This window comes from Bufo gargarizans, chromosome 7 (assembly GCF_014858855.1).
Source record: "Bufo gargarizans isolate SCDJY-AF-19 chromosome 7, ASM1485885v1, whole genome shotgun sequence".
In the NCBI taxonomy this organism is placed as follows: Eukaryota; Metazoa; Chordata; class Amphibia; order Anura; family Bufonidae; genus Bufo; species Bufo gargarizans.
Genome location: NC_058086.1, coordinates 186,300,520 through 186,372,608, shown reverse-complemented (window position 1 = coordinate 186,372,608; position 72,089 = coordinate 186,300,520). Strand labels below are relative to the sequence as shown.

At 46.8% G+C, this 72,089-nt stretch overlaps 2 protein-coding genes across 3 annotated transcripts in view; one reads left to right on the top strand and one right to left on the bottom strand.

Moving 5' to 3' along the window:
- Positions 1–8,860, top strand: part of ASB14 (ankyrin repeat and SOCS box containing 14) — a 29,538-nt gene extending 20,678 nt beyond the window's left edge. For both annotated transcript variants that reach the window (XM_044302324.1, XM_044302325.1), the window contains 4 exons: positions 4,375–4,546; positions 5,742–6,285; positions 6,978–7,131; positions 8,545–8,860. In XM_044302324.1, the coding sequence (XP_044158259.1) occupies positions 4,375–4,546; positions 5,742–6,285; positions 6,978–7,131; positions 8,545–8,723 (1,049 nt within the window). In that variant the 3' untranslated portion in view covers positions 8,724–8,860. The remainder of the gene's footprint in view (positions 1–4,374; positions 4,547–5,741; positions 6,286–6,977; positions 7,132–8,544) is intronic.
- Positions 8,861–14,536: 5,676 nt separating this feature from the next.
- On the bottom strand, positions 14,537–66,661 carry APPL1 (adaptor protein, phosphotyrosine interacting with PH domain and leucine zipper 1). The gene is made up of 22 exons (XM_044302323.1): positions 66,528–66,661; positions 63,707–63,805; positions 59,073–59,132; positions 56,513–56,584; positions 53,468–53,555; positions 53,321–53,362; positions 46,465–46,523; positions 37,498–37,644; positions 37,332–37,414; positions 36,939–37,097; positions 36,626–36,814; positions 35,258–35,300; positions 33,615–33,671; positions 29,411–29,499; positions 20,856–21,038; positions 20,670–20,716; positions 19,909–20,083; positions 19,794–19,830; positions 17,866–18,012; positions 16,614–16,664; positions 16,444–16,533; positions 14,537–15,731 (listed from the first exon to the last, which is right to left on the bottom strand). Exons 1-22 carry the CDS (start codon positions 66,579–66,581, stop codon positions 15,582–15,584), a joined length of 2,121 nt encoding a protein of 706 aa, XP_044158258.1. The 5' UTR covers positions 66,582–66,661; the 3' UTR covers positions 14,537–15,581.
- Between the last annotated feature and the right edge of the window lie 5,428 nt (positions 66,662–72,089).

Sequence of the window (72,089 nt, the reverse complement as noted above, 5' to 3'; positions counted from 1 at the left end):
TGCCCCCCACTCTAAATGCACTGCTAATATTGCCTCTTCTCCAGTTGCCCCTGCTCCAGGATCCCCACTATTACCCAGCCTCAGGTCACCCTAATGCCTCTGTTTCAGTTATGACCCTCCGTTTTGTGCCTTTTGATCACGGCGCGCCTCTAGCACCTTTGCTTGGGCTTTGCTAAAGGTTATGACCTATGACTGAAAACTGCACAGTGCGCCACATTCTCCAGTATTGACACGTATGGTTTACATGGTGGCAGTGAGGATATTCCATATTTACAGACATCACTGCTGCCATGTAAAGAGATACTGGTGGAGGATTTAAAGGGGTTGTCTAGGTTTTCAAGTTATCCTCTCCACACCATAAGGCGTAACTATATGATTAGTGGGGTCCGATTCTGCAACCCCCACTAATCCCATGAACAGGTCCTGTTCCCCCCTTTTTGATGGTGTGGCAGGCCACACATACATCCTGCTGCTCCATTTATTCTCTTTGGGACCACTGGAAATAGCCAGCGCTGTACTCTGCCATCTCCAGCGACCCCATAGAGAATGGATGGAGAGGCAGGGTATAGGCTCGACCTGCCACTTAATCAAGAAGGGGGATCAGTGGGGGCTCCAGCGTTCAGACCCCCACGGATCACTTAGTTATCCCTGATCCTGTGGATAGAGGATAATTCGAAAAGTGGACACAGGCCCTTTAACAGGGAAGCATTTCTATTTTAGTTTGACACATATTTTGGGCCAGATTTTGAATTTATATATATATATATATATATATATATATATATATATATATATATATATATATATTTTTTTTTTTTTTCACCCAAAGAAAACCTTCAAGGATAGGAAATGTGAAAAGGTCCAACAGCTATGGCCGGATAGGTGATAAGTGTCTGATGGGGGTCTGACTGCTGGGACCTCCATGATCAAGGGAATGTTGTCTTAAGACCCTTGTGTACATAGATTGGCGGTAATGTAATTGAATGTATCAGGACCCCTTTTTTCATGATCAGTGGGTGTTTCAGCAGTCAGACCCCCAGCAATCTGATATTTATCACCAATCCTGTAGATGGGCAATAGGTCATTATGGTAGGACAACCCTTTTAATAATAATGTAGATTACATACAATAGGAGGAGGTTAAGATTTGGTAAATTTCATGCCAGACATTTATGCTTAAAGGGTTTTCTCACTTCAGTAAATGGCATTCATCATGCAGTTAATACGAGGCACTTAATAATGTATTGTGATTGTCCATATTGCCTCCTTTCCATCACATTATACACAGCACAGATCCGTGGTTATTACCACCGTGTAATCCAGCAGTGGTGGCCGTGCTTACACACTATAGGGAAAGGCTGGAAGTGGGCATAGGCCAACACCTTTACCTATAGTGTGCAAGCACGGCCACCGCTGCTGGATTGCAGAGTGGTCAAAACCATGGATATGTGCGGTGTATAATGTGATGGAAGAGAGGCAATATGGACAATGACAATACATTAGTAAGTGGCTTGTATTAACTTTCTCTACATGATAAATGCCAGTTGCTGAAATGAGAGAAGCCCTTTAAGTGTCCTACACTTAACAGGGTTAGGCATAAATGTCTTGATGTGTGCATTGCATGTTTCCTATGTGTGATTGGTGTGTGCTAAATATGTTCTATGTATCAGTGGTGTATGTGCAGTATGTGACATATGCATCAGTGGCATGTGAGCCATTTATAAGGGTCTTGTGTGCCACATGTGTCCAATGGATGATTGGTCTGCGCTGCATGTGGCCTGTTTCTGACGTAAGTGCAGGATATCCATATATGTTTAAATTCTGTGTGCATTTTGCTGTGACTGTCCGCCATCATACTTCATCTTTAATATTTCTGTTATCACTAAGTGCTCATGAACACGACCGTTGGATGTTTTGCAGTCCGCAAATTGCGGATCCGCAAAACATGGATACCAGGTGTGTGCATTCCACATTATGCGAAGCAGAACAGCCGGCCTCTAATAGAACAGTCTTATCCTTGTCTGTAATGCCGACAATAATAGGAAATGTTCTATCATTTTGCAGAACGGCCATGCGGACATACAGACACAGAATGCACACAGAGTCATTTTAAATTTTTTGGGTGGCCCCATTAAAGTGAAGTGAACAGTACAGACATGGAAAAAAATATATAAGTTAGTGTGCAGGAGCCCTAAGTACCCCAGTCCGACACTAACTGAATATGTGTAAATCGTCAGATACTTTTATTTCATGTCAACCCGTGCCATGAAAATAGGACAAAGTGTCTGTTGACGATTGTGACTACATCCCCTACTGCAAATACTATTGTTGTGCATGTAGAGCGAGACAATATATGGCATTTTCTATGGAGACACATTCCATGGAGTTTTTGGAGTTGTCTTACGAAACTTAGTTCACAATTATCCTTTAGTTGCTACATTTAGATAAAGTCACAGTTAATTTTTGGATGGAGTCGGAAGAAATGTACTGACTGATATTATTTGTTATATAATGTAATATTGTATAATTAGTTCTACTTTCATAGAAATTTAGAAACGTTTAGAAATGGTAATCATAAATATATTTTATGGTCTATCAATCTAAGGCCCCTTTTTAGGCAGGGTGTTCTAGTGATGATAGATAATCAGTTCTCACCTTTCCAGAGAATGCCGTCGTACTTTTCTCCACTACAGGTCCTTCTCAAAAAATTAGCATATTGTGATAAAGTTCATTTTTTTCTGTAATGTACTGATAAACATTAGACTTTCATATATTTTAGATTCATTACACACCAACTGAAGTAGTTAAAGCCTTTTATTGTTTTAATATTGATGATTTTGGCATACAGCTCATGAAAACCCAAATTTCCTATCTCAAAAAATTTGCATATTTCATCCGACCAATAAAAGAAAAGTGTTTTTAATACAAAAAAAGTCAACCTTCAAATAATTATGTTCAGTTATGCACTCAATACTTGGTCGGGAATCCTTTTGCAGAAATGACTGCTTCAATGCGGCGTGGCATGGAGGCAATCAGCCTGTGGCACTGCTGAGGTGTTATGGAGGCCCAGGATGCTTCGATAGCGGCCTTAAGCTAATCCAGAGTGTTGGGTCTTGCGTCTCTCAACTTTCTCTTCCCAATATCCCACAGATTCTCTATGGGGTTCAGGTCAGGAGAGTTGGCAGGCCAATTGAGCACAGTAATACCATGGTCAGTAAACCATTTACCAGTGGTTTTGGCACTGTGACCAGGTGCCAGGTCGTGCTGAAAAAAGAAATCTTGATCTCCATAAAGCTTTTCAGCAGACGGAAGCATGAAGTGCTCCAAAATCTCCTGATAGCTAGCTGCATTGACCCTGCCCTTGATAAAACACAGTGGACCAACACCAGCAGCTGACATGGCACCCCAGACCATCACTGACTGTGGGTACTTGACACTGGACTTCAGGCATTTTGGCATTTCCCTCTCCCCAGTCTTCCTCCAGACTCTGGCACCTTGATTTCCGAATGACATGCAACAGTCCAGTGCTGCTTCTCTGTAGCCCAGGTCAGGCGCTTCTGCCGCTGTTTCTGGTTCAAAAGTGGCTTGACCTGGGGAATGCGGCACCTGTAGCCCATTTCCTGCACACGCCTGTACACGGTGGCTCTGGATGTTTCTACTCCAGACTCAGTCCACTGCTTCCGCAGGTCCCCCAAGATCTGGAATCGGTCCTTCTCCACAATCTTCCTCAGGGTCCGGTCACCTCTTCTCGTTGTGCAGCGTTTTCTGCCACACTTTTTCCTTCCCACAGACTTCCCACTGAGGTGCCTTGATACAGCACTCTGGGAACAGCCTATTCGTTCAGAAATTTCTTTCTGTGTCTTACCCTCTTGCTTGAGGGTGTCAATGATGGCCTTCTGGACAGCAGTCAGGTCGGCAGTCTTACCCATGATTGCGGTTTTGAGTAATGAACCAGGCTGGGAGTTTTTAAAAGCCTCAGGAATCTTTTGCAGGTGTTTAGAGTTAATTAGTTGATTCAGATGATTAGGTTAATAGCTTGTTTAGAGAACCTTTTCATGATATGCTAATTTTTTGAGATAGGAAATTTGGGTTTTCATGAGCTGTATGCCAAAATCATCAATATTAAAACAATAAAAGGCTTGAACTACTTCAGTTGGTGTGTAATGAATCTAAAATATATGAAAGTCTAATGTTTATCAGTACATTACAGAAAATAATGAACTTTATCACAATATGCTAATTTTTTGAGAAGGACCTGTATATATAAGATCGCCATAGTGCAGCCACAGCAAAGCTACTGCTGGAAAGCGACGGCTGCACAGTCTATGTCTGCCCATCCATCGATACATCATCAATCTTCATTCCTCTCCTGTAGGAGCCTGTGTCATGGCACAAGCCTCTGACTCTGCATCTATCCTGTTTGAAGCAGCCGCTGCTGGTAACCCCGATGCCGTATCTCTGCTCTTGGAGTATGGGGCAGATGCCAACATACCAAAACACTCTGGTCATTTACCTATACACAGGGCCGCATACCGAGGGCATCTCCTGTGAGTACACATTACACCTTCTCTATATTATCCATATCTGCTTTTATTTTTGCTAGAACCAGCGCCACCCTTGTCTGATGGGCTGTAACCGGTGTTGCAGTTCAACCCCATTCAAGTGAATGGACAATAAAGGTGCTGTCTCTACAAAACAAAAAGCAGATTCATTTTTATCCTAGGCACCCCGGTTCCCTTTGTGTCTCTCCGGGGGAATCCTCTGGCTGTCATAAAGGGAACAAGACATTGCGTTCTCCCTTTAGAGGAGCCACGGTTTTGGAGGAGCCCCATTTATAATGTCCTAGATAGTAGATTAGTCAAGCTGCTGACAGTTTTATGAAGAACTTGCCACCGTTTACATGAAGACCTGCTGACGAGTGGTGCTAATTGTTCACCTTGTACAATAATCCAGAAGTATTAGCATCCCATTAACATAGCCAAGCGTCTGCATCACCCAAACATGTAGTTAGACATTAATGCTGAGTTATTGTAATGTGCTTGGCTTGCAACTTCAGGTAATGTGATCTCACTGACAAGCTTAAAGAGGTTGATTAGATGGGAACCACATTAGAAATTGGGCTGTTCTTGGCCATGTCGTTGTACTAGGGCCACCTATAAGTATTTATGTGGTGACATCAGGTTCCCTGTTATCAATGTATTTAGAATTTTCTTTATTAGTGGTTTTGTTCAGTAGATAGACTCCGTTGGCTGATGGTCCTTTACCTGGCCATACCAATCTCTTCCTTCTTCTACTGAAAGGTTAATGTCACCGGCCTATAAGAGGTTGCCCTTGCGCCAATCTTTGTTCAAGGATGAGTGACAGCATCCTCTGTTAGGCTGTGTGCACATACATCAGTTCAGTTGTGTTCAACCATTTGTTTTTGGCCAGAGCTGGACACAACTTACACATACACAGCCTATCTAGAGCTCCAGCTGGCATCCACAGCCTAGGGAAGGGGCATCTTTTTCCCCTTGGGGCACATCCTGATTCTGGGGCTCTTTTCTGATAGTAGCTGGGGTGCCCATGATGTTAGGTGTCTGGATGAGTGCAAGGCAGGGCATGTAGTGCAATGGCCAAGCCAGCGTATGATGTGCTGAGAGTCAGGAAACCAGGACAGAGTTAGAAGAATAAACGTCTCTTTTTACTGACTGCAAATTAGAACTATGCAGATTAGTAAGATCTTCTGTCTGTTATATGCAGGGCTTTACGGATGCTGATCCCCGTAACTGACATTTCTGCAATCAGAAGAAGTGGCATCAGTCCAGTTCACTCAGCAGCTGCAGGAGGACACCCCCAGTGCCTGGACCTTCTCCTCAGATCTGGTTTTGATGCAAATTTCATGCTGGCCCAAAGAGTTCGCAAGGGTTATGATGATGAGAGAAAGTCAGCCTTGTATTTTGCAGTTTCCAATAATGATATTTCTTCAACTACGCTCCTCCTAGACTCTGGGGCTCTTCCCAACCAAGACCCAATTAACTGCTTGCAGGTGGCTTTAAGAATGGGCAACTATGAACTGGTTAACCTGTTGCTCAGCCATGGGGCCAACGTCAACTACGTTTGCAAAGTCAATCCTTTGCACTTCCCCTCGGCCCTACAATATGCTCTCAAGGATGAGGTCATGCTAAGGATGTTACTGAACTATGGATATGATGTACATAAGTGTTTTGAGTGTCCTTATGGAAATAATGTACATTTTATACTTGGATATGAAGGGTGGACTTCTACCATAATCAAAGATACTATGGTATTTATCAAATTATTTTCACATTGGCATGTATTTATACATCTAGCATGGTTACGTTTGGATACCTGAAGGGTTCCTGGACAGCTCCAGCCCAAATTAACTTTGGACAGGAGAAAGCGATCATATTTTACTTGTAGAAGCTATCAGTTTGGTTTCTCCAAGAGTTTCCTCTCAGAGCGCAACTTTCTTCCCACATCCCAAAAACTAACCCTTGTAGTGGTCATTTGACTCTGGACACACTAGTAAATATGTCCTCAAGTTCTCCATCTAGATAAAAAAAAAATGTATTCTAAATTCTAGCATGTTCTTGGAAACCCTGGTGACAACCAATATGGAGCCATTCTTTCATTCAGGCTCTAGAAAAGCTGCCTGACAACCCTGTAAAAGCAAGTATGACTAATGCCATACACATAGAAGAAAAGTTGGACAATCCTGCCTGAGTAGGTGGTATTGGCCGACAATCTCATATATATGGGGGACTGATGACTGTCCCTTGATAGGACATGTTGGGGAGAAAGGGGTTGTTTTATTAAGCTCCCCAGATATACAGAAATATGACTTTATATTATAAATTCTGTAACCAATGGATCAAGGTCTCCAAGCTCTACTTACCATTGGGCACCAATAAGTGATAATATAACCATAAATGTGTTTATTTTACCAAATCTCACCCATACCCGTCTCTTTCTCAGTTTTGTGAGGTCATCACTTTGACATGGCTTCGGCACCTCTCTGGAAATGTTGTTCGGGTCATGCTGGACTATGTTGACCATGTGGAGTTTTGCTCTAAGCTTAGAAAGACACTTGTAACGCAGAAGCTCTGGTCTGAAATTCACGCCATCTCAAGTAAGTAATTGATGGTTTTGAGTGATATCTAGATTCATTTCCATGGTGCATATCCTGAGTATAATAAAATTAATCTCCAAAAATTCTTTACATTGCCCACCACCCCACACGCATTTAACAGACATTGTATAGACAGGGTAGTTTAGATGCAGAAAGCCTGGCATGGCCCCAGGGGCAGGACAAGTGAGATGGCACCGCCATCAGTCTTTGAAGTTGAGTAAGTTGTCTGCTTCTCCTAGAGCAGGGATGCTCAACCTGCGGCCCTCCAGCTGTTGTAAAACTACAACTCCCATGATGCCCTTCTGTAGGATAATAGCTGTAGGCTGTCAGGGAATGATGTGAGTTGTAGTTATGCAACAGGTGAAAGGCCGCAGGTTGAGCATGCCTATCCTAGAGGATCCTACCTAGTAAATAGCCTACCAGCCTCCATCAAATATAGCGATTCAATATACATATATCTTTATACACACACAAATTCTGTTGTAGACTTTCCATCTTTAGAACATCCTACGTGGCTGTAGGTTCTCCTACTTTGCCCAAACTTCTAGACACGGCACTGTAGTGGGTAGGATGCTTCCAGCACAGAAGACAGCCTTGAGCAGTCCAAATCAAGAAAGTAACTATACTGAATGGGGCCTGTGGGCTTCCCATTCATTATTGCAGTGACTAATACTGAAAGGGACCTATGGGTTGCCCATTATAGCAGCAACTATATTGAACAGGGCCTGTGGGCTTCCCATCACAGCAATAACTATTATGAATGGGGCCTGTGGGTTTCCCACCACAGCCATTAATATACTGAATGGGGTCTGTGGGCATCACATTATAGCAGTAACTGTACTGAACGTGGCCTGTGGGTTTCCCCTAGCAGTAACTATACCGAATGGTGCCTATAGGCTTCCTATCACAGCAGTAACTATAACAAATGGGTCCTGTGGGCTGCCCATTATAGCAGTAACTGTATTAAACGTGGCCTGTGGGTTTCCCATAGCAGTAATTATACCGAATGGGGTCTATAGGCTTCCCATTATAGCAGTAACTATACCAAATGTGGCCTGTGGGTTTCCCATTATAGCAGTAACTGTACTGAATAGGGCATGGGGTCTTCCCATTATAGTAGTAACTATACGAATGGGGCCTGTGGGTTTCCCATCACAGCAGTAACTACACCGAATGGGTCCTCTGGGCTTCCCATTATAGCAGTAACTTTATTGAGCGGGGGTGTATTGGCTTTCTAGGGATAGGTACACAATAGCATTTACAACTGGTCTGACCCCAATAGATACACCACTGTTCAGGAATGTTTTGGGTTTATTTCTTACTTTTTCATGTTTTAATGCAAGACAGAAACTTGGGGAGGTGGGCACACACACTTTCTGGACAGCACATTTCCAGTGTCCTTCTTCTTTTCAGCCAATCCACGCTCCTTGAAACATCTGTGCCGCCTAAAGATCCGTCAGTGTATGGGGAAGCTGCACCTGCGCTGTCCAGTCTTCATGACATATCTTCCTCTGCCGAACCGATTAAAAGATTACATCCTGTACAAGGAATATGATCTCTACGGACAAGGGAACTTTGTACGGGCCTGGTAAAAACCCACCATTATAATGGGAAGATACACATACTGCACTTTCTTCTGGCTGCTTGAGGATGAGCAGAGGACATTCAGTGGACGAACTCTTTCCTCCCTTATCATCCTTTAATAAAGATCTGGTCATTTTATTTTCGAGAAATAATTTGATTGGTTGTAATATAAAAGAGAAAAAAAAGATAATGTTTCCTTACCGATGGAAGCAGGGCACCAGTCAGGTCAATGTTCATTTTCAGTAAACAAGCAATTATTTTGGACAACCTATTTTTTACCTCCACAATCCAACGAGACAAATAAGCTGGTTAGAGGGGTCCGAACTCTGGGACCCCCATTGTTGGCGTGATCGAAGTGCCACAAATCTCTGTTCTTGCATTTTGTGAATGGGACATACAGCTGTTTGAGACGCTCTCATTCATCTCTATGAAAAGGATAGTGCATGCTCGTACTGCTCTTCCACCAAAGAACCTTGTTTTTTCGGCAATGGTGGGGTTCCCAGCAGTCAGACCTCTACTCTGCATCTCTTACATTTACAAATTGTCTGATTGACGGGTGATAAAAGTTAAAACGAGTAGTTGTAGACAGGCCCTTTAAGCAAGTGCATAGCTGAAATCCCCATTATAACTCATGAAAAACCATTCGAAAAAGAAGAGATTTTGTCCAATTGTGTACAGTTTACATTCATGTAACTTTGCTTCATGTTAATAAAAATCCTTATTTGATTTGGCAACACACATTGTATGTGGTCCTGCCAATAAAAGGGACAATCCTAGTCTGGCATGTGGACATTATTGAAGTAGTTCCACTTCTTTTTGGATGCCCCTCTATTAGTCAGAGTGATGAGCTGCTGCAAAGAGCCTCCTGCTCTGGAGGACCCATCTGAAGGGGCGCCGATGTAACACCACACTTCCCCTGCAGCCGCCACTGCTGAGGAACCGTAAGCCTGTGACTTCCAGACCCATATTCAGACGGGACGGTGCCTTTGCAATTCCTTAGAGGGTTCTCTGGGCCTAAATCCTCTACTAAATACACGATAATTGTGTATAGGAAAAAAGGTCCAACCCTCAAATATAGAACAAATCCTCGGGCAGTCACATGATCCCAGCCCGGATCGCCAAATCGGCAGAGGGACAGAAGGGTAAGTAGTTCAAAGTGTCTTCTCTCCACACGTTAACTGAAAGAAACCCTTTAGGTTCAGGCCCAGAGAACCCCTTTAAGGAATTGTGAGCAAGGCTACAGCAAGATGGCGACATTGCATGTGATATTACAACTTGGCCCCATTATATCCCATCGTAGCCCTAAATAAACTAGTCTGATTCAGTGTGGCTGAGACACAGTAGCCCCACCATAATCCAAGGAAAATGAAATCATCGAATTCTACCGTAAACCAAAGAAATCCACACAGTCTGCTTAGCAAAATGCTTTTTTTGTGCCATTCCCACATATAACAGATACATACACAGAACTTCTAAAAAGGTATGACAGATTAGGAAAAACTCCCAACTATTTAGTGTTCTATACAAATCACAAGGCATGGGTGTGCTCTCAGGGACCCTGGTATGTAGGGCCAGAGAAATGTCTAGAAGTGGCCATTCTGATGGCGCCTGTACTTACCACCTGTGAAGGATTGTCCGACTTATAGATGCGAGGAGAGCACTCTGAATATGCTGAAAAATATTGCTATTCTAAGTAGTACTGCATCCACTGAGGCACAAAGGGTCTTGCGCCTCAATGACATGGTGACAGGCCATGTATGACATGACCAATGTATAGGATCAGCCTACACAATTTTTCCACTCATAAGGCTTGCCTGTATATTAGAAATTACAAAAAAAAAAAATCCTAAATTAACAGCTTTCTAGGTTTTTCCTGATAAATTGTTTAATTCTTTATATTCATACAGTAAGTTTCCTATATTATAAATTATGTCAATCAACAAACAGAATTTGAGGCACAGCCCGTGAACATTTTATATAAAAAAACACAATGCAAAGCAACGATTGGAAATGTTGTTCATTTAATTTTTTTTTTTTTATGTTGAAAATGCTACAAAATAGTAAAAGCAATATTCACCTTACTGATCCCCTGCTGCTCCTATTCCAGCGCTTCCCGCCCCCTAGATGGTCTCTACTTCCTGCTCCTCTAGCCAATCAATGGCTGCAGAATTGCTGCTTGGTCACCACTACAGATAGCGATTGGCTGCAGTGGTCATATGTCAGTGTTTGGAGGGAGCAGAAAGCGGAACCCAGCAGGGGACTGGAAAGTGTTGGGAAGAGACAAGCAGGGGGAATTAATAAGGTATTACTTCTTTTATTATTTTATAGTATTCACACAGGGTTTTTTATTTTATTATTAAAATGGCTGAACAACTCCATCAAGTCTATGGGTGAGATTTATCAAACCTAGTGTAAAAGAAAAGTGGAGCAGCTGCCTAACCAATCAGGTTGCTGCTTTTATATTCCAAAAGACCGTGAAAAAAAAAACAAAAAAAAAAAAAAAAACACGAGAAGAGGAATCAGACTGGCTGCTATTAAAAAACGACTCCACTTTTCCTTTGAACCAGATTTGATACATCTCCCCCCCATGCTTCTCACCTGGTACCACAAAACTCTAGGCTTGACCAGTGGTCTCCAACCTGTGGCTCTTCAGTTATGGCCAAACTACAACTCCCAGCATGCACTGACCATTATTTGGATGGTGTCTCTATAAGGTCATATGTGCTCGTCTTCCAACCATAGAACCATGAAGATTTGTAGGACAGCAGACACATATTCACAGACAGGGACAGTATGAAGCAGTGTTTAACCAGCGTTAGCCAGCAAGCTGACAAGTGATCTCCAACCTGTGGACTTCCACTGTTGCGACTACAATTCCCAGCAGTTACAATAGCTGGAGAGCCACAGGTTAGGCTACTTTCACACTAGCGTTCGGGTTTCCGTTCGTGAGCTCCGTTTGAAGGAGCTCACGAGCGGACCCGAACGCAGCCGTCCAGCCCTGATGCAGTCTGAATGGAGCGGATCCGCTCAGACTGCATCAGTCTGGCGGCGTTCAGCCTCCGCTCCGCTCGCCTCCGCACGGACAGGCGGACAGCTGAACGCTGCTTGCAGCGTTCGGGTGTCCGCCTGGCCGTGCGGAGGCGTGCGGATCCGTCCAGACTTACAATGTAAGTCAATGGGGACGGATCCGTTTGAAGATGCCACAATGTGGCTCAATCTTCAAGCGGATCCGTCCCCCATTGACTTTACATTGAAAGTCTGGACGGATCCGTCCCAGGCTATTTTTACACTTAGCTTTTTTTAGCTAATATAATGCAGACGGATCCGTTCTGAACGGAGCCTCCGTCTGCATTATTATGGGCGGATCCGTTCAGAACGGATCCGCCCGAACGCTAGTGTGAAAGTAGCCTTACAGATCACTGGTGTAAAACAAACATTGCACATGCAAAAGGAGTATTTTTAGATGAAAGGGCCTTTGGGGTGATAGTTATGATCTTACAATGCAGTGATTCATACAGAGATGGCCGTCAATCACTCATTAACCCCGCCCACCGCGGACAGGGACGTAAATCAATAAAGTTATACTGAATCTTTTACCACAAAGCTATATATCATTCAGCTCAGCTCGTCCTGCTCTATAACATGCTGCCTGCAGACAGGACAATGTGACAGGTTCACTTTAAAGTTAAATTCAGACAGGAGACTGTTCAAAACTAGACCAACCCTTTAAATACATCTGACACCTCAGCAGCAGTATTCAGACATGTTAGAGCAGGGATCAGCAACCTTTGCCACTCCAGCTGTTGTGAAACTACAACTCCCAGCATGCTCCTTTCACTTCTGTGGGAGTTCAGAGAACAGCCAAGCAGGTGTGCATGATGGGAGATGTAGTTTCACAAACACCTGGAGTGCCGGATGTTGCCTACCCCTGTGTTAGAGGATTACAGTGACCTATGTACAAGAATTATGAGCATATACCCTTTACCAAAATAAGATACCACACATGACGCAAATAACCAACGAATCCATCTATATGTTACCAAATGTTCAGAAAATATTAACTTTCCACCATAACTAATCGTAAAATTACCTTCTCAGACATGACATAAAAAGATTAGCACAAAATGTTTTTTTTCCCCCATTCCAAAAACAGCACCACATCTGTTCACAGGCTGTGTCTGGTATTGCAGTTCAAGTGAACGGGACTTAAGTGCATTACTAGACACAGTCCATGGAGACAAATGGAAAAAAATATATTTAAAAAAATCAACCGACCTTTGTATCTAATCCTGGACAAAACCTTTAAATGACTTAATAAACAACTGTATACAAAGATTAGTGCAAAAGGTTACACTTACAAAGAAATGAATTTATATAGGTTTATCGTCCATGTGACACAACTCATAATAGGAAATTTGTCTCTCAATGAATCGAATTGAAGTCTATTTATGTAAAACACGCTCCAGGGACGGAGGAGATTCCTCATGTAACCCTGAGCGCCAAGCATCAGTCTATATGGCACCTCGGACTGGCCATTTCCAATTCTCCCATTGACCTCTATGTGTAGGCTTGTCCTGCACTCCAGTTGAGAATGGGGGATTTGTAGCTCCTTGTTCTTGGCAACCCTGGAGGTCCTAAGCGTTGGACATCCCAACTCCCTTACTTACTTTTAGATCAGATAGATGGGTCATATAGGTAATGAAAAGGGGTCTTAATGAACCAACCCATTTAAAGGAGTTTTCCAGGAGATAGAAATTGATGACCTATCCTAAGAAAAGGTGATCAATATCTGATCAGTGGGGGTCCGACTCCAGGTACCAAAACTGATCTGGCGATTGAAGAGCACGCGGCGCTGCAGTGAGTGCTGCAGCCTCTTCCTAGGCCAGCGATGTCATACGAATGGGGCCTGGGCGGCAATACCAAGAACAGACAACTATCCAATGTACGGTGCTGTGCTTGGTAAGCTGCGAGGAGGTTGCAGCACTCCCCAGATCACCGCAGCCTCTTCAAATAGCTAATCGCCAGGGGTTCTGGAAAACCCCTTTAATCTATACAGGTCCATGCAGATATTCACCCTCATGTATGTACATTTCTGCTGGTTCCAAGATCTAGAAACGAAAGAGTGTTCATTAAGCAGGCGCGTTTCTGAGCTCAGCTCTCCCCCAGCTTTAAGGCTCATTCAAGTGACGGTATTTATGTGTCCACATCTGTTCCAAAAATTTGTCCTATAGGCATTTCTATCATAGGGCTGGTGTTTTGCGGATCGGCAATTTGTGGACCACAAAAAAAGAAACATACAATCGTCTAAATAAGCCCTAAAATGGCTGCTTACAGAAAGTGATGGCTTGCATTCAACCGCACTGCACATACAGATGAACTTAGGTTTAATGTCCCTTTTAGGATTGCGGTCCACAACCTGCGACTTCAGCTATTGCAAAATACAGCCCCAAGCATGCCCCATCTCTTTAAGACAACAGTCCCTGTCCTAGGAATTTCAGGGTAATGCTAAATTACAACTCCTAGCATGACCTGCCACACGTTGGGTACTGTAGGACATCTACACCAACAAACTGATGCAATTTATGCAAAGTGCAATGGACATGTTGCTCTGACCCCTTCATGCTTTCTAGAAGGAAACTGTTGCCATTGCTGCTCTCGCATTCTCATTCAGGAGTCTGGGAAAGCTAGGGAACCACACCAATAGCGGGTGCACTGGCGCTGGTGATTACCCGGCTTTCCCAGAGCAGGAAATACAAAGACGTCTGGCGGTGTTTGGAGATTAGGTCAAATGCTTTTTTGGAGATTTTCTGCACAGCGACAATTCAGGTAGTTGCTTTTATTTTTCAGAGAACTTCTAAAAAATGTAAGATGGAATCTGATTAATTGCTATGAGCAAACGAATTTTGACAGATCTCCCCCATAGTCACATTTGCAGTTGATCCATGTTTGGCAGCTGACGCCTGACTCTAGTGTAAGTCATAAGTATATTACCAATAGTAGACAAACAATGCAGTTCCTTCCGCGATGCATTACCTTTAAGAGGACTTCCGGAAAGTAAACAATAATGACTTCTCTTTTGGAGAGGCCATCAATGCTTAAAGGGGTTGTCCACGATTGAACATTTATTTTTCTTTAGCTCCTTCCCCTCCCCACTAGAACGGTGAAGGGAAGCATACTTACCTGCCCCGTTGGTTCCATCCCATGCTATCTTCAAAGCATTTCAGTCCCACCATGTAAACTTACAGCCTGGGGTCACATGCACCGCTGCAGCCAATGATTGGCCTGAGCGGAGATGTGCCACTTGGAGACACACCACCAATCAGGCCACTCATTGCAGCAGCGATGCATGTGGCACCATCCATGCTAGAAGTTTACATGCGTGGACCGAATTGCAGTGGAGACAGAACAGGATGGAACCAACAGTGTGCAGGTAAGTATGCTTCCCTTCACAGGTCTGGAAGGAAGAAGGTGCAATTTCTTTGATCATAGACAACTTCTTGAAGTCCAGGAAGTCCTCTTTTAGACGCAATAACCTATGCTATGAACCAACAATACAAAAGGCTGACCAACAGCGATGGAGTAGAAAAGCAGAATGCTAAGTGCAAGAGACACCAAAACCACCGAGACCCCAAATCTTCGGTCCGTATCTTAGGATTTCTTACAAGAAAAAAAAAAAATCAATCAGATTCCACTGGAGTGAAATCACCGCTCCATGACTCATTGAGAGCGCCGCACTGCTGCGTATATTAACTAAAAGGCTTTCATAATCACATATAAAAGAGCTCTGGTTACTTCTGGCTCTGCTTCTCGTGCCGTACGTATGAGCAGGAGGGACTATGCCGACAAGTCTCTGCTTGTGTCCCGTCTCACGCCTCCGATTCCCCTTTCTTTTTCCCGTCCTCGCTGTGGTCACCATCCTCTGACTGGCTGGCACTGAGAACAACAAATTGTCCCTCTGTGCCCGTCTGGTTGGGTCTGTTGGAGGCTGCTATTAACCGACTCTGCTCTTCCAAGTCCTGAAACAACAGGAAGATTTATTTTTTTGCATTAAACTTTCCATGTCCCTGTATTGAAAAGCACAGTGAACCCTCTTAAACCATCATGCAGATACTCCTTAAAAATACTGAAATCTTGCAGACTCTTCCCCAGGTTAGGGTAGGTTCACATCTATATTTAACTGATCCGGCTGTGCCAGATCCTGCCATTCACTGTTGGACCCCATTGACTATAATCCTATCCATCCACTGGATCCCTGCCAGATCCCATTATAGTCAATGGGGATCCAGCTGTGAACTGCAGTATCCGGCTTGGCCATTTCCAGAACAGTCTGCTGGATCGGTAAAACGGAGGTGTGAACCTACCCTAAGCCATATGGCAACTACATCATATAAAAAAAACGTGATTTATCAGATCACCCCATCATGATGATGGTTACACTGCCTGGCCCTGTCAAAGTGGAGAGGGCGTGCCAATTGCAGAAAGAGCAAAGTCTCTAGGTGTAACGGCAACGCCCCCGTTGCTCCTAGAGGCTCACTTACATATATTAAGACCTCTTTTCTCAGCAATGCGGGCACATATGACCATGGGACTAACACAGATGCCCTCAGCTGCAGCAGGTCAGCCAGTTTCATAGGCACAAATCTGCTGACAGATGCCCTTTAATTAGCAAAAGTAAGAAATAAAGGCGATACATTCCTTCATATTCAGACCCCAGTACGTCTCTGTTACCTTTTCTATCTGTTTCTGTTTGTTGATTTCTTTCTCTTGTTTTTCCTTTACTTTCTCAATTTCCTTTTGCTTTTCAGAAGCTCTTCGGTCCTAGTAGACAAACAGTAAGATGATGTGGGGTCTGTAAAGCAACTATGGACAAGGACTGCAAAGCACACACAGTCACTTACCAGCTCGGCATGAAGGGCAATCTGCTTGGCCAGGCCAACTGAGTCACAAATCTGTGGATGGATCAAGAAGATTAGCTCCATGCTGAATTTAGAAGCACATGTATTAATCTCAAACAGGCATAACATTTCAACATGCATGAGACTTTAATGGGGTGGGACCTGCATCTCCTGAACAGAGGTCCCCCTAATCCTGATTGGTACTGCGGCCACACATGCGTGACTCTCCATTGACTTCTATGTGAGAAAAGCTGAGACTTTTTTGGCCTCTATTTTTGCAGTATATCGATGTATACAGACCCGATGGAGAACCAAAAAAAAAATATCTTTTTGTCTCCATCGGGTTAGTGGAACCCTATGGACTTTTAGAATGCAATCTAAAAAGTTTAGTTTTTTTAGGGGGAAAAAAAAATCTGCTTTTTAAGGCTATGTGGGCTAAAAAAAAAAAATTCAATTGGTCTTTATTAAAAATGTACTGCCATTTTTTAGATATAAAGGGTTCAAAATCTGTCAGTTAGCAGAGTACCATTTCTCAGTCCCATCAGCTGACGCCTCATCTCTGATCTCCTGACCTTATAAATATTAATCTAAGCCTGGGCTGGCCAACCTGCAGCTCGCCAGCTGTTGTAAAACTACAATTCCCACCATGCCCTGCTGTAGGCTGAAATCTGTAGGCTGTCTGGGCATGCTGGGAGTTGTAGTTTTGCAACAGCTGGAGAGCCGCAGGTTGGCCATCCCTGATCTAAGCCATAGACTTATCAGTTTGATGAGACTTTGTTATAATGAGTCTTCAGGAGATCAGCGATAAGGCTTCACATGAGCAGTCAGCTGATGGAACTGAGAAGCGATACTCTGCAAATCGAGTTTAACCCTTTTATCTCAAAAACAGCTGAACATTTATAATAAAGACCAATAAAAAATTATTTTTAGGCCAAAATGAGTAAAACGCAATCCAAAAAAAATTGCCCAGAAGGTGTCCATAGCCTTTAATGGCATGCTTAGAAGCCTCTGATCCTGTGTAAACATGCAAACACTTCCTGTTCTTTGTACTGCCAGTTCAGGGACACTGATGAGCGTCACAATTCAGATCCCCCCAAATCACACCTGGTAAAGAGGTATGAGACACTCAAAATTAAATGGCGCGCGTTGCCCATTAAAGTCAAATCCATGACAGTATCGAGACATTGTGGTAACACCGACTGGTGGAGCATTTCACACTCCAGTTGAACGGAAGATAACAATACATGAGATTTACCTTCTCTCCTTCATTGTTTGACTCAAAGATGTAGCACACAGAGACCGGTCGTCCCTCTGTCCGTCCTCCTGCCATCCTGAGCACGAACCCAAACAGACGCTTGTTCTCCTGATGTGTGGCGTATAAAACCACATTTGGTAACGGAAACTGGAATCGACAAATATGATTGTAAGTGATCTACCAGATCTCTACTGACAAGCAGATTAGTTGTCATCCACATTGTACTTCACAGAACCAGTGGTATTAGGTCATCAGTATCTGGTTGGTTGGACCCCACCGATCAGCCTTCTCCTTGCCGTACATTGTATAGCGGCTGTGCATGGTATCGCAGCTAAGCCCCATTCACTTCAATGGGGCTGAGCTGCCCCTAGGCCATGTGACCGATGAAGGTGATGTCACGCGGCCTAGGGAAAGCTGCGAGAAGGCCGCGGCACCACTGCAAGCTCCAGTGCCTTCTCAACCAGCTGATCGTCGGGGTTCCTGGGTGTGAGACCCCCACCGATCAGATACTGATGACCTATCCGTTTTAAAATCTCAGAAAACCCTTTAAACGCTGATCTCCCCAGAGCTGCAGCCTCACTTGGTACAAAAATAACTGGACACCATTTTTAGCAGACTGTTGTCACCTCCATTTCCCTTAGTGTTCATGCACACTGCTGTTTACGGATTCATTTAGTATGGAGCCTTGTTTCTCCAGGCACATATTCACATAGAATCAATGAGGAAAAATGCATATCAGAGTCTGGAGCTATTCTCTGCTAGATGCCTGGCTTCTAGAGCCTAATATGGCGCCTCATGGAAGCACCATATGGCGGCACACAGAGAGCATTACCAGATCAATGCATCCTTGCTTCTATACAAAGGTCCATGTGCACAAGCCCTAGTATGTACCACTCCCATAATGAAGGGCAACCAACTTTACCCTTAATTGTTTGATTGAGAGAGACATACTTTAATAAACCTACAATCTGCAAGAACGCTGGAGATACCGTACATTTCAGGTGAGATCTACTAATTACGTTTATCTTTGCAAAAAATTAATTCCAGGATAATCTGATAAAAAGCTCCCTCAATGATATAGCAGATGGTTACACTTAAAATCATTGAGAGCAGCCCTGATAATATAGAAGATGGAGATAAAATGCATTAGATTACTGCCCCCTGGTGGCCGATATTATGCTAGACATACTCCTGTTACCTTATTGCATATCTGAGGGGACGTACTGGCTCTCTGCTTCTCGTTCCTTGGGAAGTACCTCTTTGCCTATTGTTTTCCCATGCATTGCCATTAAGTCTCCATACACAGCCATCTTCTTAAAGCGGTATTCCGGTTGCTTGAAGTTATCCCCTATCCCAGTGGTAGGACCCCCACTGATCACAAGAACAGAGGGCCCCATACCACCTGCAGCCATCCTGAAATGAACGGAGTGGCCGGTCGCACATAGCTGAGTACAGCGTTCTTAGAAATCAATGGAGCGGCCACACGCATGCCCAACCGGCCGCTCCTTTTATTTCAACAGGGCCCCGGTTCTCGTGATCGGTAGGGGTCCCAGCGGTAGGACCCCCACGATCTAATAGTTATTCGCTATTCTCTGGATAGGGAATAACTTCTAACAACTGGAATACCCCTTTAAGGAGAGCTAGCATCTCCTCTAAGCTGCATCCAAGGCATCGCACTCAGCCAGCTAGAATCCTAATCAGTACTAATGAGGACCCTGAAGCAGCTGTCTATGGACGGAGATATGGCTTGCTATTTTCCCTTGTCACGTTCCAAGACTTGTTAAAAAGGCACACATAGGGAACCATTTCCAACGGGTGGCGCTAGTGAGATGGTTCTCTTTCTCTGGCAGATACCGCTCTCACCGGTAATCATCTCTCCATTGCATCGATCAGTTTTACACTCATATCACGGTTTTTCCAGCACTTACCCTCAGTCTTGTCACTTGCGTCTGGGGATCAATCAGCCTACAAGGACATGGTTCGAACAGAGTTATAAGACATACAGCATTCTCTTTGCACTAGTAATGAATGTCTACGACTTACTTTAGACAGTCACAAGTGACAAGGAGGTGCGACTCCGTCATCCGGAAGATGTTGTGAATTGCACGGGCCGCTAAGATTTGGCGCATAGTTTCATATACAACCTCTGGGCAGTCGTCCGCTTTGACTTCCATAGATCCCAAGAAACGTACAATGAATAATTGATGGAGGATTGAGTCTAAATGTGTAAAAAACATAATTACTGAACTATTCAGACTGGCTCAGAATTATACAGCTTCTCGCTGCTCCCGTGTTACTTTGCTAATGGGATTCTGACAGCTGAGTGAAAGCTAGATTTCTTGTTTTATATGGATATGCTTTAAAAAAAAAAAATTGCCCCGAAACAGTCAGTATAAAATTAATCATTGCATTTTACAAATTTTGGGCTAAAAATCCTTTTTTTTATTGGTCTTTATTAATAATTTTCAACAGTTTGTCATCCATGCGGTTAAAAATCAGACCAACCCATCCTTAGTTCCATCAGCTGACGGCTCATGTGAATGGGACTGAACTGCGCCTAAGGCACGTGACCAATGAACGTGACATCAAATGGCTAGGAAGAAGCCTAAGGGATCACCGAGCTGGTCGGCAGGGTTGCTGAAAGTCTGATCCCTGCTGATCCTGAGGATACGTCATTAATATAGAAACCCCAGTAAAAAAAATAATTAAAATTTAAAGTTACACACCACAGCCACACTGATGGGGAAAAGCTAAACCTAATACTGTCACACGGTTTGAATTTGCAGAGTTCAAATTAAAATTACCTTCAGATTCAGATTTTTCTCCAGATTCTCCAAAAGGGTTTGTTCGCCTAAAAAAAAAATGAAAAAACACATGGTATACAGAACTGATGTATGCTTCGGCACACTAGTGTCATAAAAAGGGGAAAATAAAAACAGATATTCATATAAATCTATAACAATAAAGAGCATGACAGAACCTGTTTGTACCTGCCAGATTGTCCCGGAGTCCTGGGTTGTCCAGACTGGTCTTCACTGACTGGTGAAATGATATCAAACTGGATTGGGGTGTCTGGTGCCACAATGGAGTCCAGGGAGAGAGCAGTTAAAGCTGAGGAATCAGAGCCCACTGACCCAGTGCTGTTTGTGCGGGTGTTGCGAGGACGAGACTGTCTGCAAAAGAAAATGTGACATGATCAGTTGTGCTTGAAATCCCAGCTAGGGTGTCCCCCGTGACACTATATGTACACCCATGGAGTTCCTAAAGCCGCCCATACACATTCAATAGCAGTCAACAGCTTTCCCTTCCCATATACATATACCGGTATGTCTGGTTCGCCAGAGTGTGTATGTGTTGTGAATGGGGATAGACGAGAACGGATCAGGCAAAAATATTCACTTTACCCAATCCTTCCCTCCCTCAACATCATGTAAGGGGAGAGTCAGAGATCCCCATACACATTAAGACTGTTCACCGAACCGCTCCATTCTCAGTGGGTGGTTTGGCCAACAATACACTGGGGAATTAAAGGGGTTATACAAGAATGGTGGGGGAGGGGTTTTAGCAAACCCTCACACTTGGCTGGACCTGTGAAGGGAAGCTAAGGCTACTTTCACACTAGCGTTTCTTGCGGATCAGTCATAGAAAAACACAAAAACGCTTCTGTTACAATAATACAACCGCATGCTTCCATCATGAACGGATCCGGTTGTATTATGTCTTCTATAGCCATGACGGATCCGTCTAGAACACCATTGTGTTCTATTGTGTCAGATTGTGTCTGAGAAAACGGATCTGTCCCCTTTGACCTACATTGTGTGCCGTTTGGCTCAGTTTCGTCAAGCGGACAGCAAAACGATGCATTCTGAGCGGATCCTTTTCCATTCAGAATGCATTAGGGCAGTGGTGCCCAACCATTTTTCATTTGAGAGCCGCACTAGACATGGTATAAATTTTGCGGGCCAGAACCAGGTAGCTTTGCCAGAAAAAAATGCAAACACTGTGAGTGGGCACATATGAGCATTAATACTGTGGAGGGGGAAATATCTGGACATTTTTTCTGTAAAGGGGGCACATGTGAGCATTACCCCTGTGAAAGGGGCAAATCTCTGGGCATTACTACTCAGGTGACACATCTCTGGACATAGCAAGACTAAGAAGTGGAATGCCGGAAACTCTAGAAATGCCTTGTGGTGCAATATTAGGAGTCCTCTCTTCCTCATTAATATTGCTAAGCACGTTCTGAGGAGCAACCCAGGCGGCCCACATGGGCACCAGACAAAGTGATCACATATTAAGAAATAGGCTCAGGTCCAATCACTTCCACCACTACCACACCTCGCCAGTCACATCCTTCACAGACCTCCTGCTCCCACCGCCTTGTTCTCGCACAATCCCGTCATCCAGCGTGCGCAGTGGGCCTGCATGATCCCCTCAACCCGCGTGGTCCTGAGAGACCGGGCGCTGAAGTCACAGGTCTGGATCATCACAGCGCCGGATGGATGGGGGCGGGCCGGGAGTGGTGTTTAGGTTACGTAACTAACTGGGGCAGTGCTTCGCCACCGGTCAGGCACAGAGGCTGGGCCCGACCCGACTGGCCATTAAACCTTTAAAAGCACTTGCGCCACATAACTAATAATAGTACTGCAATTGTGTGCAAGAATGGGCTGCATGACACAGCTTCGCGGGACGGAAGTGGCATCACTGCATTAGGGCAAAACTGATCCGTTTTGGACCGCTTTTGAGAGCCCTGAATGGATCTCACAAACTGAAAGCCAAAACTCCAGTGTGAAAGTAGCTTTAGCTGCCCGCTTCCCAGCACTGGCTCCCCACTACTCTCCGCGATTCTCCGCTGGGCTCCCTCACTCCATCACTGGCCACGGTGGAGACTGGATCCCCTTGCGGCATGTGATCATTTCACATCATGTGACCATCGATGTCAAACCAGATGTTTACAGCAAGAAAGCGCAGCAGAGCATGGCAGGCCTGGAGGAGAAGGAGCAGGGAACCAGTGACAGGGAGGAGGTAAGCTTCCCTCAACAGGTCCTGCCAAGCAGTAGGGTTTGTCAAACCCCACCATTCTTGCACAACCCTTTTAAAAGGGTATTCCAGGATTTTATAAAATCGGGATAGATCATCAGTATCTGATCAGCGGGGGTCCGACACCGGGAACCCCACGTATCAGCTGTTTGAAAAGTCACTGGCAGTAGCACCGCGGCCTTCTCCCAGCTCACCCAGCACAGCGCTGTACATTGTATAGTGGTCATGCTTGGTATTGCAGCTCATCCCCATTTACTTCTATGTGGCTGAGCTGTGCCTAGGCCACGTGATCGATGAAAGCGTCATCATTCGGCCTAGAAAAAGCTGTGATAAGGCCATGGAGCTAGCGCGAGCGCTTCTGCTGTCTCGAACAACTGATCAGCAGGGGTCCCAGGTGTCGAACCCCTACCGATCAGACACTGATGACCTATCCTGAGGATAGGTTATGAGTTATAAAGTCTCTGAAAACCCCTTTAAGTCAGTGAATGGAAATGAGTCTGTTTGCATCCAGAAGCCAGACCCAATACTTCTTACTGGTGACAAATGGATACAATTACATCGAATGTAGCCATTCCTCTGCGTATCTATATAACTGTTTGCTAAATGTATCACTGCAGGCAGCACACCACAGGGCTTTCTTCACTAGATGCATAGATGACATATTGAACAGATGTCCTATCAGCATCTGATCAGTTTGGTCGGCACTTCACCAATGCTGTGCTCTGCTGAATGTTTTTTCCTGAAACAGCGCCACTCCTGCTCAGAGGCTGGGTCAGGAATCACAACACAGCCCATTCAAGTGTACAGAGGTTGTAAGGCAAGACACAGGCTTTCAATCACTGGGGCCAATATCAGGACTCCGCAGCATTTACAGAAACGTCGGGTGCCAGCTGTGGGCAGGGGCAGTCTGCAGTAAGTAACCTCTAATGAATCCTCAGCGTATGATGGGCAGTTACATGTGGTTTTTATAGCATATGACAAGATCACAGCTAAACCCTATTATCTCAGAGGATTTTCCGGCAGTGGAAAGTAGAAGAGGGAGAAGACAGCCAACTCTCCCAAGTATTCCCTTGTAATCTATCTTGGACTCTCTGTAAGAAACTGGAACTAGACAGTAATTATAAAAAGCCGTTCAGATGTTTAATGGGGTTGTCTGGTTTAGAAAACCCATTTTCAAATACCCTATTAGGCAATTCTGAATAAACAGAGCGGGGAGGACGATTCAGGACCCTTCTCTGCAAAGGCGTCTCTTGCTCTGGAGGACCAGGCACATCCGTGCATTAACGGCAGCACATTGATCTCAATGGGAACTGTGTGAACTTTCTGCAAGACTTCTTCTAGTTTCAGGAGCACGCAGAGAGTTCTGCAGCCTGAACACCACACAGGCCAATACTCACAGTAACATTCAGACACATGTGCCCATTTACACGGGATAATGAATGATCGTTCGTCCCAGATCGTTGCTCAGTGTAAATGTGTACAATGATGACAGACTTCATAGTATCTTCTATGTGGGCACAACATCATTTACTGGCAGCACATCGCCTTGTGTAAGTTTGTAAGGATGTGCTGTTGACAACAACGCAAATTGTATGGGGGTGGGGGTCAATGATTGCACCGACAATCGTTCATCCGATTCTGATGATCAGGAGCAGATTTGCAATGTGGGCCGATTGCCTTTTAAATATGCAGTGGGCCGCCAGCCCTGCAACGTGTATTACGGTGTACAATCCAAGACACATTGCAGGCTTCCCGACCTCCGCCATACATATTGGGTGGAAGTCAGGACTTAAAACATGACGTCCACTCAGAAGCTGAGCGGGTGCTGTAGCCACTGGGTGCCTGCTGTTTTAGACAGCATATATATTGTATGCGATTGTCGATAACCCAAATCCTTAACGTTTAACCCCTCAGGGCCAATTGCAACCAAGGTATCCGAGACGTGTTTCCCTGGGAGCGCAGCACCCCGGGGGTCTGAACAGTTCCCTGCAATCGAGTTTGAGGAAGCCGTTCGGTTGAACATGGAGATACAAATAAAAACACACATTTTTCCCAAAGTTTATTTTCTTTTAAATTATTAAAATACAGAAAAAAACAAAAAAAAAAAACTATATAAAATGTAGTATTTTTGTATTCATACTGGCCCAGGGAATGAAGGTAATGGGTCAGTTTTACCGCACAGGGAACACTGTAAAAACAAAACCCATAAAACTTTGTCGGAATTGCGTTTCTCCCCCCCCCAATTCCACTACATCGTATGCAATATTAAATGGTGCCATTAAAAAGTACAACTTGCCCTCAAGGCATATCACACTACAAGTCCCAGCTTAGATTAAGCAGAAGTGCCAAGCCTGGCCGTTTAACCATTTAGATGCCACGGTCAATAGAGACTGCGGCATTTAAGTGGTTTCGGAGGTAGGGGCTAACTCTGTTACTCATTGGGACTGCCGCAAATGCAATCTCAAGGTGCCAATGTCTTAATATCGCAGCAGGGGGACTAATGAAGGCCCAAAGGTCTGCCCTTAGCGTATGCCTTTTAGAGGCCCAGCCTAATAGATTGCCTGTCAGTTTCCTACTGACCGCATAATAAAATGCACTCCATAGTTTTTATTGGCAATGATACCAGTCATCTTGCAAAAATCCAGCTCTCACACAGCTCCATAGAAAGAAAAATAAAAAAAAGGGATGCGGCAAGGCAAAAACATTATTTTCTTAAAAAAAACACAAGTTTTTTTGTGCAAGTAGTAAAATGCAAAAAAAATAAAAAATAAAAACTACATATATATTTGGTATTGCTGTAATCGTACTGACCCAGACAACATAGCTATTATATTTTTTTAACATAGCTATTATGTCACAAAGTGAATGTCACAATATACACAACGTAAAAATTTACATTGTATTCAGTTTTTCTTATGTGTTGCTTGGGGTGTGCTCCTACATGCACTAATTTTTTCTTTATTTATTTTTTACAGGATACGTTTTTTTTGTTTTTTTTCTGTTCTTCTGACAAAATCAGAAGAACGGAAGAATGAACGATGACGTGAACTCGGCCTTACTTGTACATTAGACATGCCAAGTGAAAAAGGCTCATTGAATGCATTTTGGCCCTACCAGCCTTGCTGACCCCGCCTGCTTGGCTTGGCCACACCTTCTATCAGTTTGTCTCCACCTACAACATGAGGGTCACTTTAAGTTCCCACTCTGCCCCCACTGATGAGGATTGCTCCATGTAAACATACAGCAAGTTGATCAGCGCTCGATAGATTATCTGCCATGTAAAACTGACCCTTAGGCCTCATGCACACGACCGTTTTTTTTCACGGTCCGCAAAAACGGGGTCCGTGGGTCCGTGACCGTTTTTTCGTCCGTGGGTCTTCCTTGATTTTTGGAGGATCCACGGACATGAAAAAAAAAGTCGTTTTGGTGTCCGCCTGGCCGTGCGGAGCCAAACGGATCCGTCCTGAATTACAATGCAAGTCAATGGGGACGGATCCGTTTGATGTTGACACAATATGGTGCCATTTCAAACAGATCCGTCCCCATTGACTTTCAATGTAAAGTATGGAGTTCTTTTATACCATCGGATTGGAGTTTTCTCCAATCCGATGGTATATTTTAACTTGAAGCGTCCCCATCACCATGGGAACGCCTCTATGTTAGAATATACTGTCGGATATGAGCTACTTCGTGAACCTCAGATCCGACAGTATATTCTAACACAGAGGCGTTCCCATGGTGATGGGGACGCTTCAGGTTAGAATACACTACAAACTTTGTACAAGACTGCCCCCTGCTGCCTGGCAGCACCCGATCTCTTTCAGGGGGATATGATAGCACAATTAACCCCTTCAGGTGCGGCACCTAAAGGGGTTAATTGTACTATCATATTCCCCTGTAAGAGATCAGGGCTGCCAGGCAGCAGGGGGCAAACCACCCCCCCCCCTCCCCAGTTTGAATATCGTTGGTGGCACAGTGTGCGCCCCCCATCGGGCCCCCCCCTCCCTCCCTCTATTGTAATAAATCGTTGGTGGCACAGTGTGCCCCCACCATCGCCCCCCCCCCCCCTCCCTCTATTGTATTAAATCGTTGGTGGCACAGTGTGCCAACCACCATCGGCCCCCCTCCCTCCCTCTATTGTATTAAATCGTTGGTGGCACAGTGTGCCAACCACCATCGCCCCCCCCCCCCTCCCTCTATAGCAGTAACATTGGTGGCAGTGGAGTACAACAGTAGAAGACTCATAGTTACCTGCTTGCTGCTGCGATGTCTGTGTCCGGCCGGGAGCTCCTCCTACTGGTAAGTGAAAGGTCTGTGCGGCGCATTGCTAAAGAACTGTCACTTACCAGTAGGAGGAGCTCCCGGCCGTTCACAGACATCGCAGCAGCAAGCAGGTAAGTATGAATCTTCTACTGTTGTACTATTGCTAAGTAACCATGGCAACCAGGGCTGCAGTAGCTTCCTGGTTGCCATGGTTACCGATCGGAGCCCCAGCTATTAAACTGGGACTCCGATCGGAACTCCGCTGCCACCAATGATGGGGGGGGGGGGGGAATGGGAGACCGCACACTGCCACCAATGTTACTGCTATAGAGGGAGGGGGGGGGGCGATGGTGGTTGGCACACTGTGCCACCAACGATTTAATACAATAGAGGGAGGGAGGGGGGGCGATGGTGGGGGCACACTGTGCCACCAACGATATTCAAACTGGGGAGGGGGGGGGTCTGCCCCCTGCTGCCTGGCAGCCCTGATCTCTTACAGGGGAATATGATAGTACAATTAACCCCTTTAGGTGCCGCACCTGAAGGGGTTAATTGTGCTATCATATCCCCCTGTAAGAGATCGGGTGCTGCCAGGCAGCAGGGGGCAGTCTTGTACAAAGTTTGCAGTGTATTCTAACTAGAAGCGTCCCCATCACCATGGGAACGCTTCTGTGTTAGAATATACTGTCGGAAAGTGAAAACTTAGATCAGAAAAAGCTTTTATGCAGACGGATCTTCGGATCCGTCTGTATGAAAGCAACCTACGGCCACGGATCACGGACACGGATGCCAATCTTGTGTGCATCCGTGTTCTTTCACGGACCCATTGACTTGAATGGGTCCGTGAACCGTTGTCCGTCAAAAAAATAGGACAGGTCATATTTTTTTGACGGACAGGATACACGGATCACGGCCTCGGCTGCAAAACGGTGCATTTTCCGATTTTTCCACGGACCCATTGAAAGTCAATGGGTCCGCGAAAAAAAACGGAAAACGGCACAACGGCCACGGATGCACACAACGGTCGTGTGCATGAGGCCTTATGCAAAGTAACTCTCCTCCAGACAAAAAGGAAAACTGTCTCTCTAGCGCCACCTATTGGAGGGGTAGCTTCCTTATGTCACTAGAAAGACAGTTTTCCTTCTTCCTGTAGGAGAGCTACTTTGCATGCTCAGCCTATTACACTCCGGCCTACACTGACTTGGGGGTCCCCACAAGGAAAAACTTTATTCCCCCCTGGACATGAATATCAATCATATTCTCGGGGAAAATAAATTTGCAGTTCAGACTTAGAAAATGTCCAAACTCAAAGTTCAACAAATGACATTTGACTTGAAATTGTTCCCAAAGATAAGAAAGAAACACGAATAACTCAGACCCCGTGGGCAAGAGGTCACATCTTCACAGTGTCTTATTACCAGTGAAGATTTATCTAGGACTATTGCTTCTTAAATGAATACCAGGTAAAGCCACCGTCTATTCAGAAATAGTAAAGGCTTAATCTGCCGCCCCTTTTATCCTGCCTTTGCAGTGACGGCAGAGTCTATGCTTATTCTTCGGGACTGGGGATAGATATGTGCCCCTACATAACTGCAATTAACCCGTCACCTACTCAAAGCATGCAGGCTTTTCTTAAAGGGCATCTGTCAGCAGATTTGTCCCTATGACACTGGCTGACCTGTTACATGTGCGCTCGGCAGCTGAAGGCATCTGTGTTGGTCCCATGTTCATATGTGTCTGCATTACTGAGAAAAATTATGTTTTAATATATGCAAATGAGTCTCTAGGAGCAATGGGGGAGTTGCCGTTACACCTAGAGGCTCTGCTCAAATGCTGTGCCCTTCCAACTTTGATTGGCATGACCAAGCAGTGAAATCATGATCAGGACTGGCCCCGTCACTCAAAGTGGAGGAGGTGCGGCAGTTGCAGAAAGAGCAGAGCCTCTAGGTGTAACGGCAACGCCCCCGTTGCTCCTAGAGGCTCATTTGCATATATTAAAGCATTTTTATCATAAATGCGGGCACATATGAACATCGGACCCACACAGACACCTTCAGCTGCCAAGCGCACATGTAACAGGTCAGCCAGTGTCATAGGTGCAAATCTGCAGACAGATGTCCTTTAAGATTCCAAAGGTCAATAATAAAACTTTCTTTTGAAGCTTAGAAATCACTATTCCGAGCAACTGAGCCTAAGAAAAAGCATTCAGATTGTTTTGAGGAGTCATTGATGGGTAACTTACATGGGCCGCATGCTCTCGTGTCGTTGCTGGAAAGATGGAGATGGAGTCACGGCTTCTATGGCAGACTGGTTTACCCTGGCAGCAGTTTCCTGTGTTAAAAATGTTCAATATTAAAGGGTCACCAAGTTTTCAGAAAACTTTTGATATGTCATAGATAAAGTTTTGACTAGTGGGGGTCTGAGCGCTGAGGAGAGAGAAGTGCTTGCACACGCTTGCTTCAAGAGATGATACAAGGTGGGCTCAAAAGAAAGTCTATGGACCGGTCTAACTTCTGTCTCCTGCAACGCTTCTCTTTTCTCGTTCTAGCCATCAGTGGGGGGTCTCAGTGCTCAGACTACCACCAATCAAAACTGTATATATCTCTATGACGTATCAAACGTTTTCTGAAAATTCAGTGACCCTTTGAGTAAATTAAATAGAAATATTAAACATATAGACACATTTAGGTTAGGTCTCCATGAGGAGTCAGACAACATCTCCAGTGAAAATTATTTTCCTTTTGAAAAAAAGTTGCAAACGACCTCACAAAATACCCCAAAATAGGTGATATAGATATAGGGGAAATAAAGATGGGACAAAAACAGCAAAGGTACTATTATAATTGCGTGTGTGTGTGTGCATGCAAGAACGCTATATAAGCAGTCCAAAACATGAAAACTTGGTGACAGACTCCCTTTAAAGCTTCTCCTTGATCGGCAGGTCATCAATATAAAGTCCCAGATAACCCCTTTAAAGTGAATCTGTCATCACATACCTGCACATCAATCTAAATGAACTGTTAGATGTGTGTAGGCCTCTTAAGTAAAATGCTCTTCCTCCCATCTCCATTGGTGTCCACATTCCAGTGAAATTATTATTTTTGTGATATGCAAATTTTTAAGAGTGGCACAATAAGGACATCACCGTTTCATCTCATTGCTGCTCGCACCACCCCTCCGAGTTTTCAGTGACAGGGCAAGGCAGAGGCGATCTAATCGACTCCGGTGTACTATCACGCCTGCGCGTTCGCCATAAGGATCAGCACACACAGAGTACAGGCCTGTGTGAGCCGATACCAGAGGCAAATTAACAGGGTTGGAGTTGATTAGATCACCTATGCCTGGCCCAGTCACTTAAAGCAATAAGGAGAATGGATTTCGGTACAATGAGGTGCAACAGTGATGCCCTCATTGCACCAAGCAGTTAATTTGCATATCAGAAAAACAAGAGTTTCTACGGAACGCGGCACCAATCGAGATAGAAGGAAGAGTGTTTTACTCAGGAGACCCTCACACATCTAAGTTAATGTAGACTAATATCCAGGTATGTGGTGACAGATTCCCTTTAAAGCTACTTTCACGCTAGCATAACATAACATAGTTTATAAGGCTAAAAAAAAGACGTTCTGTCCATCTAGTTCAGCCTGTTATCCTGCAAGTTGATCCAGAAGAAGGCAAAAAAAAAAAAAAAAAACCCTGTGAGGTACAAATCTATTTTCCCCACTTAAGAGGAATAAAATTCCCTCCCGACTCCAATCAAGCAATCAGAATAACTCCCTGGATCAACGACCCCTCTCTAGTAGCTATAGCCTGTAATATTATTACGCTCCAGAAATACATCCAGGCCCCTCTCGCCCTCCTCAGGCAGAGAGCTCCATAGTCTCACTGCTCTTACCGTAAAGAATCCTCTTCTATGCTTGTGTACAAACCTTTTTTCCTCCAGACACAGAGGATGTCCCCTTGTCACAGCGTTAATATTTTCCGGTATTGAGATCAGTCATAGGGTCTCAGTACCGGAAAATATTGGATTACACTTACCAGTAATCGGTTTTCTTTGAGCCTATGACAGCACCCCTGGAGAGACCGCCTTCACCTCCTCAGGACAGGAAAGAGAACCGCCTTTTAAAAGAGGAATCATCCCCTCTACCTCCAGTCCTTTTTTTAAGAACTAAGAAACATATTATCGTTTCGGTTCTCTCAGAACCTCTCAAGCCAAGTTTTCACTTTTAAGGAGTGCCGTGGATTTTTGCAACTTGTCTACCACCCAGAATCGAGGGGTTATGTCATAGTCTCAAAAAACAAACAAACTGATTACTGGTAAGTATAATCCAATATTTCTCTTTCGCCCATAACAGCACCCCTGGAGAATAGGCAAGAAAATCTATCTAGGGTGGGACCAGAGCCTGAAGCACCTTACGGCCAAAGGTAAGACCTTCATTAGAAGGTATCTGAAGTCTATAGTGCCTAAAGAGTGGAGACTGATCTCGTAGAGCGAGCCCCAAACCCGGAGGGCTGAACAACTTCCTTAGAAGAGTAGGCTAAGGAAATGGCTTGTCTAATCCACCTAGCAATAGTCTGAGAAGAAGCTGCAGATCCCTACTTAGCTCCCCGAAATAAAAGCAGCAGACGTGAGGAAGACCTCCAAGGCTGAGTGACCTGTAAATATTGCTAAATACACCTCCTAACATCTAAACAATGGAATTCTGATTCCTTCTTATTTTGAGGGGAAGCACAGAAGGAAGGTAACACTATGTCCTGAGAACGGTGAAACAGTGAAGAGACTTTTGGTAAAAAAGAAGGATCAGTAGAAATCAACACCCGATCTTCCAAGATTACCAAGTAGGGAGGGTCAACCAAGAGAGCAGAGATCTCACTAACCCTTCTAGCCGAAGTAATGGCCAGAAGGAACGCAAGTTTAAGGGACAGCATCTTTGGGGAGATCTTATCAATAGGGTAGAGAGGACCAAATTTAAATCCCAGGGAGGAACTCTATTTTTACAGACCGGAGATAACTTGGACACTGCTGTCACAAACCTCTTAACCCAAGGATGTTCCGCTAACTTAAACTCAAACGAAGCGCTTAAAGCTGAAATTTGGACCTTCAAGGTGCTCTTGTAGGAAATCTAATACGAATGGGATGTCAGGCACTTCTAGCACATCCACAGGTTTTTTGGCGAATCAGTAGAAAGGCCTTCCAAACTCTCAGATATCAGAAGTGACCTTCTTTCGACTGGCCAACAGAGTGTTAACTACCTCCCCAGAGAGACCTCTTTTCTTTAAAATTTCCCTCTCAACAACCAGGCAGTCAGGTGCAGATTTTTCACCTCCGGGTGAAAGATTGGACTTTTAGAGAAAAGCTCCTAAGATTTTGGAAGCACGCATGGGGTCACTATTGACATCTATTGGAAAACAACACCCGTCTCGGCCAAAAAGGAGCTATAACAATCACCGGCTCCCTCCTCTCTGATTTTCCAGAGAACCCTTAGTAACAACTTTAGAATGGGAGGGGGGGGGGGTGAGAGGCATAAAAAAGGCCCTTAGGACAGGAAACAAAACTGGAGGTAGAGGGGGTGATTCCTCTTTTAAAAGGTGGTTCTGATTCTTGTTTCCTGTCCTGAGGAGGTGGAGGCGGTCTGTCCAGGGGTGCTGTCATAGGAGAAAAAGCAAAAACGCTTCCGTTTTGTCTCCATTCATTCTCAGTGGGGACAAAACTTAACTGAACACAACGGAATGCTCCAAAATGCATTCCGTTTCGTTCTCATACCGGAGAGCAAACCGCAGCATACTGCGGGTTGCTTTCGGTCCTGGGATCTCTGACACAATCGAAAACGGATCCGTCCCCCATTGAATTTTAATGGAGTTCATGACGGATCTGTCTGGGGTATGTTAAAGATAATACAACCGGATCAGTTCATAACGGATGCAGATGGTTGTATTATCAGAAGCCGGATAGTGTGACAGTAGCCTAACACAAACCTGACAATTTATTCATTGTTGAGATGGTGTAAATTAAATGTTAAAGCAGATTTTTATTTATTTTTTCAGAGTGGAACAGGCCATATCTGTAGGGTCCCTGCAGTTAGAGACCCAACATTCAATTATGACATATCCAATTAATTGATTACCCCTAAATTTGAATTTTAGGATTGTTAAACAAATTTGGCTCTTAGGCCAATCAGAGAATCCAAAGGTGGACGTAAGGAAATTATCTAACCGTCAGCTCTCTGTAATGATTTCTCGCTTTGATACACTCCACAGCTACTTATGTCTGTCATCAGTTGGGGACAAGCACAAAAGAACCTTTTGCAATGTGGCAGATGAAGCCATTCTTTTCGTGCTGCTCCATTTCGAACATGAAATATTCACATCCAATAAAGTATCAAAGGAAATTGCTGGAATTCTGCAACATCTGGCGAGAATAGCGTCTCCAGGGTACGAGAACTCACCTCAGGATTCTCTGTCAGATATATACGTTTGGAGATGTTATTTATCGTAGCGATCCACTGCAACATGAACAAAAAAGAGTGAACGTTACTGCCACAGCGATGGGATACAGTACATTAAAGGGAACCTGTCAGGAGACATATGCAGCCTGCACCATGGGTGGCATGAAACCAGGGCCGTCTCTCTAGTTGCAAGCAAATAGTTTACTCCGAAATACTGCGGCATGTCATGGAAAACACAGTTTAACTAGATTTTTACTTTTGTGCCATTAGATGACAGATTAAAAAATAAAAATATTTAGTGAAAATTTTTGAAAATTATGATGTTTTATTTTTCCTTTCTTATTTTTTTTTCCTGTTACAAAAGATTTAGAGGCAAAACATTTCTAAAACCAATATCATATGCTTGTACTGTAAAAATAGATGCTACTTCTGTAATTTATCTACTGGCTGGGCCCACCGCAAGACTTCAAAAGGACTGGAGCGCAATTTGGATTTCAGTGGCCTATTTTTCTATTTCAGTTTCTCTGGCACCCTAATGCCAGAACAGATGTTGTACACTGCCAAAACATTAGAAACTTTTTTTTTTTTTTTTTTATGTTGATCCACTAAAGAATTGAACTTGGTGAAATTTGAACATTTTCAGCTTTTGTTTTATAAATGAAAAAGATATGTTTCTATATTTAAAATCACTAAAAAGCTAAATATAGGCTAAAAAGAATACCTATATTTTTTTATGAAAGAATGGAAAACAAAGTGTAAGTTTGTATATTTTACACAAAGTCCACTATACTATTGCTAAAATCAACATTTTTATTTTATTTTTTTGATGAAAGAAAAACGGGGGAAATGTGTGTGTGTAAGTAGTCTGCTACATTACTGCTAAAACTAATATAGTTAACTTTTTTAAATTTTTGGTTTTTTACTTTTTTTTATGGAAAAAAGTGGATTAACTCCTTCCTGCCACACTCAGGGCAGGAAGGGGTTAATTGATAGCCAGCAGGATTACAGTTAACCAGTAGGGGTGGCTCTCACATCAAGGGTCCTGGCTGAGCATGCTCCTGATAGGTTGTCAGCTGTGAAGAAAGGCTGTCACTGCAATCCAATGTCTGGAGACCACTTTGGCTTGTCTCCGGGATCTAAACTGTGACCACAGCTGTCTAACAACAGTGCAGTCACAGCAATCTGCAGAGCCACGGGGCGATGTAACTCGCAGCTTTTAAGCGGCGGGTTAGAGTTAGCAGCCTACCTCCCCGATGTATAAAGACGGTAGGCAAGTGGTTAAAAACAAGCCAGGAACAGGACTAAGTCATGAGGATCTCTCTCTGCCGCATGTCCCTGTTCCCGGCTTGCGTTCCCTGAAAAGCTGTATCGTAAAATAAAGTACTTTGTAACCAGGGAGCTTCTCATGATTTTATGCCGTGCTTGGTTCGGGTGGCAAGTATCTCGTGACTGGTTCCCTAGGATTAACACAGCATCTTTTTTTCTTATTCTTTAGATTTATCCATGTCTTTGATCTGCATCATATTTTACCTTACAAACGAAGACAAAAAGAAACCCTGCTGCAATGGTACAGACGTGATTTCAGTTATTCTATACGGGAAATATTGGAACTATGTAAGAAAACATTGCTAAGATGTCTGTACCTCTTCACTATCCTTCTTGCTTTCTGCTTGCAGAATTACAGACCTGCAAACAAAAACATATGTATTATTCCTGAACATCTGCAAAGCTGCAGAAAGAATAGGGAAGTGGGTGTGCATGTGCACATCTGTCTCCAATCTAATCTGTGGAAGTTGGAGAGATACTCACACACAGCAGATCTGTTGCACAAACCTTTGTAACCGACCCATTTATCTGAGTGGGGCTTGCAGAAATCCATGTGCTCGATTCCAAAACAGGGGTCAATGGAAAAGATTTTTTTAATCACAGAAATTTCTACAAGAATGATGCCGCATAGCAAACTACTCTTATAGAAACAGTCCATTGTAGCATCTACTATCACCTAGGGGAAGCACATGTGGATATTGCAAAAACAAATCTCCTATGATCCCAATGAGTTTCACAGATTAAAGGGGTTGTCCCATTAAGACACGTGTCTAATTGGTGGAGATCAAACTGCTGGGGCCCCTGCCAATCACAAGAACACGTCCCGGCAGACATGTATCTGTCTCTACATTCAGCTCAATGTAACTGCCAAGGATAGCCAAATACAGGCGCTTGGCTATCTACGACAGCCGCATAGTTCCGAGAGGAGCACTGGCACACGTGTCACTGCTTCTCTATTCAAAAGGCCTCTGTTCTGGTGATTGGCAGGGGCCCTAGCTGTCAGACAGTATTCCCTATCCTGTGACTAACGGATAAGATGCCTTAATGCAACAACACGATTACCGTAAATTGTCCATATCATGGGACATTATAATTTCTATAAACCTCTTTACCACAAGTGATCTGAGCCCAAAAAACTTTGGCAACCTTATTGCTGCTTCAATTGAAAATAAAATGTGTTGACTATGTATGGAGGAAAGGAGAGTTTATTCAGATGTGCGAGACCATCATTAAAAGGGTTTTTCAGGATTTTTTAAATGATGAACTATCTGGATAGGTCATCAGTATCTGATTGGTGGTGGTCAGACACAGGGACCCCCACCGATGAGCTGTTTGAGAAGGCACCGATGCTCCTATGAGCACTGCTGTCTTCTCGCAGTTTACCAATCACAGCGCCATATATTGTATAGTGGCTGTGCTTAGTAGTGAATGGGGCTGAGCGGCAATACCATGAGGCTGAGCTGCTCCTAGACCACGTGACACAGGAACATGTCATCACCGGCCTAGGAAAAGCTTAGAGAAGGCCGTGTCGCTCACAGGAGCGCCGCTGCCTTCTCAAAACAGCTAATCGGCGGGGGTCCTGGGTGTTGGACCTGATGACCTATCCTGAGAAAATCTTGGAAAACCCCTTTTACATTTATACATGTGGTTAATGTGACCATACTGAAGTATAAGGAGATACCAACTTTTTTCCATCAAAGGATGTGATTTGGAAGCAGTATCGCCGATCCTCAGAGTCCACAGCCATCACAGAGCAGTTGTCTATGTCCATCACCAGACCACCAGCCACGTCTCCCCTCGCCTGACTCATCAGATTACCTCCCTGAGTGAAGAAGTATTGTCTCTCCCAAGTGGAGGACACCAGCCCCGTCTTACTGGAACAGGAAAGAACCCGAAACTTAGTCGTACAGGCAGATAAAACATCACATCCCAATTCATAATATAATACAACATATGACAGAAGAAAACCACACGTAAAAAGAGTAAGCACTCCCATACTTGCGTATATTGAGGTAGCCAGCTTTCCTTGTCAGATTGCGGTTGATAGGAAGCTTCTTTGGGTCTGGGTCAGGTAAATACAAGGGTTCGCTTGCCACCTCCATGTCTTGGATGGTTTGCTGCATTGTTTCCACATCACTGTCCATTTCTCTACGTACACTGAAATGGAGAAAGTCGTGTCACACCTCCGGCAGTCAATATAGCCGTGGTCATGTAGTAAAACTGAAGAGGAGAAAACACCCATAGTCCTCAGGCCTCATGCACACGACTGTGCCCATTTTGTATTCCGCGATATATAGGAGCGGTTCATTGACTTCAATGGGTCTGTGGTGCAGACATATTTGATCTTTTTGCAGAACAGACATAACATGCAGAAGACACAATGATACTCACTTCTGCACACTAGTAGAAATATTCGACATGAATTCCTCCAATTGACCATTGAGGTTCTCCGAGCCCATCTTGAAAAAACTAATCTAGATAAAAATCCCAATGAATGGATATAATGAGGATCTGTATGCATGTGCTCGTTATTGGCCCATATCTACACTGTCTTTACCTGGGCTTGCATGTATCCCAAAAGTGGTTCTAAGATTGCAATTTTCTTCTTGTATTGGATGGTGTTCAGCGCACAGAAGTAATGCATCATGGTCTGATGCTGCTTTTTCCTGGCTGTGTACACATCTTCGGTGGCTTCAAACTTGGTCTACAAATAAAGTCAGATGCAGTTCATTTTATACTTGCCAAGTATTTCATGTGACCGAATACATTTAACAGCAGCTCTCCTCCAGAAGGAAGAAAACTGTCTCTACAGTGCCACCTATAGGGGCTACCCTGTAAGTCAATGTCTGTCCCAGTATCTGTCGTCATGTTTTTTTTAGTATACACTTGTATCCCTTATGTAAGAACAGTTCTGGAGCATTTATTATTTTTATTTTTTTATTTTAGAAATCTGCACTGTGCTGCTGCTCCTCGGTAATTCCTCCTAGAAATATATAAATAAACTAAGTGTAACCGTTGTCCTTCTTAAAGGTGTGTGTCTCTACATGCTAATGGTGCAGTGCCATAGAGTCTAGGGACACTGGTCTACTGGTAACACCCAGTTGGCAATCTATTTTACATTTCTAGGAGGACTAACAGAGGAACAGCACAATACATAGTTCTAAATAAAAGATGCTCCTGAATTGTTATTTCATGGGGAATACAAATATTTACTAAACTAGACATGTTAGGAGAGGTGATAGTTCCTCTTTAAAGGGAAACTGTTACCTACGTAAGTGCCTTCAGCTCAGCGACCCCTTGTGCCATCGCCGCTCTGCGACCCCTTGTGCCATCGCCTCTCTGCGACCCCTTGTGCCATCGCCTCTCTGCGACCCCTTGTGCCATCGCCTCTCTGCGACCCCTTGTGCCATCGCCTCTCTGCGACCCCTTGTGCCATCGCCTCTCTGCGACCCCTTGTGCCATCGCCTCTCTGCGACCCCTTGTGCCATCGCCTCTCTGCGACCCCTTGTGCCATCGCCTCTCTGCGACCCCTTGTGCCATCGCCTCTCTGCGACCCCTTGTGCCATCGCCTCTCTGCGACCCCTTGTGCCATCGCCTCTCTGCGACCCCTTGTGCCATCGCCTCTCTGCGACCCCTTGTGCCATCGCCTCTCTGCGACCCCTTGTGCCATCGCCTCTCTGCGACCCCTTGTGCCATCGCCTCTCTGCGACCCCTTGTGCCATCGCCTCTCTGCGACCCCTTGTGCCATCGCCTCTCTGCGACCCCTTGTGCCATCGCCTCTCTGCGACCCCTTGTGCCATCGCCTCTCTGCGACCCCTTGTGCCATCGCCTCTCTGCGACCCCTTGTGCCATCGCCTCTCTGCGACCCCTTGTGCCATCGCCTCTCTGCGACCCCTTGTGCCATCGCCTCTCTGCGACCCTTGTGCCATCGCCTCTCTGCGACCCCTTGTGCCATCGCCTCTCTAGCGACCCCTGTGCCATCGCCTCTCTGCGACCCCTTGTGCCATCGCCTCTCTGCGACCCTTGTGCCATCGCCTCTCTGCGACCCCTTGTGCCATCGCCGTCTCTGCGACCCTTTGCCATCGCCTCTCTGCGACCCTTGTGCCATCGCCTCTCTGCGCCCCTTGTGCCAATCGCCTCTCTGCGACCCCTTGTGCCATCGCCTCTCTGCGACCCCTTGTTCCATCGCCTCTCTGCGCCCCTTGTGCCATCGCCTCTCTGCGACCCTTGTGCCATCGCCTCTCTGCGACCCCCTTGTGCCATCGCCTCTCTGCGACCCCTTGTGCCTCGCCTCTCTGCGACCCCTTGTGCCATCGCCTCTCTGCGACCCCTTGTGCCATCGCCTCTCTGCGACCCCTTGTGCCATCGCCTCTCTGCGACCCCTTGTGCCATCGCCTCGCTGCGACCCCTTGTGCCATCGCTCTCTGCGACCCCTTGTGCCATCGCCTCTCTGCGACCCCTTGTGCCATCGCCTCTCTGCGACCCCTTGTGCCATCGCCTCTCTGCGACCCCTTGTCCATCGCCTCTCTGCGACCCCCCTTGTGCCATCGCCTCTCTGCGACCCCTTGTGCCATCGCCTCTCTGCGACCCCTTGTGCCATCGCCTCTCTGCGACCCCTTGTGCCATCGCCTCTCTGCGACCCCTTGTGCCATCGCCTCTCTGCGACCCCTTGTGCCATCGCCTCTCTGCGACCCCCTTGTGCCATCGCCTCTCTGCGACCCCCTTGTGCCATCGCCTCTCTGCGACCCCTTGTGCCATCGCCTCTCTGCGACCCCTTGTGCCATCGCCTCTCTGCGACCCCTTGTGCCATCGCCTCTCTGCGACCCCTTGTGCCATCGCCTCTCTGCGACCCCTTGTGCCATCGCCTCTCTGCGACCCCTTGTGCCATCGCCTCTCTGCGACCCCTTGTGCCATCGCCTCTCTGCGACCCCTTGTGCCATCGCCTCTCTGCGAACCCCTTGTGCCATCGCCTCTCTGCGACCCCTTGTGCCATCGCCTCTCTGCGACCCCTTGTGCCATCGCCTCTCTGCGACCCCTTGTGCCATCGCCTCTCTGCGACCCTTGTGCCATTGTGCCATCGCCTCTCTGCGACCCCTTGTGCCATCGCCTCTCTGCGACCCCTTGTGCCATCGCCTCTCTGCGACCCCTTGTGCCATCGCCTCTCTGCGACCCCTTGTGCCATCGCCTCTCTGCGACCCCTTGTGCCATCGCCTCTCTGCGACCCCTTGTGCCATCGCCTCTCTGCGACCCCCTTGTGCCATCGCCTCTCTGCGACCCCTTGTGCCATCGCCTCTCTGCGACCCCTTGTGCCATCGCCTCTCTGCGACCCCTTGTGCCATCGCCTCTCTGCGACCCCTTGTGCCATCGCCTCTCTGCGACCCCTTGTGCCATCGCCTCTCTGCGACCCCTTGTGCCATCGCCTCTCTGCGACCCCTTGTGCCATCGCCTCTCTGCGACCCCTTGTGCCATCGCCTCTCTGCGACCCCTTGTGCCATCGCCTCTCTGCGACCCCTTGTGCCATCGCCTCTCTGCGACCCCTTGTGCCATCGCCTCTCTGCGACCCCTTGTGCCATCGCCTCTCTGCGACCCCTTGTGCCATCGCCTCTCTGCGACCCCTTGTGCCATCGCCTCTCTGCGACCCCTTGTGCCATCGCCTCTCTGCGACCCCTGTGCCATCGCCTCTCTGCGACCCCTTGTGCCATCGCCTCTCTGCGACCCCTTGTGCCATCGCCTCTCTGCGACCCCTTGTGCATCGCCTCTCTGCGACCCCTTGTGCCATCGCCTCTCTGCGACCCCTTGTGCCATCGCCTCTCTGCGACCCCTTGTGCCATCGCCTCTCTGCGACCCCTTGTGCCATCGCCTCTCTGCGACCCCTTGTGCCATAGCCTCTCTGCGACCCCTTGTGCCATCGCCTCTCTGCGACCCCTTGTGCCACGCCTCTCTGCGACCCCTTGTGCCATCGCCTCTCTGCGACCCCTTGTGCCATCGCCTCTCTGCGGACCCCTTGTGCCATCGCCTCTCTGCGACCCCTTGTGCCATCGCCTCTCTGCGACCCTTGTGCCATCGCCTCTCTGCGACCCCTTGTGCCATCGCCTCTCTGCGACCCCTTGTGCCATCGCCTCTCTGCGACCCCTTGTGCCATCGCCTCTCTGCGACCCCTTGTGCCATCGCCTCTCTGCGACCCCTTGTGCCATCGCCTCTCTGCGACCCCTTGTGCCATCGCCTCTCTGCGACCCCTTGTGCCATCGCCTCTCTGCGACCCCTTGTGCCATCGCCTCTCTGCGACCCCTTGTGCCATCGCCTCTCTGCGACCCCTTGTGCCATCGCCTCTCTGCGACCCCTTGTGCCATCGCCTCTCTGCGACCCCTTGTGCCATCGCCTCTCTGCGACCCCTTGTGCCATCGCCTCTCTGCGACCCCTTGTGCCATCGCCTCTCTGCGACCCCTTGTGCCATCGCCTCTCTGCGACCCTTGTGCCATCGCCTCTCTGCGACCCCTTGTGCCATCGCCTCTCTGCGACCCCTTGTGCCATCGCCTCTCTGCGACCCCTTGTGCCATCGCCTCTCTGCGACCCCTTGTGCCATCGCCTCTCTGCGACCCCTTGTGCCATCGCCTCTCTGCGACCCCTTGTGCCATCGCCTCTCTGCGACCCCTTGTGCCATCGCCTCTCTGCGACCCCTTGTGCCATCGCCTCTCTGCGACCCCTTGTGCCATCGCCTCTCTGCGACCCCTTGTGCCATCGCCTCTCTGCGACCCCTTGTGCCATCGCCTCTCTGCGACCCCTTGTGCCATCGCCTCTCTGCGGACCCCTTGTGCCATCGCCTCTCTGCGACCCCTTGTGCCATCGCCTCTCTGCGACCCCTTGTGCCATCGCCTCTGCGGACCCCTTGTGCCATCGCCTCTCTGCGACCCCTTGTGCCATCGCCTCTCTGCGACCCCTTGTGCCATCGCCTCTCTGCGACCCCTTGTGCCATCGCCTCTCTGCGACCCCTTGTGCCATCGCCTCTCTGCGACCCCTTGTGCCATCGCCTCTCTGCGGACCCTTGTGCCATCGCCTCTCTGCGACCCCTTGTGCCATCGCCTCTCTGCGACCCCTTGTGCCATCGCCTCTCTGCGACCCTTGTGCCATCGCCTCTCTGCGACCCCTTGTGCCATCGCCTCTCTGCGACCCCCTTGTGCCATCGCCTCTCTGCGACCCCTTGTGCCATCGCCTCTCTGCGACCCCTTGTGCCATCGCCTCTCTGCGACCCCTTGTGCCATCGCCTCTCTGCGACCCCTTGTGCCATCGCCTCTCTGCGACCCCTTGTGCCATCGCCTCTCTGCGACCCCTTGTGCCATCGCCTCTCTGCGACCCCTTGTGCCATCGCCTCTCTGCGACCCTTGTGCATCACTCTCTGCGACCCATTTGCCATCGCCTCTCTGCGACCCCTTGTGCCATCGCCTCTCTGCGACCCCTTGTGCCATCGCCTCTCTGCGACCCCTTGTGCCATCGCCTCTCTGCGACCTGTGCCAATCGCCTCTCTGCGACCCCTTGTGCCATCGCCTCTCTGCGACCCCCTTGTGCCATCGCCTCTCTGCGACCCCTTGTGCCATCGCCTCTCTGCGACCCCTTGTGCCATCGCCTCTCTGCGACCCCTTGTGCCATCGCCTCTCTGCGACCCCTTGTGCCATCGCCTCTCTGCGACCCCTTTGTGCCATCGCCCTCTCTGCGACCCCTTGTGCCATCGCCTCTCTGCGACCCCTTGTGCCATCGCCTCTCTGCGACCCCTTGTGCCATCGCCTCTCTGCGACCCCTTGTGCCATCGCCTCTCTGCGACCCCCTTGTGCCATCGCCTCTCTGCGACCCCTTGTGCCATCGCCTCTCTGCGACCCCCTTGTGCATCGCCTCTCTGCGACCCCTTGTGCCATCGCCTCTCTGCGACCCCTTGTGCCATCGCCTCTCTGCGACCCCTTTGCCATCGCCTCTCTGCGACCCCTTGTGCCATCGCCTCTCTGCGACCCCTTGTGCCATCGCCTCTCTGCGACCCCTTGTGCCATCGCCTCTCTGCGACCGGACCCCCTTGTGCCATCGCCTCTCTGCGACCCCTTGTGCCATCGCCTCTCTGCGACCCCTTGTGCCATCGCCTCTCTGCGACCCCTTGTGCCATCGCCTCTCTGCGACCCCTTGTGCCATCGCCTCTCTGCGACCCCTTGTGCCATCGCCTCTCTGCGACCCCTTGTGCCATCGCCTCTCTGCGACCCCTTGTGCCATCCCCTCTCTGCGACCCCTTGTGCCATCCTGCTGACACTCAGAGTGCACAGCGTCACTGGTTGCTAGGACGCTGTGCACTCTGGGCGCCCGGCCATAGTCACACCCCCACCCCCTCGGTGTCACCAACTTACATTTCCAGCAGGGGCGCCGCCGACACTCCATCGTTCCGCGCTGCTCTCGGCCTGATGTCACACAGCGCGTCAGGTCACGGCATGCGTACGTCAGGAGGTCAGTGCAGCGCGGGACCATGGACGTGCTGTGGAGTGTCCGGCGGCCCCCTGCTGGAAAGGTGAGTATTGCGGGCCAGCAGGAGACCACGGAGCGCTTCACTCCCGCTCCGTGGTCACAGGACACAAACAAATCCTCGATGCAAAAAATTTGCATTGAGGATTATTTTGTGTCGAATTACTCAATTTAATCGAGTACTCGTTGCAGCCCTATTTCCAGGCTTTTAATACTGATGACCTATCCCCGCCAATATCAGATTGGCGGGGGTCCGACACCCGGCTGATCAGCTGAATGAAGAGAAGTCTCTCTCTCCCTGCTCATTGTCTGCATACAGCTGATCAGCAGGGGTGCCGATCTGATATTGATGACCTATCCTGAGGGTAGGTCATCGATATTAAAAGCCTGGAGAAAACCTTTAACAGCTGCAGTTTAAATTTCAATTCTGGATGCCTCATTGGGTTTCTGTACTGGATAAGATTCCTCTGTTGGGCTGGTTTCATATATAGTGAGAGACATTTATTAAAGGGGTTTTCCAAGACTTTTATACTGATAACCTGTTCTCAGGATCAGTGATGGCCAGTTCGCAGTGGTCGCCGATGAACACATGCGATCTGCCATCTTTATTCAAAGTCCGGCGATGCAGAGGTAAGTCCTTACCTGTGTCTGCCCCACGAGCCGCTCTGAAACACATGCGGTCACCGGGAGCAGGCAGTTCCGAGAACAGCCTTCATCGGGCTGCGAACTGGCCATCACTGCTCAGGATAGGTCTATCAGTATCTGATTGGTGGGGGTCCGACACCCGGGAGCTCCACCGATCAGCTGATTGAGACGGCACTCTCAGTAGCCCCTCCCAGTAGCTTCTTTCTCAGCATTCCCTAAGCCACTGCCGTCACATTAATGAGTCTCATAGTCTAGGCGCAGCTCAGCCCCATAGAACTTAATGGAGCCGAGCGTGATACCAAGCACAGCCGCTAAACAATGTACGGCGCTGTGCTTGGTAAGCACGGAGAAGGCCGCAGCACTCACAGGAGTGCTGCACCCCCCTCAAACAGCTGATCGGCAGTGGTCCCGGGTGTACCACGTGGAACCGAACAACGGTTCGAGAAATGGTTTTTACAGTAGAAATTGATTTATGAAGTTAGTATGCGAAGTCTCGCAAGACTTCGCGAAGTAATAACTTCTTCTCATAGAAGCCAATACACTCGAAGGGTCCATTCACACGTCCGTTGTTTCTTTCCTGATCTGTTCCGTTTTTTGAGGAACAGATCTGGACCCATTCATTTTCAATGGGTCCTGAAAAAAAAAAAAATTGGACATTGTGCTGTCCGATTTTTTTCAGGACCCATTGAAAATGAATGGGTCCAGATCTGGTCCAGATCTGTTCCGCAAAAAACGGAACAGATCAGGAAAGAAACAAGGGACGTGTGAATGGACCCTTATACTGTAGGAGCTCGCTCCATACAGTATTCAAACAAATTATTATGCGAATCGACTTCGGATGTCTCATCCCTAGTCAGAACCTCTCCAATCCGATACTGATACAGATAAAGATCACAGAAAAGCCTTTTAAGGAGTGTATGCCACAATTATGGTGTAAAAAAAAAAAAAAGTTACTAATTATGGCGCCTGCCACATATGCCCCATAATTTGCTACTTTTTAAGCTTCTTGCACCTTTTCAAAAGTGGTGATAAACGGAAGCAGGGCTTAGCGGGAGGGGCGGTGCAGCCTGTCGGATTTACTATAACTTTTGCCAGAAACTGCCGTAAGTTATAGCGCAAGTCTACGGCAATCCCTAGATGGAGTAGATTTCCATTTCTGTTGAACATCGAGGCAGATATGCGCCCGATTTATTAAGAGGCATCTGCTTCTTAATAAATTAGACGCATCTCACGCCAGTGCAGGGGAATCCTATGGATACGCCAGTCTTGATAAATCTACCCCAGTGTTTTTTTGGGAAACACAACTGCAGTTTATGATGGAATTTACTGAGGCAAAGCCAGGAGTATATTCTGCAGGAACGAGAAGTGTAAATCCTTCCATTATATTTCTCATTACAGGGGTGGTGGGGGATTTTGATATTGATGATCTATTCTCAGGACTGGTCATCAATATGTGATCAGTGGGGGGGTGATTTCCGGCACACCCACTGATGAGATTTTTTTTAAGAGACAGCGGCCTCCTTAACAAAACACCAAGCACAGCACCATACATTGTATAGTGGCTGTTTTGGTAGTGCAACCCAGGCTCATTCACTTCAATGGGGCTGAACTGCGCCGAGGCCATGTGACCAAAGATTGTGACGTCACTGGCCTAAGAAGAGGTCATGGAGCTTACCGGAGCATCGTGCCCTCTTCAAACAACAGATCATGGGGATGTCAGGAGTCAGAGCCCCACAATCAAATACTGATGACCTATCCAGCGTATAGATCACCAATATTAACATCTCAGACAATCCCTTTAATTTTGAATCCACCTCATGAAGATTTTAGGTGGATTTGGGTGAAATTCGCTGTAAAAATATACCGACATGTTGCGGATTTAAATTGCACACCGCAGACAACCTCCGCAATACGTGGATGACATCTGGTAATAGCTCACCCATTTTGCTGCTCCTGTATTAGGCTACATTCACATGACCGTAGTGCTTTGCGGACTGCACATGGCTGGCTGATCGCGGACAAGAATAGGACATGCTCTATCTTTTCTGCGGGACCGCGGAACGGAACTACGTACGCGGACAGCACACTGTGTGCTGTCTGCATCTTTTGCGGCTCCTTTTAAATGAATGGGTTCACACCCATTCGGCAAAATTGCGGAACGGATGCGGGCTCATTCATATGGTCATGTGAATGAGCCCTTACACTGAAGAATTTTCACCTGCAAAATCTGCAGCATATCTGCCCCGTGTTAAAATACCAGCTTCATTTGCTCTCCGTTATTAAGTGAAGAGTAAGAGCGCAACAGGACTGAAAGAAAAGCTGCATGAAATCGGACGACAGGTGAGCTCGCAAAATGATGACGTGGAAAAAAAAAGCTGAGGAGCACCTTCTCATTTTCTCGTCTTTTGGACAACCGGCTGTATCTGTTGATCGCTACATCATGATCTAAGAGGAAAAATACACGAATCACTATTCACCATCACATCTCTGACTATAATGTAAAGCATATCTGCTCCCCAAAAACCAGGTAACCTCCTAGAACGGTGAAATTAATGGTCCGTTATCTCCAGCAGCCCCCTAGAGAATAAATGAACCAGCAGCTCGTACGCTGCTCCATTCATACAAGGGCCATTCTCGTGACTGGTATTGGTCCCAGTAGTCAGACTACCACCAACCAGATATTTATCCCCTATTCTGTGGATAGGGACTAACATTCTATGTTGGCACAACCCCTTTAAATGGAGAGGTGGTCGCACAATCTCCGCTAAGATGCGGTGACCGCTGGCTGCCTCCCTAGGCGAGTGGGGGCTGCCCCTTGCTCCAGATAAATGAGGGTTCCAGAGGTGGGACAGGTATCCATCATACATTTATGACCAATCCTGTGATAATAAATGTCTTAGGTGGGAAAATTATGAAATATATACACACACATTACAGTGTAGATTTCACATACTTGTAATACAAGTGCCAATAAGTGTTCCATCTAGGGCTGCAACGATTAATCGATGTAATCGATTATATTCGATAACTGGATTCGTTGTCGACGAATCCAGTTATCGAATAATCGCCGATTCGTTGCTATTCGGGCGGGCGGGCGGTCGCTGCATCTTTATTTTACCTTTTTACAATGACGCTCCCGCTCCTGTAACAGCCAGGCAGAGCGGACGGCGGCGTAACGTCACTCACTCACGTGACACGCCTGCTCCGCCTCCTTCATTCATGAAGTGGGCGGAGCAGGCGCGTCACGTGATTGAGTGACGTTACGCCGCCGTCCGCTCCGCTCTGCCTGGCTGTTACAGGAGCGGGAGCGTCATTGTAAAAAGGTAAAATAAAGATGCAAGCATCGGGGCCGGGGCTGTTAGGGGGAAGGGGGAGGGGGATCTGTCTATGGCACTGCTTATGGGGAGGAGGGGGGGTCTGTGTATGGCACTGCTATGGGAAGGGGGGATCTGTGCACTGTTATGAGGAAAGGGATCTGTGCACTTTTATGCCCATAACAGTGCACATATCCCCCTCTCATAACTACGCCGTCCACAGATCCCCCTCTCCATAACTACGCCGTCCAACAGATCCCCCTCTCCATACGACGCCGTCCACAGATCCCCCTCTCCATAACTAGTGTCCGTCCACAGATCCCCCATAATAGTGTCGTCCACAGATCCCCCATAAGTGTCGTCCCAAGATCCCCCATAAGTGTCGTCCACAGATCCCCCCATAAGTGTCGTCCACAGATCCCCCATAGTGTCGTCCACAGATCCCCATAATAGTGTCGTCCACAGATCCCCCATAATAGTGTCGTCCACAGATCCCCCATAATAGTGTCGTCCACAGATCCCCCATATAGTGTCGTCCACAGATCCCCCATAATAGTGTCGTCCACAGATCCCCCATAATAGTGTCGTCCACAGATCCCCCATAATAGTGTCGTCCACAGATCCCCCATAATAGTGTCGTCCACAGATCCCCCATAATAGTGTCGTCCACAGATCCCCCATATAGTGTCGTCCACAGATCCCCCATAGTGTCGTCCACAGATCCCCCATATAGTGTCGTCCACAGATCCCCCATAATAGTGTCGTCCACAGATCCCCATATAGTGTCGTCCACAGATCCCCCATAATAGTGTCGTCCACAGATCCCCAATAGTGTCGTCCACAGATCCCCCATATAGTGTCGTCCACAGATCCCCCAATAGTGTCGTCCACAGATCCCCCATAATAGTGTCGTCCACAGATCCCCCATAAGTGTCGTCCACAGATCCCCCATAATGTGTCGTCCACAGATCCCCCATATAGTGTCGTCCACAGATCCCCCATAATAGTGTCGTCCACAGATCCCCCATATAGTGTCGTCCACAGATCCCCCAATAGTGTCGTCCACAGATCCCCCATAATAGTGTCGTCCACAGATCCCCATAATGTGTCGTCCACAGATCCCCCATAGTGTCGTCCACAGATCCCCCATATAGTGTCGTCCACAGATCCCCCATAAGTGTCGTCCACAGATCCCCCATATAGTGTCGTCCACAGATCCCCCATAATAGTGTCGTCCACAGATCCCCCATATAGTGTCGTCCACAGATCCCCCATAATAGTGTCGTCCACAGATCCCCCATAATAGTGTCGTCCACAGATCCCCCATATAGTGTCGTCCACAGATCCCCCATAAGTGTCGTCCACAGATCCCCCATAAGTGTCGTCCACAGATCCCCCATAATAGTGTCGTCCACAGATCCCCCATAAGTGTCGTCCACAGATCCCCCATAAAGTGTCGTCCACAGATCCCCATAATAGTGTCGTCCACAGATCCCCCATAAGTGTCGTCCACAGATCCCCCATATAGTGTCGTCCACAGATCCCCCATAAGTGTCGTCCACAGATCCCCCATAATAGTGTCGTCCACAGATCCCCCATAAGTGTCGTCCACAGATCCCCCATAAGTGTCGTCCACAGATCCCCCATAGTGTCGTCCACAGATCCCCCATAAGTGTCGTCCACAGATCCCCCATAAGTGTCGTCCACAGATCCCCCATAAGTGTCGTCCACAGATCCCCCATAAGTGTCGTCCACAGATCCCCCATAAGTGTCGTCCACAGATCCCCCATAAGTGTCGTCCACAGATCCCCCATATAGTGTCGTCCACAGATCCCCCATATAGTGTCGTCCACAGATCCCCCATAAGTGTCGTCCACAGATCCCCCATATAGTGTCGTCCACAGATCCCCCATAAGTGTCGTCCACAGATCCCCATAAGTGTCGTCCACAGATCCCCCATAAGTGTCGTCCACAGATCCCCCATAAGTGTCGTCCACAGATCCCCCATAAGTGTCCACAGATCCCCCATAAGTGTCGTCCACAGATCCCCCATAAGTGTCGTCCACAGATCCCCCATAAGTGTCGTCCACAGATCCCCCATAAGTGTCGTCCACAGATCCCCCATAAGTGTCGTCCACAGATCCCCCATAAGTGTCGTCCACAGATCCCCCATAAGTGTCGTCCACAGATCCCCCATAAGTGTCGTCCACAGATCCCCCATAAGTGTCGTCCACAGATCCCCCATAAGTGTCGTCCACAGATCCCCCATAAAGTGTCGTCCACAGATCCCCCATAAGTGTCGTCCACAGATCCCCCATAAGTGTCGTCCACAGATCCCCCATAATAGTGCGTCCACAGATCCCCCATAAGTGTCGTCCACAGATCCCCCATAGTGTCGTCCACAGATCCCCCATATAGTGTCGTCCACAGATCCCCCATAAGTGTCGTCCACAGATCCCCCATAAGTGTCGTCCACAGATCCCCCATAAGTGTCGTCCACAGATCCCCCATAAGTGTCGTCCACAGATCCCCCATAATAGTGTCGTCCACAGATCCCCCATAAGTGTCGTCCACAGATCCCCCATAAAGTGTCGTCCACAGATCCCCCATATAGTGTCGTCCACAGATCCCCCATAATAGTGTCGTCCACAGATCCCCCATATAGTGTCGTCCACAGATCCCCCATAAGTGTCGTCCACAGATCCCCCAATAGTGTCGTCCACAGATCCCCCATATAGTGTCGTCCACAGATCCCCCATAAGTGTCGTCCACAGATCCCCCATAAGTGTCGTCCACAGATCCCCCATAAGTGTCGTCCACAGATCCCCCATATAGTGTCGTCCACAGATCCCCCATAAAGTGTCGTCCACAGATCCCCCATATAGTGTCGTCCACAGATCCCCCATAAGGTCGTCCACAGATCCCCCATAAGTGTCGTCCACAGATCCCCCATAGTGTCGTCCACAGATCCCCCATAAGTGTCGTCCACAGATCCCCCATATAGTGTCGTCCACAGATCCCCCATAATAGTGTCGTCCACAGATCCCCCATAATAGTGTCGTCCACAGATCCCCCATAGTGTCGTCCACAGATCCCCCATAAGTGTCGTCCACAGATCCCCCATAATAGTGTCGTCCACAGATCCCCCATAAGTGTCGTCCACAGATCCCCCATAAGTGTCGTCCACAGATCCCCCATAAAGTGTCGTCCACAGATCCCCCATAAGTGTCGTCCACAGATCCCCCATAAAGTGTCGTCCACAGATCCCCCATAAGTGTCGTCCACAGATCCCCCATAAGTGTCGTCCACAGATCCCCCATAGTGTCGTCCACAGATCCCCATAAGTGTCGTCCACAGATCCCCCATAAGTGTCGTCCACAGATCCCCCATAAGTGTCGTCCACAGATCCCCCATAGTGTCGTCCACAGATCCCCCATAAGTGTCGTCCACAGATCCCCCATAAGTGTCGTCCACAGATCCCCCATAAGTGTCGTCCACAGATCCCCCATATAGTGTCGTCCACAGATCCCCCATATAGTGTCGTCCACAGATCCCCCATATAGTGTCGTCCACAGATCCCCCATAAGTGTCGTCCACAGATCCCCCATAATAGTGTCGTCCACAGATCCCCCATAGTGTCGTCCACAGATCCCCCATATAGTGTCGTCCACAGATCCCCCATAAGTGTCGTCCACAGATCCCCCATAAGTGTCGTCCACAGATCCCCCATATAGTGTCGTCCACAGATCCCCCATAAGTGTCGTCCACAGATCCCCCATAATAGTGTCGTCCACAGATCCCCCATATAGTGTCGTCCACAGATCCCCCATAGTGTCGTCCACAGATCCCCCATAAGTGTCGTCCACAGATCCCCCATAAGTGTCGTCCACAGATCCCCCATAAGTGTCGTCCACAGATCCCCCATATAGTGTCGTCCACAGATCCCCCATAAGTGTCGTCCACAGATCCCCCATAAGTGTCGTCCACAGATCCCCCATAAGTGTCGTCCACAGATCCCCCATAAGTGTCGTCCACAGATCCCCCATAAGTGTCGTCCACAGATCCCCCATATAGTGTCGTCCACAGATCCCCCATAATAGTGTCGTCCACAGATCCCCCATAATAGTGTCGTCCACAGATCCCCCATAAGTGTCGTCCACAGATCCCCCATAATAGTGTCGTCCACAGATCCCCCATAAGTGTCGTCCACAGATCCCCCATAAGTGTCGTCCACAGATCCCCCATAATAGTGTCGTCCACAGATCCCCCATAATAAGTGTCGTCCACAGATCCCCCATAATAGTGTCGTCCACAGATCCCCCATAATAGTGTCGTCCACAGATCCCCCATATAGTGTCGTCCACAGATCCCCCATAATAGTGTCGTCCACAGATCCCCATAATAGTGTCGTCCACAGATCCCCCATATAGTGTCGTCCACAGATCCCCCATAATAGTGTCGTCCACAGATCCCCCATAATAGTGTCGTCCACAGATCCCCCATAATAGTGTCGTCCACAGATCCCCCCATAATAGTGTCGTCCACAGATCCCCCATAATAGTGTCGTCCACAGATCCCCCATAATAGTGTCGGTCCCCAGATCCCCCATAATACGTGTCGCATCCACAGATCCCACCATAATAGTGTTCGTCCACAGCCATCCCCATAATAGGTCGTTCCACAGATCCCTAATAGTGTCGTCCACAGATCCCCCATTAATAGTCGTACGTCCCACAGATCCCCATAATAGTGTCGTCCACAGATCCCCCATAATAGTGTCGTCCACAGATCCCCACATAATAGTGTCGGTCCACAGAACCCCCATAATAGTGTCGTCCACGATCCCCCCATAATAGTGGTCGTCCAAGATCCCCATAATAGTGTCGTCACAGATCCCCCTAATAGGTGTGTCCCACAGATCCCCCATAATAGTGTCGTTACACAGATCACCCCATAAGTATGTGCTCGTTCCACAGATCCCCCATACATGTAGTGTCGTCCACAGCATCCCCCACTAATAGTGTCGTCCACAGATCCCCCCATAATAGTGTCGTCCACAGATCACCCCATAATCGTGCTGTCCACAGCTCCCCCATAATGAGTGTCGTCCACAGATCCCCCATAATCAGTGTCTCGTCCACAGATCCCCATAATAGTGTCGGTCCACAGATCCCCCATAATAAGTGTCGTCCACAGATCCCCCATAATAGTGTCGTCCACAGATCCCCCATAATAGTGTCGTCCACAGATCCCCCATAATAGTGTCGTCCACAGATCCCCCATAATAGTGTCGTCCACAGATCCCCCATAATAGTGTCGTCCACAGATCCCCCATAATAGTGTCGTCCACAGATCCCCCATAATAGTGTCGTCCACAGATCCCCCATAATAGTGTCGTCCACAGATCCCCCATAATAGTGTCGTCCACAGATCCCACATAATAGTGTCGTCCACAGATCCCCCATAATAGTGTCGTCCACAGATCCCCCATAATAGTGTCGTCCACAGATCCCCCATAATAGTGTCGTCCACAATTTGTTTTAATATGGCCTTTGAACATAATTTTTCAAGTAAGATCATATAAACCTCTCTGTTTTGTAATTTTGTCGTTTTTCCCGATTAATCGATTAATCGTAGAAATTAATCGGCAACTAATCGATTATTCAAATAATCGTTAGCTGCAGCCCTAGTTCCATCCAAAGGGTTTCTTCAGTAAACAGGATTAATGCTGCAGAGCCTAACCCCCATGATTTCTAGATTCCACTCAACAGTGTAAAATATTACACGTCATGTTACACCCATACACTTTATATGACTTCTGTATGCTGGGACTGATTTAGTGCATACACCAACCCTAATGGTGCAACCTTCCCACATGTTACTCCTAATAAAGGATATAGATGTACAGTATATAGGAGACATGCATACCATTGCTGGCAATCTGGAAAATCTCCTTCAAAGTCAGGATTTCTGTAATGCAAAACAGAACGGAAAACAGTCGCTTCAGATTAGACTGGAATACATGGCAATACATCTATACAAGAAGAACGTGCAAGGCTCGGTGTATAGCGTTACCTTTTAAATCCCTTTCTTTAAATTGGCTAACGGGGAACATCATGGCGTCGGCCAGCTGTGTGGATAAAACTGCATGGCAGGAGCTCAGCTGTGGGCAGTGAATAGGGTGACAGTGGGACAAAGAGGTTAACGTAAAACTCCAACTTTGAAGGTGCCTTAAAGGGTTTATCCAATACCATAAACTGTCCCCTCACAGGGAATATATAGGTAGGATGGCGTGGCACTCTTGCCCTAGTTAGATGGGTGCTGGAGTTGTGGGTTTGTAGCCCTCAGAAATATTGACATAGAAACTTCAGCACTCCAATAAATATGGTGATATCAAGGTGTTCTTATTTAAAATTTTTCTTATGCAAGGCAACTTAAAGTGACAGTGTGATGTTTCGGTCAACTTAGACCTTTTTCAAAACTAAAAAATTTTCAATTTTTGCATGGTGGTTTTATCATATAGAGCAATTGTGGTCAACAGTCAAGTAGCAAATCCAAATCATATAACGTTGGTACAAAATGGCAATACATAAGACTTCTTCATGTAACATAGAAAGATTGAATATATGTGGAGAGGTGACGAAACGCATGAATATCCCTCTTTGGTGGAACACAAGGCACTTCCTGTCCAAACAACAAACCTCCTGCTGCTTACATCATAAATAGTGGACATCTTCCCATGCTCTCTAGCGTCACACATGGTGTGGATACACGTCTACCAGCTTAATACATCTTCCATCCTTCTCCCTAATCTCTTACTGGCAACTTGGTAAGTTTCTTTTACACGTCAGGGGACCCGGTTGGTTCCTCAGTACATCTTGTGATTATGTACTTTAGCACTGCGCATAATTTTACCTTAAGACCGTAAAGCGATTCATTATTTTACATAGTTAAATAGCTAATACAGTTGAAAAAAGACATAAGTCCAACATAGTGGTTGTAAACTTAACCTAAGTACACAGATACCTGTTCAGAACAGCCGAAATGTGGACTGTAATGTAAATTAATAGCTAGACCACCAAAGAGGGATATTCATGCGTTTCGTCACCTCTCCATATATGTTCAATCTTTCTATGTTATATGAAGAAGTCTTATGTATTACCATTTTGTACCAACGTTATATGTTCTGGATTCGCTACTTGACTGTTGACCACAATTGCTCTATATGATAAAACCACTATGCAAAAATTGAATTTTTTTTTAGTTTTGAAAAAGGTCTAAGTTGACCAAAACATCACACTGTCACTTTAAGTTGCCTTGCTTAAGAAAAATTAAAACACCTTGATATCACCATATTTATTGGAGTGCTGAAGTTTCTATGTCAATATTTCACAGGGAATATACTTACCCTGCTCCCGGTCCCCGCACCGCTGCTTCTCCCTGTGCACCGGTGAAAACATTCAGTGTAGGGGGGGGGAGGGGTTGCAGCCAATGGCAGGCGGGGACGAGCCTCCCTAGCATTGCGGATGACGCTAGGGAGGCTCATTCCCATCTGCCATTGGCTGCTACCTTACACACACACCCGCCCCCCCCCCCCCGACACTGGGGACCAGGAGCAGTGCAGGGAGTGGGGTAAGTATATTCCTTGTGAGGGGCCAGGCACATCGGGGTGCAGTCTATATTGGATAACCCCTATAAAGAGGGTGCGTAATGAGGACATCTCTCGTTGAATTAAGATGCTCTAATTTAAAGGGATACTCCCATCTCTAGACATTTATGACATAGCCATGGGATATGCCATTAAAGGGGTCGTGCAGAGCAAAGACATTGATGACCTATCTTCAGCATTGTCTCGCTTATGGAAGCAGCACAGTGTACTTACAACCGCTCGTCCTATTCCCCTGAATAGGAGAAGACTCTGTAATTACACTGCACCGTATGTACAAGAGAGAAAATGCACAGGTAATTTTGAAGTGTAAGCTCACTCGACCATTGGAGGTGCTGGGAGTTGGACTCCCCCCAATCTGATATTAATGACCTATCCTGAGTAAAGCTCATCAATATAGTGTACTGCACAATCCCTTTAAGATCTGAGGATGCTCCAATTTAAAGAGGTACTCCTATCTCTTGGCATTTATGGTATAGCCATAGGATATGCCATTAAAGGGCATCTGTCAGCAGTTTTGTACCTATGACACTGTCTGACCTGTTACATGTGCACTTGGCTGCTCAAGGCATCTGTGCTGGTCCCATTGAAAGGCCGTAACTTGATGACGTTTTCACTGCCTGTCCCTGTCAAAGTGCAGAGGGCGCAGCAGTTGCAGAGAGGGCTGAGCCTCTAGGTGTAACAGCAACGCCCTCATTGCTCCTAGAGACCCATTTTCATATAGTAAAACATCATTTTTCTCATCAATGCGGACACATATAAACATGGGACCAACACAGATGCCTTCAGCTGCCAAGCGCACATGTAACAGGTCAGCCAGTGTCATAGGTACAAATCTGCTGACAGATGCCCTTTAAGATCTGACAGATGTGGTTGTCATCCTTGGGACCTGCACCTATAGTAAGAACAGGGAGTCTCACAACCCCCATTCTGGTAGGTGACAGTGCTGCAGGCCTTCACATCTCTGCAGAGAATGAATAGACAGGAGGTGGTGCATACAGGCGACACGCTTTCTTCATTAGAGAGCACTGCACACATATATGGCCACCTCTCTGCCCTTTTTTTTGTCTGCATACAGTGTCTTGTGGCAACCTCATCAGGAGGTGTGGGGTTCAGTGGACCCCTTTTCTGGACAGAGGTGGTACCCACATCTATCAGAATTGTACAGCATATCCTGTAAATGAGCCTTTACAGTCTCAGAGTGGAATACCCCTTTAAAGGAGCTTGTTCGCTTTGGAAAATCCTATACAGATATTCTATAATCTATTGGGGAAACATGTAACAGCCCTGTAGCACCACCTCAAGAGAAATGAAGCATTACACTTGAAACCAGTGTCTTGTCTGTGTAATGCATGGAACGCTATATAATCCTCATTTATACTGCAACTACTTGCGCCCTAAAAATGTGATGAGTACGTCATCATCTCTAATGAGTATGTGACAAAGACACTTACTTCATCGATCACTTTCGAAAACTGCTGTAAGGTTGAAGTCATCACCTCATCATCGCCCCCTAAAGGAAATCGCTGCGAAAAAAAACATAAGCATAAACATATGTCAAAAGTATACTACATACAGTAAGTCCCATGTAGGTCGTGCATGGTTTGGTATGTTAGTTTCACTCCAGTCACAAAATCACATCAATGAGGGTGGTGTCGGGAAACTGGAGTTGCATTTCCAGATACAAATGTTAGGTTTAAAGATGTGCCGAATTTATCAAGCAACAAGCAGCTTTTGATAAATTGACTTCAAAAAGTCCCATCATGATAGATCCCCCCCACCAAAAGTCTTTTATGGAGCAAAAGAGATCATACAAGAATTTTTATTTATCCTAGAAAATTAATACGTGAAATGTCCTCCTTGTACAAAATGCATTGGGATAAAAGAAAAACCAGTCATTAGTTATGGAGCCACAGCCTGCGCTCCGCACTTTGCACTGACCATATAACACATACCAAGCAATTAAACTGGTTTATCATCAGCAACAGTCTCACCCATAACATAGGTTAAAAGGGCAATCCAAGTCTGACATGACTGCTCTTCGGCCTGCTCAGATCCATACTGGAGCAGTAAGGCCCCTTTCACACGGGCGTTGCGGGAAAATGTGCGGGTGCGTTGCAGGAACACGCGCGATTTCTCCGCGCGAGTGCAAAACATTGTAATGCGTTTTGCACTCGCGTGAGAAAAATCGTGCATGTTTGGTACCCAAACCCGAACTTCTTCACAGAAGTTCGGGCTTGGGATCGGTGTTCTGTAGATTGTATTATTTTCCCTTATAACATGGTATAAGGGAAAATAATACATTCTGAATACAGAATGCATAGTAAAATAGCGCTGGAGGGGTTAAAAAATAAAAAATTATTTAACTCACCTTAGTCCACTTGATCGCAAAGCCAGCATCTCCTTCTGTCTTCATCTTAGCTGTGTGCAGTAACAGGACCTGTGGTGACATCACTCCGGTCATCACATGATCTTTTACCATAGTGATAGATCATGTGGTGACCGGAGTGACGTCACCATAGGTCCTGTTCCTCCACACAGCTAAGATGAAGACAGAAGGAGATGCCGGCGTCGCGATCAAGTGGACTAAGGTGAGTTAAATTATATATTTATTTATTTTTAACCCCTCCAGCGCTATTGTACTGTGCATTCTGTATTCAGAATGCTATTATTTTCCCTTATAACCATGTTATAAGGGAAAATAATAATGATCGGGTCTCCATCCCGATCGTCTCCTAGCAACCGTGCGTAAAAACGCGATTTTCACGCAACCCCATTTATTTCTATGAAAATCCGTGAAAATCACCACTCATGTGAACAGCCCCATAGAAATGAATGGGTCGGGATTCAGTGTGGGTGCAATGCGTTCAACTCATGCATCGCATCCACGCGGAATACTCGCCCGTGTGAAAGGGGCCTAAGGGATTGTGCAGTAATGCTAGCCGTATAGGAGACAATCAGCCTCACCATAGCTGATCGGCCATCCGTGGGATCGGTCTCACCAGCAACATGTCAGACTATACTAGCCAAGAAGTCCATTTTTTATCTCAGCTTTTCCTACACGTTCATCGATCACGTGGCCTAGGAGCAGTTCAGCCCCATAGAAGTGAATAGTCCTAAGCCGCGATATCAAGCGTAGCCACTATACAATGTACAGGGCTGTGCTTGTTAAGCTGTAAAAAGGACGAAGTGCTCAGAAGAGTTCCGATGCCAGACCCCACGATCAGATACTGATGACCTATCCAGACAATAGGTCATCAGTATTAAAGGGATTGTCTGAGTTATTTTTTTGTTCTTTGTATGTTTCTAACTAGGCAACTGTAACAGCTTTACCATACTTTTCTGCATCTGTAGTTGCTCCTTTCTCAGATTTCACTGAGGGTCACATGACCTGTGATGTCAGCTTCTCTCCCTGCTCTGATGATGTTTTGTGCACAAGCCTGAGAGAGCAGATATTAGTCTGTACACTAGACGTCACAGTGCTGGCCACGCCCTCCTGCACTGCCATCTGCTCTCTCTGGATTCTTAACCCCTTCAGCTGCACAGACTCAGGGCTGAAGCCTTTACCGAGTAGCTGCAGGCAGTGAGGAGACAAATGCTGGGCATAGGAGCTGACAGATGAGTTCTGCAGAGTACTGCACAAGAACAGGTAGGGGAAAGATCCTGTGTGTATCAGCAGTGTCATTATACAGCTGGGACTTGTAGTCCTACACATACAACATGCTGCCGAGTCTCCCAGCAGTCAGACATGTCACTCAGGGCAGGACTTGTATTCACTCCCTTTGCAGAGCAGGGTTTGCAAAGATTGTTGTTATTGAAGGTAAACAGAGGACAGAAGAGAACCAGGGAAATGAGAAAATAGATTTTAAAAAATTGCCAAAAACTTGCTTAGCTATATATTGCTGACTATGAGATTTATTGTGCTATATTTTTTTTCCATAACTCGGACAACCCCTTTAAAGTCTCAGGAAGTCCTTTCAAGTCAAATACACTTTATTACCATTGTCCACATACCTGCTTCTCATACTCTTTCAAAAGTTTGGATGTCAGGTGAGTGGCTGCACTTAATTCATTCTGGTGACACAAAATAACATCAGTGAAATTAGATGGAAAAAGGTTACTAAGGGGAACCCGTCACCAGGAAATTCACCGATAAACCAGGCACAATGCCTTGTAGGGCTAGCCCAGCTGACAGTAATGATACCTTTTACTTAGCGATCCTCTTTATTATGGAGAAAAAGCATTATTAATCCATGTCCAAATGAGCAGTTAAGTGCACTGAGGGCGGGCCCAAGACACTTTGTGCACCCTTGCTCCTCCTGCTTTCTCTCACAGCCTATTACATTCACCTGAGCTAGCCCTACAAGGCACTGTGTCTCGGGTAAAAAGTGAATTTCCAGGTGCAAATTCTTTTAAGAAAAAGAAACAGAGATGGATAAGGTTTTGATATGGAAAATCAAAAAATAAACTTGATAATGGAAATTTCTTTCCAATTGCAGTCAAATGTCCGGCAGAAATTGGAAAGATATCCCTCCAACACATTTTTGTACCCGACAAGATGGCAGTATGTGCCGGATTTAGGGTCAGACAGACAGCAGAGGGTGACATGCAAGAGAAGTATACGGGACCTTTGTCATCTCAGAGAACGCCCTAATATCTAACACTAACAATCCAGCAGTAATTGTGAGCCATGGAATTCAATATCTCGGTCCTATACATGCGATCTAAGAGACAGTTTAAGGTGGGGTCCCCTCATCCTACTGGACCCTTGTGCGGCTGCAGTATAGTATGTTGGTCCTTATGCTGACGACCAGTGGCCGTAGTGACCTTTCACCAATAGTGACGTCACATCTAATCACTGCATCATTTTGGAGAATTCCAAAGGAAAAAACGTGCATTAAAAAATATGTCGTTACAGAAAAATGAGTGTACTGCTTCTGTTTGTCGGGTGATCGCTGGCACATTTAGAGGGGGCCATTAATGGAAACAAACAAACATTCACCCTCACAATAGTTGGTTTGATCCTTGGCTAGTGTAAAAGGAATTAAAATGTGCCACTGAGGACAAAAGTGGGCAAAACGCTAATTTGTCTGCGATGACATATTTTTCATGGCCCGTTACATCACTGTTTTCTGTCTTTCTGTTCGTAGCTGATCATTGCCTTTGACTCAACAGCTGAAAAGGGGGCTTTACACTAAAATGGGTGATATAATAACAGCTGATACAGCGTCTTTATCTTGTAGAAAAGGAAGTGAAGTCTGGAAGTTAGGTCAATACATTAACCACACAACTGCTGTACAACGTGTTTCCTACCACTACTTCTCTATGACAAGTTTAGATTTGTGGTTCTATGTGATGGGTCATGTGCTCGACAACGCAGAAACCGATAAAGAAGGACAAAATATGATTTTAAAAGGGCAGTTGTGTTGGTCCCATGTTCATATGTTCCCGCATTGCTGAGAAAAGTATTAATATTTAAAATTTAATATATGCAAATGAGCCTCTAAAGCAACGCCCCCGTTGCTCCTAGAGGCTCATTTGCATATCATAAAACATGGGACCAACACAGATGCCTTCAGCTGCCAAGCGCACATGTAACAGGTCAGCCAGTGTCATAGGTACAAATCTGCTGACAGATGCCCTTTAAGATCTGCCATTGTGCCCCAATGGATTTTCTGACTAATGGGAAAAAAAATTATGTGAAGATCTAGACAAGGTAAGACCCAAGTAACTGCAAATTGGAATGCTATAAATTACTAACCATAAAAAAATAAAATAAAAAAAAAGGGAAGAATCATTGTGTCTGAAAGCTTTTTATTACACTCTATGACCCTGAGTGAGGGTACAGGGAGTTTAGAGAGGACCGGTCACCTCTCCTGACATGCCCGTTTTAGTAAATACTTGCATTCCCCACACAATAAGAATTAAAAAGCATCTATTGTTATCACTCGAAGAAGTGTCATTCCTCTATTTTCTCATCCGTCTCATTGGGGGAGACAGGTTTGACCATGGGTATAGCTGTTGCCGCTAGGAGGCGGACACTAAGCACAAAAGTGTGAGCTCCTCCCCATTAGCTATATCCTTCCTACAGGGACCAAGCTAAATCAGTTTTAGCTTAGTGTCTGTAGGAGGCAGACCTCCTTACGTTGCAGGTCTGCTGGTTTTTGTTCTTTTTTGTTTTTTTCTTCTTTTTCTAGCGGGGGTTTCAGGCAGTCCTTAAAACTGCCTGCACTCCCACTCAGGAGACGGGAGACCAGGCCCCCTGCTCCTTCCCGTTCTTCAGAAGCAAAGGAGGACCAAAGGTCCTACAAAGCCTCTGTTTCCCGCCAGCGTTGGGATCACCACAGCCGTCCACCGCAGGTCCCCTCTTTCCTGGTGTAGCGTCTCTCCCCAAGGAGCCGCACACCAAAAGGTGGTGATCTGGCTGGAGCCAGCGGGGCAGAAGATGCCAAACAGATGAGTATAAAAAAAAAAATGTTTTGCCCCAAAGTGCTCCCCCCTTCCAGTACCCTCCCCAAGTTACCTGGTCCCCTGCAGAAAGTCGCATCCTCGGGAGCAGTCGCTCCATACCCTGGATTTGGTACGAGCCATTCAAGTCTATCTGTCCCAGACATCACCTTTCTGGCGGACGGATTCCCTGTTTGTGATTCCAGAGGGGCCGAGACGAGAGCTGGCGGCGTTGAAGGCTTCCATTTCCCGATGGATTTGTTTGGCCATTGTGGAAGTGTACCGTGTTAATGGCCGGGCCCTACCCTTCCGGGTGACTGCTCATTCGGCTCGGGTAGTGGGGGCCTCTTGGGCGGTGCATCAGGGAGCTTCGGCCCTTCAGGTGTGCAAGGCAGCTACCTGGTCGTCTTTGCACACAGTTTTACAGAGTGCACACCTTTTGCGTCTTCTGATGCTTCTCTGGGGCGTAGAGTTTTGCAGACGGCAGTTCTCTGATTGACTGGAGGGTTGCTTGTTATGCCCACCCTTGGGGACTGCTCTGTAACGTCCCATGGTCAAGCCTGTGTCCCCCAATGATACAGATGAGAAAACTAGATCTTTGTACTTACCATAAAATCAGTTTCTCTTCCGTTCATTGGGGGACACAGCTCCCACCCATTCTTTTGTTTAGGGGCCTTTTCGGGCCTGTGTGGTTCTGGGTTTGTACATAATGTGATTTTTTTTGTGTTGCTTCTCCTACTTCTTTTGCACTAACTGATTTAGCTTAGTCCCTGTACAAAGGATATAGCTGAAGGGGAGGAGCTTACACTTTGTGTGCTTAGTGTCCGCCTCCTAGCGGCAACAGCTATACCCATGGTCAAGTGTGTGTCCCCCAATGAACAGAAGAGAAACAGATTTTACGGTAAGTACAAAAATCTAGTTATGTCTGCTATAAGTTTATGAATAAAAGGTACAACTGGGTGTTACCAGTTAGAGGTGTGTCCCTAGCACTGGCCATGCTGGCTGGCTGGATGGTGTCAGATTGTCCAAAAATAAACTAATGTGTGTGTACAAACAGTTTAATGTGCAGTTTAATCCCCCGAGTCTCGGATCTGGCAACCTAAATTGTTTTTGCCTTATCTGTTTGAAATTTTGAAGATCAGCCCCAACCAGAGGTGTCTGGCAGCAGCATTCTCCTCATCCCCACTGAAAACACATGCATGCTCAGCCGAATGAGCTTTTGATGGAGTATGGGCACCACAAGCAGGAGAGTTCCTTAAAAGGGGTATGCCAAGTTTTCAGGTTACCCCCTATCCACAGGAAATAGCCGAGTGCTGTACTTGGCTATTTCCGGCAGTTCAGCGAGTTCAATGTGAGAAACTTGCTGCATGTGGCAGTGAGAGTCCCCGTTCTGACTTCCGCTCCTCTGAATTATAATGCTGTGTGCCCGGAGAGTCCTGAAATCTAATGAATTATACTAACATAACGTTGGCAGTGTAATTCAGTAGATTCCAGGACTCTCAATGACACACAGCCTTATAAATCATATTCATGCTGCGTGATCCTATCAGGAACTCACACTGCCACACGCTGCGAGTTTCTCACAGTGAACTCACTCTTAGGCCCCTTTCACACGAGCGAGATTTCCGCGCGGGTGCAATGCGTGACGTGAACGCATAGCACCCGCACTGAATCCTGACCCATTTATTTCAATGAGTCTGTGTACATGAGCGTTTTTTTTCACGCATCAGTTCTGCGTTGCGTGAAAATCGCAGCATGTTCTATATTCTGCGTTTTTCACGCAGCCCTGGCTCCATAGAAGTGAATGGGGCTGCGTGAAAAACGCATTGCATCCGCAAGCAAGTGCGGGTGCGATGCGTTTTTCACTGATGGTTGCTAAGAGATGTTGTTTGTAAATATTCCGTTTTTTATCACGCGCGTGAAAAACGCATCAAAACGCATTGCACCCGCGCGGAAAAAACTGAACAACTAAACGCAATCGCAGACAAAACTGACTGAACTTCATTGCAAAATAGTGCGAGTTTCCCTGAACGCACCCTGAACGCATCCGGAACTAATCTGTCACGCTCGTGTGAAAGAGCCCTTAGGCTAAACTTTATACCACCGCACCCTTTTCGCGGACAAGTCAAAAAACTCTAATAAACTTGACGCACACCAGTTGTTAGGTAAATCTTCCCTGAATTCAGTTTTGTGATCAGTACCTGGGCATCATAAATCCTGCGCATGGCGTGATAGAGCTGACTGCAATAACTGGAGATAGCAGCTGCATCTTCCTCAAACACTCCTAAGAGAGAGCGGGTCTGAAATAAGAACAAGATACACCATGAGCTGTAATTATTCTGCACAGATGAGGTCATTCAGAGAACACCAGGACATCATAGTATTCATTCCCGGTCAGTGGTGAGGCTGGGTACACACTGTGTTTGGGGTGAACATTCAGTGCATGTGCTGGGAAAAACGGGACTGCTGCGGCTACCGGGGAAGGAGGAGGCGGGAGGGCACTGCTGCGACTACCGGGGAAGGAGGAGGCGGGAGGGCACTGCTGCGACTACCGGGGAAGGAGGAGGCGGGAGGGCACTGCTGCGACTACCGGGGAAGGAGGAGGCGGGAGGGCACTGCTGCGACTACCGGGGAAGGAGGAGGCGGGAGGGCACTGCTGCGACTACCGGGGAAGGAGGAGGCGGGAGGGCACTGCTGCGACTACCGGGGAAGGAGGAGGCGGGAGGGCACTGCTGCGACTACCGGGGAAGGAGGAGGCGGGAGGGCACTGCTGCGACTACCGGGGAAGGAGGAGGCGGGAGGGCACTGCTGCGACTACCGGGGAAGGAGGAGGCGGGAGGGCACTGCTGCGACTACCGGGGAAGGAGGAGGCGGGAGGGCACTGCTGCGACTACCGGGGAAGGAGGAGGCGGGAGGGCACTGCTGCGACTACCGGGGAAGGAGGAGGCGGGAGGGGACTGCTGCGACTACCGGGGAAGGAGGAGGCGGGAGGGGACTGCTGCGACTACCGGGGAAGGAGGAGGCGGGAGGGGACTGCTGCGACTACCGGGGAAGGAGGAGGCGGGAGGGGACTGCTGCGACTACCTGGGAAGGAGGAGGCGGGAGGGGACTGCTGCGACTACCTGGGAAGGAGGAGGCGGGAGGGGACTGCTGCGACTACCGGGGAAGGAGGAGGCGGGAGGGGACTGCTGCGACTACCGGGGAAGGAGGAGGCGGGAGGGGACTGCTGCGACTACCGGGAAAGGAGGAGGCGGGAGGGGACTGCTGCTACTACTGAGGATGTGTTGGGGGCTGCTGTATCTACTAATGTCAGAGGTTAAACATACTTCACTACGGGTTCCCACACACATGAAGAGCCAAGCCCCTAAGATTCCCCGCCCAGCTTCTTCTCACCACCAACATTTTAGGTCAAACACAGATGAGCGAGTTCAATGTGAGAAACTCGCTGGGTGTGCTAATGTGATTTCACGTTCTTACCTCCGCTCCTTTGACAGGATCGCACAGCGTTAGGCACCGTGTGCTGTCCGCATCAGTATGTCCATTCCGTAGCCCCGCAAAAATAATAGAACGTGTCCTATTCTTGTCCGTTTTAGGCATTGTTACAATGGATCCGCAAAAATAAAAAAAAAACTATGGCATACGGATGTCATCCATTTTTTATTTGCGGACCGCAAAACACATACGGCCATGTGCATGTAGCCTTATAATGATTTATAATGCTGTTTGACCATTAGAGACCTGGACTCTATTGAATTACACTGACATAATGCTGTCAGTGTAAGGACTCAAGCGCATGGCTATAGGTGTTTTACGGTCCACAAATCGCTGATCCCGCGCGTGAGCTTGCTACAATTTATGTATTTTTTTTCCAAACTCAACTAGAAATGTCCGATCCTTGTCAGCAAAGCGGAAATACGGATGCAGACAGCACACAGATGACCTCCACATGCTGTTCACAACTTTTGCTGCCCCACTGAAATGAATGGGTCTGCATCTGCAATAAAATGGGGATCGGACGCGGTCAGTGCATGAGCCCTTATTCACTAGATTCCAGGTCTTTCAGGCTCACACAGCATTATAAATCATTGTAATGCCGTGCGATCCTGTCAGAGGATCAGAATGGGAATAATCACACTGCCACACACTGCCAGTTTCTCTAACTGAACCCGCTCGTCTGTGTTTGGCCGCAATCATTTCAATAGGAGATATCAGAAATCTATGATCGTGGGATTCCAAATGATGGGACCTCCATAGATCACAAAAACAATCTTTTCGCCCAAATTCTCTCAGGGTACACCCGGCCGGCAGACGCTTAGTGATCGCCTTCAGGGTGGGTGCTAGCACTGAGACCCACCACGATTATACATTTATAATATCTTATGGCTATGCCGTAAAGGTCAGTGCCGAAAAACCGTCATTCTCTGCGGCTGCCATATGTACTCGCTGACATCCCCCTCCGTCGTCCCATGGGGGGCGCCGTTTGTATCATAAAGCAGTCTCCAGGAACGGATACGTTTCGATGAATCATAACGTCATTGTTGGGAAAAATTGCATGAATAACAATCCCATAATGTATGATGAAGATGAAGTATATGCGCTGTGCCCAAGGGGCAGAACAAAAACGGATAATCTGCACAATGAGGAAGCAACAGTGAATAATGGCACTCCATTGGGGAATTGCTTTTCATGCAATTACCTGGTACATTACTTAGCATGGTGGACGCTCCCTGTAAATCATATCATTACTATCTGAGCTGTCAATCAGAATTGTGTATCTGCTCCAGGAGACCAGGGGCCCCCCAAATTACTGTGCATCTGCTCCAGGAGACCAGGGGCCCCCCAAATTACTGTGCATCTGCTCCAGGAGACCAGGGGGCCCCCAAATTACTGGGTGAGGGGTGAAGGCTCCACCTAATCCTCATGTATTGTTAAAGACAGAATCAGACACCATAAAATGACGTCATGTCCCATGAAAGCCAATGCATTCCCCCCCCAAGTAGCTGCAGGGAGCGGCCTCCTGACCTGAGGGCTATCCTCCAGCGTCTCCTCGATGGGGAGTTTGTCTGTACCGAGCATGGCGAGAGAGGAACCAGGAAAACAAGCCACCTGAACCGGAGCGACAGCCACAGCAGCTGATGTACATCCAGGAGCACGCACGGCGGATGTCCCGCCTCCGGGCGCGCTGATTGGTCGGCAGGAGCCGTCGCTCAAGGATTCTGTAAATGTATTGGTGCAGAGAGACGCCAGTCACTGCGTTGCCAAGGGGCGGGAACATAGGAAGTTGTCGTGATGACGGAAAGATGCCAGTGCCCAGAGAGTGGGAGGAGGGATGACAAGTGACACAATGTGACAGAATGTGATACAATGTATCACAGCCGGCGACAACAGCGACAGTCGTCATCTCCACAGGAGCCTGCCTTTCACACCCAGCTGTTATAGTCACCTCTCCTCAGTGACCCCCAGCACCCATGGTGCCCCCACCATCTGTCCATAGCAGTGCCAGTCACTCTGCCCCCACTTCTGCCTTTAGTGTCAGACTCTGTTCACACCACATTTGAACAAGACCATTAAAATGGGCTCCCCACAGGGGCGGACTGGGAACTTAACCACTTAAGGACCACAGGTTTATACCCCCCTAGTGACCAGGCCCTTTTTTACAAATCGGCACTCCACAACTTTAGCGGTTTATTGCTCGGTCATGCAACTTACCACCCAAATGAATTTTACCTCCTTTTCTTCTCACTAATAGAGCTTTCATTTGGTGGTATTTCATTGCTGCTGACATTTTTACTTTTTTTGTTATTAATCGAAATTTAACGATTTTTTTGCAAAAAAATGACATTTTTCACTTTCAGTTGTAAAATTTTGCAAAAAAAAACAACATCCATATATCCATTTTTCACTAAATTTATTGTTCTACATGTCTTTGATAAAAAAAAAATGTTTGGGTAAAAAAAAAATGGTTTGGGTCAAAGTTATAGCGTTTACAAACTATGGTACAAAAATGTGAATTTCCGCTTTTTGAAGCAGCTCTGACTTTCTGAGCACCTGTCATGTTTCCTGAGGTTCTACAATGCCCAAACAGTAGAAAAACCCCACAAATGACCCCATTTCGGAAAGTAGACACCCTAAGTTATTCGCTGATGGGCATAGTGAGTTCATAGAACTTTTTATTTTTTGTCACAAGTTAGCAGAAAATGCTGAATTTTTTTTAAATTTTTTTTTTTCTTACTATGTCTCATATTCCACTAACTTGCGTCAAAAAATAAAAAATTCTAGGAACTCGCCATGCCCCTCACGGAATACCTTGGGGTGTCTTCTTTCCAAAATGGGGTCACTTGTGGCGTAGTTATACTGCCCTGGCAATTTAGGGGCCCAAATGTGTGAGAAGTACCTTGCAATCAAAAGCTGTAAAAAATGACCGGTGAAATCCGAAAGGTGCACTTTGGAATGTGGGTCCCTTTGCCCACCTAGGCTGCAAAAAAGTGTCACACATCTGGTATCGCCGTACTCAGGAGAAGTTGGGGAATGTGTTTTGGGGTGTCATTTTACATATACCCATGCTGGGTGAGAGTAATATCTTGGCAAAAGACAACTTTTCCCATTTTTCTATACAAAGTTGGCATTTGACCAAGATATTTCTCTCACCCAGCATGGGTATATGTAAAATGACACCCCAAAACACATTCCCCAACTTCTCCTGAGTACGGCGATACCAGATGTGTCACACTTTATTGCAGCCAAGGTGGGCAAAGGGGCACATATTCCAAAGTGCACCTTTCGGATTTCGCAGGCCATTTTTTACACATTTTGATTGCAAAGTTCTTCTCACACATTTGGGCCCCTAAATTGCCAGGGCAGTATAACTACGCCACAAGTGACCCCATTTTGGAAAGAAGACACCCAAGGTATTCCGTGAGGGGCACGGCGAGTTCCTAGAATTTTTTATTTTTTGTCACAAGTTAGCGGAAAATGATGATTTTTTTTTCTTTTTTTTTTTTTCTTTCAAAGTCTCATATTCCACTAACTTGCGACAAAAAATAAAACATTCTAGGAACTCACCATGCCCCTCACGGAATACCTTGGGGTGTCTTCTTTCCAAAATGGGGTCACTTGTGGCGTAGTTATACTGCCCTGGCAATTTAGGGGCCCAAATGTGTGAGAAGTACTTTGCAATCAAAATGTGTAAAAAATGGCCTGCGAAATCCGAAAGGTGCACTTTGGAATATGTGCCCCTTTGCCCACCTTGGCTGCAAAAAAGTGTCACACATCTGGTATCACCGTACTCAGGAGAAGTTGGGGAATGTGTTTTGGGGTGTCATTTTACATATAACCATGCTGGGTGAGAGAAATATCTTGGCAAAAGACAACTTTTCAATTTTTTTTATACAAAGTTGGCATTTGACCAAGATATTTCTCTCACCCAGCATGGGTATTTGTAAAATGACACCCCAAAACACATTCCCCAACTTCCCCTGAGTACGGCGATACCAGATGTGTGACACTTTTTTGCAGCCAAGGTGGGCAAAGGGGCACATATTCCAAAGTGCACCTTTCGGATTTCGCAGGCCATTTTTTACACATTTTGATTGCAAAGTTCTTCTCACACATTTGGGCCCCTAAATTGCCAGGGCAGCATAACTACGCCACAAGTGACCCCATTTTGGAAAGAAGACACCCCAAGGTATTCCGTGAGGGGCACGGCGAGTTCCTAGAATTTTTTATTTTTTGTCACAAGTTAGCGGAAAATGATGATTTTTTTCTTTTTTTCTTTTTTTCCTTACAAAGTCTCATATTCCACTAACTTGCGACAAAAAATAAAAAATTCTAGGAACTCGCCATGCCCCTCACAGAATACCTTGGGGTGTCTTCTTTCCAAAATGGGGTCACTTGTGGCGTAGTTATACTGCCCTGGCAATTTAGGGGCCCAAATGTGTGAGAAGTACTTTGCAATTAAAATCTGTAAAAAATGACCGGTGAAATCCGAAAGGTGCACTTTGGAATGTGTGCCCCTTTGCCCACCTTGGCTGCAAAAAAGTGTCACACATCTGGTATCAACGTACTCAGGAGAAGTTGGGGAATGTGTTTTGTGGTGTCATTTTACATATACCCATGCTGGGTGAGAGAAATATCTTGGCAAAAGACAACTTTTCCCATTTGTTTTATACAAAGTTGGCATTTGACCAATATATTTATCTCACCCAGCATGGGTATATGTAAAATGACACCCCAAAACACATTCCCCAACTTCTCCTGAGTACGGCGATACCAGATGTGTGACACTTTTTTGCAGCCTAGATGCGCAAAGCGGCCCAAATTCCTTTTAGGAGGGCATTTTTAGACATTTGGATCCTAGACTTCTTCTGGCTCTTTAGGGCCCCTAAAAAGCCAGGGCAGTATAAATACCCCACATGTGACCCCACTTTGGAAAGAAGACACCCCAAGGTATTCAATGAGTGGCCTGGCGAGTTCATCGAAATTTTTTTTTGGGCATAATTTAGCAAAAATTATTTTTTTTTTGTTTTTTTTCTCACAAAGTGTCACTTTCCGCTAACTTAGGACAAAAATTTAAATCTTTCATGGACTCAATATGCCCCTCAGAAAATACCTTGGGGTGTCTTCTTTCCAAAATTGGGTCATTTGTGGGGTGTTTGTACTGCCCTGGCATTTGAGGGTCTCCGCAATCATTACATGTATGGCCAGCATTAGGAGTTTCTGCTATTCTCCTTATATTGAGCATACAGGTAATGAGATTTTTTTTTCCGTTCAGCCTCTGGGCTGAAAGAAAAAAATGAACGGCACAGATTTCTTCATTCGCATCGATCAATGTGGATGAAAAAATCTCTGCCCAAAAAAAAAAAGGAGGGGAAAGGCGTCTGCCAGGACATAGGAGCTCCGCCCTACATCCATACCCACTTAGCTCGTATGCCCTGGCAAACCCGATTTCTCCATTCACATCAATCGATGTGGATGAATAAATCATTGCCGGGATTATTATTTTTTTACATACAAAGTGTTTGCCAAAGCATAGGAACGCCGCCTCCTCCTCAGCTCGTATGCCTCGGCAAACGTATCTGTTACTGCAGAGTAGAAATCTCGTCTTGCAGCGCCGCATACACCGACTTGCGTGTAATCTGACAGCAGCGCAATGCTTCTGTCAGAATGCACATCAGTGCTGCAGCTGCTTGATCGCTTGGTCCACCTGGAAGGTAAAAAAACAAAAAAACAAAAAAGAAAAAACCAGGCCGCAACGCAATAATTTTATTAACATTAACTTTAGAGAACATTAACTTTTCTAAACTTTTGAAACAGAACAATAACTTTTTTGCTTACCGGTGATTTTTTTTTTTTTTTTTTTTTTTACCTTTATTGGACAAACCTCTCCTTCCCCATGGGACAATGTGCAAAGCGCAAATCGCCCAAACATGTGGCGAAGTGCATTATGCACTTTGTCCCAGGTGAAAGGAGAGGTTTGTGGCAGCTCTGTGTGAAAGGGGCCTAAGACCCCTATGTGCCTGTCCTGTGTACGCAATCCCTATGCTAATAGTGTACCTGAGTGTGGAACTTGCGGAAACACTCCCCTATGCATAGGGCAGGCTGGTCAGGACAGTCAGGACAAAAAAAGGTGGTGTCACGCCTTATTCCACCCCTGCTACAGACACGACATCTTTTTCTTGTGGAACGTTGAGTTGGGGTACCAGGATAGACAGACGGGAAGTGTCTGCCATGTAGCCGGCTCACTACATCAGGGCCTTGGGGCACGGACCCTCCTGGATACAGGATTTCCGAAATGATCTCTTCCTGGAATTTTAGGAAGGATCCTGTTCTCCCAGCCTTACTGTAGAGAACAAAACTATTGTACATCGCCAATTGGATCAAATAAACAGACACCTTCTTATACCAGCGTCTGGTTCTGCGGGAAACTAAATAGGGAGCCAACATCTGGTCATTGAAGTCCACCCCTCCCATGTGAAGGTTATAGTCGTGGACAGAGAGGGGTTTCACAATGACTCCAGTTGCCCGTTCAATTTGGACAGTCGTGTCTGCGTGAATGGTGGACAGAAGGTAAACGTCCCTCTTGTCCCTCCACTTCACCGCGAGCAGTTCTTGGTCACACAAGGCAGCCCTCTCCCCCCGTGCAAGTCGGGTACTAACGAGCCGTTGGGGGAAGCCCCGGCGACTAGGTCGCGCGGTACCACAGCATTGAATTCCGACTATATGTAAGTGCCGAAAGAGGGCCACGCTTGAGTAAAAATTGTCCACGTATAAGTGGTACCCCTTGTGGAATAAGGGTGACACCAAGTCCCAGACAATCTTGCCACTGCTCCCCAGGTAGTCAGGACATCCGACCGGCTCCAGTTTTGAGTCTTTTCCCTCATAGACCCTAAAACGATATGTATAGCCTGTGGCCCTTTCACAGAGCTTATACAGTTTGACCCCATACCGGGCGCGCTTGCTGGGGATGTACTGTTTTATGCCAAGGCGCCCGGTAAAATGTACTAGGGACTCGTCTATGCAGATGTTTTGATTAGGGGTATACGCATCTGCAAATCTGGATGACAAATGGTCTATGAGGGGCCGAAT

Coding starts and splice junctions, on each gene's coding strand:
- APPL1 (XM_044302323.1), bottom strand. CDS start 66,581: ATGCTCGGTACAGACAAACTCCCCATCGAGGAGACGCTGGAGGATAGC. Junction 59,133..63,706: donor GCAGGATTTATGATGCCCAG/GTACTGATCACA, acceptor TTGTGTCACCAG/AATGAATTAAGTGCAGCCAC. Junction 16,665..17,865: donor CAAACAATGAAGGAGAGAAG/GTAAATCTCATG, acceptor ATCCATCCACAG/ATTTGTGACTCAGTTGGCCT.